Raw genomic sequence first — 72,089 nt, forward strand, 5'->3', positions numbered from 1 at the left:
GGGGGCCGGCGTCGGGCTCCCGGGCCGCGGCGGCGGCGGGTCAGGCGAGCGCCACGTGGCGCGGTGTGATTGGCGGCGGCGGGCGGTGACAGACGTGTCCGGCGCGCAGAGATGAAATTAGGGTTTCAGGGAGAGGGAGAGATCCGAAATTCGGGGGTCCTATTTATAGGCATAAGTGGAGCTAGGAGAGTCCAAATGAGGTGCGATTTTCGGCCACGCGATCATGATCGAATGCTCTAGGTGATGGAGCAGAGTTTGGTGGATTTTGGGCCAAATTGGAGGGGTGTTGGGCTGCAACACACACGAGGCCTTTTCGGTCCCTCGGTTAACCGTTGGAGTATCAAACGAAGTCCAAATGGTACGAAACTTGACAGGCGGTCTACCGGTAGTAAACCAAGGCCGCTTGGCAAGTCTCAGTCCAATCCGGAAATATTTAATCCCCACACACGAAAGAAAGGTAGAAATGACCACCGGAGGAGAACGAAGCGCCGAAATGCAAAACGGACAACGGGGAAAATGCTCGAATGCATGAGATGAACACATATGCAAATTCAATGCACATGATGACATGATATGAGATGCATGACAACGATAACAACACACGGAGACAAAGACCCGAACTCGAGAAAATAAATTAACTTAAAGCCGGAAACAGCAAGAGTTGGAGTACAAATTGGGAAAGTTATATCTGGGGCGTTACAGGCAGACAACCTTCTTTGCTTCGTATGTACTCTTGGGCAATTCATTGTCCTTTGGAAGCATATTCTTTATCATTACCAGCAACTTTCCCAATCCCTTGTCAGATACACCATTCTCTGCCTTCCATTGCAGCAATTCCAGTATGGTGCCCAACTTTTTTTGTCAGCTTCGCAATTCGGGTACAACAATTTCTTGCAATCTTCTAACATGCACTGCAACTTCTTCTTCTCCAAATCACTTGCGCAGTTTCTCTTTGCATCGGCAATGGGCCGACCTAGATCATCAGCGGGCTCATGTGATGCCTCTTCTTCAACTTCTTCCCGCATTGCCGGCTCAGCTTTTTCCCCCATTGTTGTATCATCGTATTCAGGGAACCCATGGCCGGGATAGCTGTCGTCGTCATCTTCTTCTTCATTGTCTTCCATCATAACCCCTCTTTCTCTGTGCTTGGTCCAAACATTATAGTGGGGCATGAAACCGGACTCAAACAGGTGGATGTGAATGGTTCTTGACTTAGAGTAATTGTGATCATTCTTACAGCCAGCACATGGACAAGGCATAAAACCATCCGCCCGCTTGTTTACCTCAGCGCAAGCGGAAAAGTTTGCATGTCATTAATGAACTCGGGAGAGCATCGGTCATCGTACATCCATTGTCGGCTCATCTTCATTACACAACATCGAAAAGACCAAATTAATACAAGTTCATACAACACTTAAATACAACAAACAAATAACTCTCTAGCTAAAGCATTTAAATGCAACAACAAATGCGATCAAGATCGCAACTAAGGTAACAATTGATCCAACAGAATAATGATACCAAGCCTTACTATCAATGGCATATTTTTTAATCTTTCTAATCTTCAAGCGCATTTTCTCCATCTTAATCTTGTGATCATCGACGACATCGGCAACATGCAACTCCAATTCCATCTTCTCCCCCTCAATTCTTTTCAATTTTTCTTTCAAATACCCATTTTCTTTTTCAACTAAATTTAACCTCTTGACAATAGGGTCAGTTGGAATTTCCGGTTCACATACCTCCTAGATAAATATATCTATGTCAACTTGATGGGCATAATTTGTCATAAACACGAAATGCAACAAATAGTTATAAAAGAAAATATACCACATCTGAATCATAACAAGGCGAGGGCCGACGGGGACGGATATCAAAACCATGACACTATGTATAACAAACAACGTACGGGTAAGATAATTATACGAGTAACTATATATCCAAATCACACAAACATCAATTTTTTATATAAAAAAAATTCATGAACAAGAGGCTCACCATAATGTGGTGCCGGCGACGGGACGGTGCGGGCGATCGACGGTGGTTACGACGGAGATTTTGAAGGCACTAAGTAAATGACACCTACATATGCAAACTAAGTGTTATTTTGACCTCAAATTGCATATAAATCAAATACTATCACATATAATTCCTCCCAAATTACTAAAACCCACAATTAATCACTATATAAACCAATGCAAGAGCTAATCTAGCAATGAGAGATGAAAGAACAAAGTTGCTAACCTTTGTGATCATTTGAATGGATGGGGGCCTGCAAATCTTGACAAATTTTGGGCAAAATTTGTGATGAGCTCGAGAGGAAGAAGGGAAAAACAGAGGAGAGGGAGAGGTGAAAGGGGTAAGAACAAAGTGCGGGTGGACGAAGGGTTTGTATAGGGCGACCTTTAGTATCGGTTCGTGGCACGAAGCGGTATTAAAGGTGCTGGAGGGGCCCCAGACTGACAACATTCTGCCACCACTCTCATTAGTACCGGTTCGTGGCATGAACCGGTGCTAAAAGTTAGGCAAGAACCGGTATTAATGAGAGCGGCCCGGCTAGCCATTGGAACCGGCACTAATGTGTCACCGGCACTAATGGACACATTAGTGCCAGCTCAAATTCAAACCGACACTAATGAGCTGAACATTTGACCCTTTTTCTACTAGTGCTACATGATGAAACATTCTTTAATTATTTGAGTACAAGATGAAACTTACTTGTGTCTTGTGTCAAACATTGATGAAACAATTGTTGTACGTAGGAACGCTCTAAATAAGTTTGAATCTATGATGAAACATTCTTGAAGTTAGTTAAATCTTATATGAACCTTCTTTAAATCATGTTTCAAACCATTTGTTTTTCAAGAGTATTTGATTGAACATATTTCAATAATATTTTATCTTAGATTCATAGTATTTGAACAATGTTTCATCATAGATCCATACATGTTTATATTGATTCTAAGTTGAACAACTCCTTAATAATCCATGCAAGATTCAAAGTTTTTTCATCTAGATCCATACCCATTTCAAACTTTATAAAACCTTTCTGAAACCTATATGTAACTAATAAATATCCTCATAACTTTGATGGATCCACTATGAAACACGTTCAAAATTTAATTTGGAGGAACAACTTTTGTTGCTAACTTTGAAGGAACCTTGATGAATGTATAACTTGGGTGTAAACTCTACATAAAATTGACAAGACCGTTGTGAAAAACTATACATCACTGAAACCTTTAGTGTACAAAAGAGCAATATTATGATGAAAGTTTTGAAGTTATTTCATCTGAATCGATACATGTTCCCAAATTATTTCATCGAGATCCAAACATGTTTCAAACTTTATAAAACCTTTCTGAAATTATTAAAGTTATATAATTGTTTTGCCCAAGTTGTCTAAATTTTCAAGGCGGTTCACAGAGATTGCGCCAAAGTCAGAAATCAAAGTGTTTTCTCCATATATCTATTTTGAAACTAGTCTACGCATGTTCTACTGAAGTTGCATATCGTTACATATATGTTTTCATAGATAAGTATACATCTTTCAATAAGTTACTAGTTTGCAACAATCATTTCTTAAACTTAGTTGAATCTATGATGGAAGATTCTTAAACTTAGTTGGATCCATTGTTCAAAAAATCAGTCGATCCAGCGATTTATCGGTGATCAGTGGGTAACCGATAAGATTATGCCATATCATCACCATTTATCGTTGGACAGATTTATCGCTCTAACAAGCGATTTATCAGGAATAATATACCGATAAATCGGGTCTATTTCTAACACTGTGTGTGCAAGAACTATATTTATTTGTCTTTTGCGGACCTTGTTATGTATTATGTATAGTTGTCCTATTTTTTTTGTCATTGTACAAGGAGTCAAAGGCAAGAAATCAGGGTAACACTTCTGTCCAGTATTTTTTGTTGTTGAATATAGCACATTTTAGTGCTGAAAACTTGGGATTTGTAAAAAAAATTGGCTGATTAATAGTCTACCGATAAAATCGATTAATAGTCTAATTTTCAATTAATTTATAATCCCCAGCCAACCGGGACGGTAACGATAAGCGATATCCTCAACATTGGTTGAATCTATGATGGAACATTCTTAAACTTAGTTGAATAATATATGAAACTTTCTTGAATCATGTTTTAAGCTATGACGAAACAGTCACGGAGTTATTTTATTTAGTATGATTTAAATATGTTTTAAACTTCGATGAAACATTCATGAACTTAGTTGTAGCTTAAACTTGCTTGAGTCATGTTTCAAATCTTGATGAAGCAACTGTGGTGTTGTTGGATCTCACACCATTCGTCGAACCTAACTTGAATCACAATTCAAACAATATTCCAACTATCTTGCAATATGTTGCAATCTATTATGAAACTAGTACTGACTTGTTGATTCTATGAATACTGAAATTAATTTTCAATATATGATGAAACATCCTTAAACCATGTAGAACCTTACATGAAACTATATTGAAACACGAATCCTTGTCTTACCAAAACTAGTATGGAGTTGTTGATATAAGGACGACTCTAAATATGTTTGAATATATGATGGAACATTATTGAACATAGTTGAATCACAAGTGAAACTTGCTTGAATCTATAATGATATTTATTGAAACAATCAAGGTATGACACACAACAAATCATGTTTCAATATATGATGAAACAATCTTGAAGCAATTAGGATCTTACAGGAAACTATTATGAAAACAATTCATCCTTCTAATGTTTATCAGCCTAGGATCTTGCATGAAACTATTCTTAGGGGCGACAATTCATCCCATAATTATGAAACACTCATAGTTGTTTTAAAGATTCAGACAAGTGATTTAACTAGCCTGTACAGAAGATGAGCTTAATTCAGCATTGATTGATCACTGGTTCAGTAAAGAATTTCTCCTGTGCACAGCAGATTTAGCACGGGCTAATCACTAGCCCCAGGAAATTCAGATTGCTAGTTACAATTTTGATGGTGAAGGGATTCCAAACAGATATAACAATTCTACAAAGATTCACATCTGACTAGGAATTTGTTACTCAAAGGTTCAGATGTGTTGGGTGTTGGTTCATGCGGGCTTCGTGTGTTATTCATCACGGCAAGCAATAGTCAAAGAAAAGCCAAATCACTTGCAGCAAATTAAAGCTCCTGTCGCAGCCCATAATTCAGAAAAGAAGATCATATATATTTCAATGCAACTACCACAAGAGCAATATATTCCCAGAATGCAACTGATAATGTGACATACAGCAAGCGTTTAGTGAACACTAGCTTGATGCCCTTGGAATAATCCAAGACTTTCCATGCTGAATTGCTACAGAGTACTAGTGTGTATGAAGGGTTGTTTAGTTACACCAACAACAGCAAAAATGCGGTCCTACTATAGTAATGAAAAAAGAGGAGTCTGAAAAAAAAAGGAATAATTGCATTCTCAAATTAGGAATTTTTTTCCCTGCATAGCAGCTGTATCATTATCTGAAGATGGGGCGGCCTGGTCTGCCATCCTCTTTTCTCCTTTCAGTTCCCTCCCGTTCAAGATTTAATTACTTTCACTTTCCTTCCGGGTTCTTGGCGACGCCCGCCCGGCACCGACCTTGGAAGCCACGGCTTGAGGGAACAACGAAATCGCGCGCGCCTGTGTCCGTCGGATGGCACCGATAGGGGATCACACACCGTCCATTGCGACGGCTACTTCCCTTTTAAGTAGGGGCCCGCGCGCCCGATCCCACCTCCTTCCTCCCCTCGCCTCGCCCCGCTCCTCCTCCTCCCTCCCCTGTTCCCCGAGCCAGAAGCTCCAAGAACCAAAGAAAGAGAGAGCCTGCCCCCTCCCACCAGCAAGCTCCAAGAAAGAAGCGCATATGGCCGCGCCCGAGCTCCACCCGCCCGCCTATCTCCGACGGTTGGTGCAGCTGCCGTTCGGCGTCGCCTGCCGCGCCGATCGGTTCTGCCTGCATTGCCCGCGCGCAATCTGCAGGCACTGCTGCATCGACCACACCCGACGTCATCATCCACAACTCCCTGACGAGGCGTCTGGATTTCCGCAGGTGCGTCCCCTCGTCCCAACCCAATCTCTCTTCTCCGAACGCACGATCTTCCTTGGAACTTTGTTCTCTCACCATTCAAGAACACTTCTTTGGCCGCAGGTTCGCCTCTTGGACCAGGGCTATGGCTACTGCCTCGAGCTTGGAGAGGTGAACAGGTCCAAGTGCGGCTACTCTCTGTCCGGGATCAAGAAGGTTCGATACGACGCCACTCGGACCTATGTACCGATTCAGCGGCGTGATCCGGCCTTCGTCGGCGTGCCGGTCGCCGGGCGCGTCTGCCAGGGCCCGCACTGCGGGGACGCGCTGCTACCGAAGAGGTTTCGGTTCTGCGCATACAGATGCAGGGTACGTAATCCGCTTGCCCGGTACTGGTCATTCCCTTGTTTGTTGTTCGGGGATGAAGCTTGACGTCTGTCGGGCCGATTGCAGGTGGACCGCGTGCCGCTCAGCACCCATCCAAGCAGGCAGGAGCGACACGGCCGACGGGCCGCCCAGGCCGTCGTGAACTATAACTTTAATCTGCAGAGACCGAGGGACACGTTCTGTACATGGTGCCATGCATTCTTCAGTTCGCACTACTGCGAGGCCCACACAGCGTGGCACCACGCGGGCAACGGCGACGCCCGGACCATCAAGATTCATGCGACGGAGGGGCGTGTGCTTGCTCGGGCAGACCAGCTCACGCCAGAGATCGTAGAGGGAATACAGGTCGGTTTCCTGTTCTAATTTGGCGTTTGTTGTTCGTTCTGTGCGCTCTACCCCGACGATCGTCGGCATTTCTTTTCTTGCTAATCAGGTGTTTGTTCTATCGTTTGCAGACCCACGACATCGAGGGCGGCGCCGAGGGTGTGCTCGTCGGGGTACAGATCCGCCCGCCGCCGCACGGGGAGGAGGAGGCTGCCGGGGCCGGGGCAGGGGCTGGGGTGTGCGCTCAAGCTGACTGCTTGGCGCACATTGGCGACGACGTTTTCTGGTGCTCCGTGTTGTGCAAGGTACTAACGCTAATCCAATCGACGACGTTGTTTATTATTTTTGCGGGGGGAAATAGTCAGGCCGCTGAGCTGAGCTACACGTTTGTATTGCTGCAGGGACGTACGCTCGATTGGTGGCCAGGGCTCCAGGTTTGAGGACGCGCGCGGGAGGCGGGAATTTCAAGAAGAAAGAGCAGGGAGCTTTCGTTGAAGAGCATTAAATTTCTATCTAGAGTCCTCGGGAGGAAAAGAGGAGAAATGACTTGGAATTTAGTCGAGGAGTTTCCTTTTCATTGTTCAGGATTAGAAAATTGTTGTATGGACCTTCGAAGTCTTTAATTTTGCTTAGGATATACTATGAAGGCGTTTTTTCTGATTTGAGGATTTATGAAGGTTTACTTCGTAAGATTTTAGTTTCCGTCTTCTCCTGTGTGTTTGTTTGGGTTTGGGTTTGGATTTGGATTTGGACCCGCCGCCGATTTGTTTGGTCTGGATCCGCCGCCGCCGGCGACGGCTGCGGCGGACCGGATCCGTTCAGTCTTCGGGGCGCGCCGTCTAGATCCGCCGCCCCCCCTCTCTCGTTCCCCTCATCCACAACCCCCTCCGCGCCGTACGTCGCCGTCGCCGCCGACCCCTCGACCGCGCTCCAACTCCACGGCCGCAGCCGCGCCGTACCTCGGCGTCGCCACCGACCCCTCGACCGCGCTACAACGCCACGGCCCCCGCCGCGCCGTACCTCGGCGTCGCCGCCGACTCCTCGACCGCGCTCCGACCCCACGGCCCCCGCTCTCCCTCGCCGGGACATCGCGTTCCGTGCTGCTGCGACTCCGCCCGGCACCAGTTGCCGGCCGTTGGGCTCTGAGGTAAGTACGAGCCTCTTCTCCATCCGACGATTGGTCAAACCCTACTGCCCTTCGCGATCTCTCTGTCTGTGTGCGCACCAAGCTCTCGGTTCGCCATCTCGTCTGATGTTGAGAATTTTTGTGTTGCTGCCTTATAGGGTGGTGTAGTTGTGATGTTCATCATTATACTGTATGATTCTAGTTTGGGGAAAGTAGATGCTAGTCTGATTTAGTCTCTAATGTGCATTGTGGGCAAGGAATGTTGCTATGTTTTGGAGGAAATGGCCAGCATGCAACTGATGGCAGAACTGTTTTGCAATATAAATAATCTTTCAGTCATGTGTTGCATATTTGGAAGGAATCAACATTATAGATGCAAACTGTGATATGCACTCCTTTTTGTGTGAACACTGTTTAATCTCAATCTCACATTTTTAATCTTTGACAGTGCCTATCGACCTATCGAATCTGAATCTGATATGCACTTTCTTTTGGGTGAACACTGTTTAATCTGAATCTCACATTTTTAATCCTTGATAGTGGCTATCAACCACTGGTCACCTCAAAATTCTGTTTATTGACAAGCTCTGCAGTTGCCTGTATTGCTCTCATTCTCCATATCCCTGAACAACTCAGCAGTCAGCACAACTCATTTACATTCATTGTGTTTTTACATTTCCTGTATGTACATTTGGACGTGTCTATACTGATTTGGAAGTAACAAGCCCATAATTGCCGCCCTGCTTCACCAGGTCACTCTTGCAAAAGGCGGCCGCCGCCTTGGATGACGGCAACAACGACCTGTCAGGCAGCTCCACTCGCCCTCCCCCACTGCGGCAAGAGCAGCACCGGCCACAAGGCCGTGCCCTCCAAGTCCAGCAAGGCAGACGGGTTGAGTGATATCCCAAAGAACCTCAGGGAGCTGCTCACCACCAGCTTGCTCGAGGGCCAGCCCGTCAACTACATGAGGAAAGGGAAGGTAATGCACGCCCGCTATACCTTGCTGGTTCTTAGCTCAGTATGCATTTTGATCAGTTTTGAAGAATTCAGTCAGTAAGTTAAGATGTCTGCGGAGGTGTAGTTCTTAAGAATTCAATACGGATCAGATAATGTGTGCATTTTAGCAAGAATGAAATGAAACTGCACATTCGAATGTCACATTAGTTTCTTTGCTTTGAACATGGTTTCTGTATCCATTCAAACATTCCAAGCTTAGGCATGACATTGGAACTTGTAGGAGATGCGAGTAGCACTTCCTTTTTTTTATCCTGATGTTAGTATCACCTGTTTTTGTTTCACTCCTGCTGTAAATTTTGATCAGGAATTTGTTTCTGCTTTCATTTCAGTGACCACTACTCCGTGGAGTCATTAAAGGCTTAGGCATATCGTGCTCTTGCACTTCATGTAAAGGCCGAAATGTAAGCCCCCCTCTCTCTTCTCTGATAACACCAATCTACCGTGCCATATGAAAATATGAACCAGTCTGCCATGGCTCGCAGGTTGTTTCATCTTTTTATTTCGAGGTGCCTGCTGGGAGTCATAAAAAGCGCCCCACTGATTATATTTTCCTGGAAATTGGAAATACTCTGCATGATGTATTGAGGGTGTGCACAGGTGCTACCTTAGACACACTGGAATCTGCAGTACAGGGAGCAATAGGCCCAGTGCCTAAGAAGAGGACATTTTTCTGGTTCTTCATGTTAGCAATGGCTATTTCCATTTAAGTTCCCTTGGCTTCTTCATTCTTGCTGTGAAGTAATGACAGAAACAGTTGTTTGAGGGTTGGCCTGTTGATTGTGTAACCAATGATACATCCAAGTTATGAGTGGTATTGGCTCTGAGGGTTGGCATTTGTGCAGGAATCATTTGATCTATTATCCAAGCTACGACCGGGCGAGACCTTATTCCAGCCATGGTCTACGGGTATGATTGATGGATTAATGTCTATCTTTTTTACATGTATCATACTTGAACCGAAGCTCCGCATATGAGATAACTAAGTCATATGTTTATCTTTCCAGGAGGAGCGTAAGGGATCAAGATTAATAAGGGATGTACTGAAGCGTAGGGTAATAAAATTTCCATTACTTTGATGGACTGTCCCTGCTGGACTCTGATGATAGATGTAGTAGTGTGTTATATCTGTCGTTAGTTTTGATAGAAGTGATTTCTCTTCAAAGTCTTGAAGTCATCTCTGGGTTGAAGCGTAGAGTAATTAAATTTCTGGGTTGAAGCGTAGAGTAATTAAATTTCTGGATGGACAGTGCAAGTCTTGAAGTCATCTCTGGGTTGAAGCGTAGAGTAATTAAATTTCCATTGCTTTGATATGATGGACTCTGATAGTGATTGAACATTTGCATCTGCAGATCTTCTCAGGGCTCCAGAATTTTGACCGGAGTAATGTTGCATCTATTGTCATGGCTGCAGATAAGGTGCATTTATTTTTCCATACTCTGTTTTTTACAGTTTAGCTCTTGCAGAGGGATGAAATGGTGTATAAATTCTGATATCTTTTGAGATTTTGATGGATAAAGAACTGTTAGCCTATGAACTTCGTTTGGGGTAAACCGTAAACCTGATAGCTTTGCCGACCTCTTGCTGTGGTCTGAAACCTACTGGGCAACATAATGATGTTGAGTTTTCTAAGTGATGTACTCTGGAGTTGATAATAAGGCCACCTTAGGTCACTGCTGATCTTGTCAATCGAGAAGTCTGCAAGCAGACAGCAGGGTTAGGTTAGTACCTAAACTTCGCCGTTTATCTGATCAGAAGAATTAGAACCAGCACATAGTATCCCTTCGCATGGTATTACATCAATTGTGAATTCTGTTTTCGAGAAGTCATAGTCAATGTGAGGTAATTAGCTGCAGCAACAAAGTATCCTCATCAAAATTCAGCCAACACCAAGGAAATCAGTATCTGGGAAGCAACTGTTTTCATTGGTATTCAGGAAGCAACTGTTGTTATCATCCCACTCTGATACTCTTTTTCCAACTAATAACTTTTTCTAATAAGTATTACTGGAAAACTTTATATGAACATTTTTTTTCTGAATTTTCAACGAGGGGAGGGGTACCCCACCTGAATTTCTTATAAAAAAGGGCCAAATGCCCAGGATCATTTTTACAGACCGGGGCAGTTACAAGCGGCTCAAAGGGGGGGGGGGCAAGACTAGTTACACAGGAACTAACGCAGCACCACAAGTGCGCGGAGCCACAAGTCTACGTGGCTCTGGTGGTCGACCCTAAACCTTGACCTCCATAGCACCATGTCATCGCGGCAGTTCTTCGTGGTCGCAGCGAGAGATGGCATAGCTTCACTAAAGACCACGGCATTCCGGCGTTACCAGAGATGCCAACAGCAAAGGAGTAAGAAGGTGTCAGGTGAGGCGGCATCGCTGGCGTAATGTCGAAGAGGTGGACGTTGTTGACCGTGGCGCTGCCCGTGGAGAGTCCCAGGCGCCGCCAAAACCGCACGGCAAACGCGCAGCTGAAGATGAATGATCAGCTGTTTCGAGCGGCGCCGAGCATCACGGACAGCCAGCCTTCGAGGCTGTTATGACCGGCGTCACTTATAGCCGAAGGAGGCCCATTGGGCGTGTCTAGTTAGGGGCCTAGCCCAACTTATCTTATTTTTATTAGCAGCAAGGATTATATAAACAGATGTAAGGCTACCTTTTGGAATTAAGCAATAAGTCATAACTATTGCCCGGCTCCCCTTAGGAGCCGGAACCCTAAACCCTAGCTGCCTCTCACCATCGCCGCCTCTTCCTCCCGCGCGATCACGGAGCCGACGCGCCGCCGGCCACGCCCAACCTCTCGCCAACCCACCTCTCACCCCTACAACCTACGGTCGAGACCCGGTAGGACCCTAGCTCCTATCAATCTGGTATCAGGTAGCTCTGGTTCGATCATGTCTACGCCGCAGCCCACCCCGTCTCCCCCACTGTCGGCCACCTCGTCGCCTCCGGTGACCACCACAGCCGTCGCCCTGCTCCTGCCCGTGTCAGGTTCCTTCGTCGTCACCCCGGAGGTGTCCGGGGAGCTGCGGGACCTCACCCAGGTGGTCCAGGGGATTCGCGTGTTCCTGGCCGGGTCCTATAGGCCGCCCCGCCCATCGCCGCCACCGCGTCGCCATGGCTGTCGTGGCAGCCGCCGCCCCTGGTGGCCTCCCTCGTGTCCGTCGGGCCGCTGCAGCTGTCGCCGCCCCCATCTGTCAGCTCCGGGCCGACCCTTACCGCGCCGGCGGGGGTCCCGATCCACTAGGTCAGGTTCCCGCCCTCGCCGTCACAATTACCGGCCTTGTTGGCTGGGTCATCGTAGCCGGTCTACACAATGGCCTCGGAGCCGTCGTATGTCCAGTCGCCGCCGGCGCCACCCCTGCAGTACGGAGGGTCCTCCAGCTCCACCGGCTCTTACGCCGGCCTCGACGGGCCGCTGTTCCACGGGGGGACCGCATGGCCATCGACCCGGCGCCGCCCCCCTCGCTACTCCGCGCTGACGAGACGTACCCCCACGGCGGCCAAAATCACACACCGCCGTGCTTCGCCAAGCTTGACTTCGCCACCTACGATGGCACCGAGGACCCCCTAAGCTGGCTTAATTAGTGTGACCAGTTCTTCCGGGGGCAACGCACGCTTGCGTCGGACCGCACCTGTCTCGCTTCATATCACCTCCGAGGCGCTGCACAGACTTGGTATTACGCTCTCGAGCAGGACGAGGGCGGCATGCCTTCATGGGAGCGCTTTCGCGAGCTCTGCCTCCGTTTCGGGCCGCCGATACGTGGGAGCTGGCTGGCGGAGCTGGGCCGCCTACCCTTCACCTCCACGGTGCGGGACTTCGCCAATCGCTTCCAGGCCCTGGCGTGCCACGCGCCCGCGTGACGGCTTGCCAGCGGGCCGAGCTCTTCGTCGGCGGTAGCCGAATCATATCCGCGTGGACGTGGAGCTACGGGGACCTCAGGACCTCCAGACGGCCAAGTATTATGCCCGCGCCTTCGAGCGTCGCGCGCAGGCATTGCAGCAGCCGTCGCCGTCTCAAGGGCGCCTGACAGTCCGCCTCCGGCCTCTATGGCGACCACCACTTCGGCCGCGACGTGGCCCTTCCGCCGGCTCACCCCGGCCGAGTAGCTCGAGCACCGTCGCCAGGGGCTCTGCTATAATTGCGACGAGCCTTATGTGCCGAGCCACGTCTGCCCGCGGCTCTTCTACTTGGAGGCGGCCGACTACATCGAGGAGGACACCACCGCCGCCGGTCTCGGCGACTTGCCTGCCCCAGTTGCTGCGGAGGTCGCACAGGCGCCCGCTCCGACGACGGCTCTCATGGTGTCCCTCCAGGCCCTCGCGGGTATACGAGCGGAGCAGACGATGCTCCTGCCGGTGATGATCCACGGCGAGCGTCTCATGGCCCTCCTGGATACGGGCTCCACGCATAACTTCCTGCCCGAGTCGACCATGCGCCGCTTGGCGCTACAGCCGACAGGCGGGGAGTAGCTCCGGGTCACGGTGGCTAACGGCAACCGCCTCAGATATCATGGGATTGCGTGGAACGTTCCATCACCATCGGCGACGAGCACTACACCATCACGTGCGCCGACATCGACTTGGGCTGCTTCGACTTCATCCTCGGTGTCGACTTCTTGCGGACCCTGGGTCCCATCCTCTGGGACTTCGACGCCATGACGATGACCTTCTGGCGCCTGGGTCACCGCGTTCGGTGGGAGGGCGTGGTTGGCGCCTCCGCAGCGATGCCGCATCTGCAGCTGACGGCGACTGCTGCAGGCCCCGAGCACCCCCTGTTGGATCATGTCTTGCAGCAGCACCACGGCCTCTTCGATGAGCCCCAGGGCCTTCCGCCAGCTCGGGCGTACGACCACCACATTCACCTCTTGCCGGGCACAACCCCTGTTGCGGTGCGCCCTTACCGCTACCCCCAGCTGTAGAAGGACAAGCTGGAGCGACAGTGCGCGGTCATGCTCGCCTTGGGCATCATCTGGATCTCTACCTCGTCATTTTCGGCGCCGGTCCTCATCCACCTTGGCGTTTCTGCATCGACTACCGTGCTCTTAACGCCCAGACGCACAAGGATAAATTTCCCATTCCGGTCGTCGACGAGCTCCTGGACGAGCTACATGGGGCACGCATCTTCACCAAGCTCGACCTCCGTTCAGGCTACCACCAGGTACGGATGCACCCGGACGATGTCGCGAAGACGGCGTTTCGGACTCATTACGGCCACTTCGAGTTTTTGGTGATGCCTTTTGGTCTCTCCAACGCCCCGGCGACCTTTTAGGCCTTGATGAACGATGTTCTCTGCCCCTACTTGCGCCGGTTTGTGCTCATTTTCTTTGATGACATTCTTATCTACAGTGCCTCGTGGGCGGAGCACCTTCAGCACGTCGCCATCGTCTTCAACGAGCTTCGAGCGCGCCATCTTCACCTTAAGCGCTCGAAGTGCTCGTTCGGCACGCCTTCGGTCGCCTACCTCGGCCACGTCATCTTGGCCGAGGGTGTCGCTATGGATGCCGACAAGGTGGCGGTTGTCGTGTCCTGGCCGATGCCGCACTCGCCGCGGGCACTACGAGGCTTCCTGGGCCTCGCGGGGTACTACCGAAAATTCATCTGGGAGTTTGGCCTCATCGCATCCCCGCTCACGCGCCTGTTGCGCCGCGACGCCTTCGCCTGGGATGCTGAGGCGACCGAGGCGTTCGAGGGCCTCAAGCGGGCTCTCACTAAGGGTCCGGTCCTCCAGATGCCCGACTTCGACAAGCCGTTCATGGTGGACTGCGACGCCTCAGGCGTGGGGTCTGGCGCCGTCCTTCATCAGGGTGACGGGCCGCTTGCGTTCTTCAGCAGGCCCTTCGCCGTGCGCCATCATAAGCTCACGGCCTATCAGATGGAGCTCATTGGCTTGGTGCAGGGCGTGCGCCACTAGTGGTCGTATCTCTGGGGGAGGCCGTTCCGTATCCACATGGATCACTACAGCCTCAAGTTCTTATTGGACCAGAGGCTCTCCACCGTGCCGCAGCATCAGTTGATCAGCAAACTCTTTGGCTTCGACTTCACTGTCGAGTATCGCCCGAGTCGCCTCAACAACGTGGCCGATGCCCTGTCCCGCCGCGACCCCGACCCCGACTCGGACGCCATCTCCCCCGCGGGGGCGGCCCTCTGCATCCGTTCGGGGCCCTCCTTCGCCCTCATTGACGACATCCGCCGGCATTAGAGCACCTGTGACACAGCCTGATGTTCAGAATCTTAAGATGGCCTTGTCTTCTATCACGAATGGCACTGAATTAGAGAATGTTCTGGACAAATCAAGCAGCGCAGCAGCAAACACAGTAAAGAAGAAAGGCCAGAAAATTAATAACCATCCAGGAAATTGCATTGAAAAGGGTCTGACAAAGAAGCAGAAAGTGCACTCCGAAGAGCCTACAGTGCAATATGGTTTGATAGATGATCTTGTCAAGTCTGGAAATGCTATTTCAGGTAATCTTGCTATTTTCTTTGTTGTGGTTCGGGTATCGATATCCATTCTAACCATGCAAATTGTGAATGTATGCCTCATGTTCATTAAACTAATTGCGTAATTGGGATCCATCATGTGTAACATCTATTGGCCAAATGCATCATATTATATGAAGTTATCGGACTCTATCAAAAACACACGTTTCTCAGCCGAGCAACTTGTTGAATAAATTTATGTCATGCATCTTATAATTTCTCCTGCTTGCATTGACATCCATCACTAGAGTTTGCATTACTACTTTTATTAAGTTTCATGAAACTATTTTGTGCATCCCGTGAGTTAAAATGTACATCATAAATTTATAGTTAAGCACTTACTGAAGATTAGGTGTACTAGGCCTAAGAATATCAGATTCCAGCCTTTTCATATTTTCATCTCATACTGTCATTGTTAGCGCCTCTTTAGTGCAATCAACATTCTAACATTTGCAACATGCAGGGCTTGGAGGCTCCTCCAAACATTATCATGTCTGAAATGGGCAGCCAAGCTCCAGCCTATAAAGCTTACATGGTATGAATTGTGATCTTTGAAGTGCCACCCTATAATATTTATATTGTCTTGATCATGTTGTATCAATTATTTATCTACTTCGATCCAGGGGACTGACTTTTCAAATCCTATGGGGACAATCAACTATGAAGAGATGCACTCTGTCGCAAGCCTGGGTTTCACTCTGGTATTAAGACAACTTTGGATTAAACCCTTCACGTCAATTTCTGGCCCACATAATGATTATTAAATTCTTACTCCTGCAGTTGCCTTCTCAGGAACTAGGCTTTGTCGCCTGTCATGCTACTCAGGCGTCTAGTGACATCCAACAATATGTCTAAAATAAATTATACAGTGATATGTAGTTACCTCTTGACCCTGCCATGTTTATTTCCTTCTTTTGCGTAAAGGTTTGTATATATATGTGTGTGTGTGTGTGTGTGTGTGTGTGTGTGTGTGTGTGTGTGTGTGTGTAATATTAATTTTGTTGCCTCTTTCTCCAACAATGAGCTCTTAGGCCCAAAATTAGCTGAGTTCACCAATCTGCATTCTTCATCTGTAGGCCTAGTAGAAATCTGAAAGCTCTCTCTTCGGAGCACAATGAATGAGAATGGAAATCCGTATAAGGCAATGAGAAGCTGTATATGGAGCACAATCCATGGGACTGAAGGCTTCTTATGATGTCTACACATTGTCCATCAACTGTATATGGCAATTAGAAGCTGCACAGATGGGCTTATACTTAATTGGTACGCAGCATTTCACTTGCCACTGTAGTCGCTCTCTTGTTACTAGCAACCTGGTTGCTTTGTATTTATTTTAGTTCACAAGTAGGCACTGGGAGTTTCATTATATATTTATTATTCATGTGCATTTAACTAGTGGTCTGGGTTTGTTTTGAAACCATCCTTTTATTTAGTTTGTGGGTATGGGTTGTGGAAGACTTTACAGTGGTTTGATCTTTTTCTTTTGAATTTCTTCATCTTAACACACCCATAAGATCACCAGATAACTATAAGACATGGTGCTGCCGTTGGTAGCGCTGGGGTTTAGTGCGACAGATATGGTTTATGCAAAATATACATGGTTTTGGTAGAGTTAGTGCCATTTTCTCATGCCCGTCCATTACTAAACTAAGTTAGAGTGAGAGTCTGGGAAGAGTGTAGTCTTCTGAGCATTGGATGCCTGCAGCTTTCTCCCTGTGTCAAGACATGCCATTGTGTATCTTCTCTGATTGTTGAAAATGGCTTCATGTGCAGGTTAGTGGTGAGTGGATTTAGATTTCAACAAGGGTTGACTTTGACTTCATAGCTTGTGCATGCTAGAGGTACTCTACATATGATTTGAAAATCGTTGCGCCTCGATGATTTAGTTGTGAAATCTCTTTGCTGGATGCTTGTAAAATTGATCACAGGAAAGTGTGATCGCTTGGACATCATAAGCAATTCGTGATGTTGAGGATCTTGTAGAGGATTTCAGCCGGCTGCGATGGATAAATTTTTCTTGATTGAAGAGGAAAGTGGATTCCAATATTTTTGAAGCAAAATGAGTGAAGTTGGTTGAGGATTGGAGATGGCGTGTAACCTACTTACACATGGATGGTATGCTCATGATCTTGCATGCATCCTCTATGTGAAAAAGCTTTCTGGTGTATGTAGTAGTAGTATGCATGATAGAAAAAAAAGTGTAGAAATCAGAATTCAAACTGAATAAGCTATATTCCATCTTATGAATACAGTATGGTGGTAACAATCATTAACATGCATGTTAGGATGGCTGATCTACACAAGCGAGTCACCATGTTTATTGCTTTCTGTTACCAGCTTAATTTCTATTTATAAAAAGTGGTAACAACTACTATAGATTTGTTTACAAACAGTGATAACAACCACTACAGATGATGCTCAGTGCCCATGCTCGCCGCCATAGCCACGTCCACTGCCATAACCATAGCCTTCAACGCTTCCATGCCCAAAACCACCACGGCCGCCACCTCCTACACCGCCATCTTTCATGCCACCACCTGACCCATAGCCTTCTCCATACTCAGATCCATAGTCACCACCACAACCATAGCCGAATCCACTGCTACCTCCACTACTTCCTCCACCACCTTGACCACTAAAATCGTAACGGGAGCCATAACCACTGCGGTCTTGGTAGGAGCTAGGGTCCTACCGGTCCTAGACCGTAGGTTGTAGGGGTGGAAGGATGGTTGGCGAGGGGTTGGGCACGGCCGGCGGCGCGACGACGCCGTGATCGCACGAGGAGGCGGCGGCGGTGAGAGAGGCGGCTAGGGTTTAGGGTTTTCGGCTCCTAAGGGGAGCCGGGCAATAGTTATGTCTTATTGCTTAATTCCAAAAGGTAGCCTTACAATTGTTTATATAGTCCTTGCTGCTAACAAAAATAAGATAAGTTGGGCTAAGCCCCTAACAAAACGCGCCCATTGGGCCTTCTCCGGCTATAAGTGACGCCGGTCATAACATCTCTCCCCGCTTGCGGAACCAACTCGTCCTCGAGCTGGAAGTCTGGAAATTGTTGGCGGAACTCGTCAAGTTGCTCCCAAGTGGCGTCCTCCTCCGGAAGGCCTTACCACTGGATCAACAAGTGCCACACCCCGCGACGCTGCTGGACCTGCAACACCTTCGCCGGTCCTTGAAGAAGGCGCCCGTCGGAGGTCGGAGGAAGCACCGACGTGGTCGTCGACGGTTCCCCGTGGAAGGGCTTCAGCAACTCCACATGGAAGACATCATGGACGCGGGCACCGATCGGAAGCTGAAGGCGGTAGGCCACCTTTCCGATGCGTTCCAGCACGAAAAATGGCCTCGTGTAGCGAGGGCCCAGCTTGCGCTTTGCGCGTGGGTCGAGGGACTGCATGGAGCGGTGAAGGAGGTGCAGCCATACCCAGTCGCCCACCGCAAACTTCGCCTTGCGGTGGTGGGCGTCGTAGTAGTGCTTGGACAACTGCTGGGCCTGGAGAAGTCGTTGGCGCACCTCCGCAAGCATCTCATCTCTGTTGCGAAGAAGGTCGCCAGCCGCCTCCGTCCTAGCCGTCTCGGGGTCAACCGGTAGGATGGGCGGGTGCGGTCGGCCATAGACCACCTCAAAAGGTGTGGCGCGCAGGGCGGAGTGGTATGAAGTGTTGTAGCAGTACTCCGCCCACGCGAGCCAGTCCACCCAAGCACGGGGACGATCACCTGTAACACAACGCAAATACATGGCAATCACCTTGTTGACCACCTCCGATTGACCATCCGTCTGAGGATGGAAGGCCGTACTCAGGCGCGGCTTCACGCCCGCCATGCAGAAGAGATCGCACCAGACATGCCGAGTGAACACCGGGTCCCGGTCGCTGACGATCAAAGAGGGGAACCCATGGAGGCGGATGATGCTGTCGAAGAAGGCACGCGCCACGGAGGCGGCAGTGTAGGGATGGCCGAGCGCGATGAAGTGCGCATACTTGGAGAAGCGGTTGACCACAGTAAGGATGACGGACTTGCCGCCCACCTTGGGAAGGCCCTCGATGAAGTTCATGGAGATGTCGGCCCAAACTTGAGAGGGAACCTCCAGGGGCTGGAGCAGCCCGGCCGGTCGCAGTGTCTTCGTCTTGTTGCGCTGGCACGTCAGGCAAGACCGCACCCAATCTCGTACCAGGGCCCGGTCGCCGGGGATGTAGAAATCAGCGCAGAGACGGTGAAGGGTCTTCTGCACGCCCTCGTGGCCGGTGAGTGTGCTAGCAGCAGAACCTGGTGACGGAGGTCGCCATGATCCAGCACGAAAAGCCGGCGCCCATGCAGGAGCAAGCCATCTGCCAAACGCCATGGCTCCTCCAAGTCACCAGCGTCGAGGCGCCGCCGAAGGAGCTGAGCGTTCGGAGCGTCCGCGGTGGCCCCGCGGATGTCGTCAATGAGGGCGAAGGAGAGCCCCGAGCAGATGCAGAGGGCCGCCCCCACGGGGTCGACGGCGTCTGAGTCGGAGTCGGTGTCGCGGCGGGACAGGGCATCAGCCACGGTGTTGAGGCGGCCCGAGCGATACTCGACAGTGAAGTCGAAGGCAAAGAGCTTGCTGATCCACTGATGTTGCGGCATGGTGGAGAGCCTCTGGTCCAATAAGAACTTGAGGCTGTAGTGATCCGTGACGGAACGGCCTTCCCTAGAGATATGGCCGCCAGTGGCGCACGGCCTACACCAAGCCAATGAGCTCCCTCTCATAGGCCGCGAGCTTATGATGGCGCGCGGCGAAGGGCCTGCTGAAGAACGCAAGTGGCCCGTCGCCCTGATGAAGGACAGCGCCAAACCCCATGCCCGAGGCGTCGCAGTCCACCATGAACGGCTTGTTGAAGTCGGGCATCTGGAGGACCGGGCCCGTAGTGAGGGCCCGCTTGAGGCTCTCGAACGCCTCGGTCGCCTCAGCATCCCACGCGAAGGCGTCGCGGCGCAACAGTCGCATGAGCGGGGACGCGATGAGGCCAAACTCCCGGATGAATTTCCGGTAGTACCCCGCGAGGCCCAGGAAGCCTCGTAGGGCCCGCGGCGAGTGTGCCGACGGCCAGGCCGCGACAGCCGCCACCTTGTCGGCATCCATAGCGACACCCTTGACCGAGATGACGTGGCCGAGGTAAGCGACCGAAGGCGTGCCAAACGAGCACTTCGAGCGCTTAAGGTGAAGATGGTGGGCTCGAAGCTCGTTGAAGACGATGGTGATGTTCTGAAGGTGCTCTGCCCACGAGGCACTGTAGATAAGAATGTCATCAAAGAAAATGAGCACAAACCGGCGTAAGTAGGGGCGGAGAACATCGTTCATCAAGGCCTGAAAGGTCGCCGGGGCGTTGGAGAGACCAAAAGGCATCACCAAGAACTCGAATTGGCCGTGATGAGTCCGAAACGTCGTCTTGGCGACATCGTTCGGGTGCATCCGCACCTGGTGGTAGCCTGAACGGAGGTCGAGCTTGGTGAAGAAGCGTGCCCCATGTAGCTCGTCCAGGAGCTCATCGACGTCCAGAATGGGAAATTCGTCCTTGAGCGTCTGGGCGTTAAGAGCACGGTAGTCGATGCAGAAACGCCACGTGGCGTCAGCCTTGCGGACGAGGAGGACCGGCGCCGAAATCGGCGAGGTAGAGATCCGGATGATGCCCAAGGCGAGCATGACCGCGCACTGCCGCTCCAGCTCGTCCTTCTGTAGCTGGGGGTAGCGGTAGGGGCGCACCGCAACAGGAGCTGTGCCCGGCAGTAAGTGAATGCGGTGGTCGTACGCCCGGGCTGGCGGAAGGCCCTGGGGCTTGTCGAAGAGGTCGCGGTGCTACTACAAGAGATGGTCCAACAGGGGGTGCTCGGGCCCTGCAGCAGTCGCTGTCAGCTATAGATGCGACGTCGCCTGTGAGGCGCCACCCACGCCCTCCCACCGGACGCGATGGCCCAGGCGCCAGAAGGTCATTGTCATGGCGTCGATGTCGATGGGACCCAGCGTCCGCAGAAGTTGACGCCGAGGATGAAGTCGAAGCAGCCGAAGTCGATGCCGGCGCACGTGATGGTGAAGTGCTCGTCGCCGATGGTGATGGGGACATTCCGCGCAATCCCATGACATCGGCGGTCGCCGTTGGCCACGGTGACCTGGAGCTGTTCCTTGCCCGTCGGCTGAAGCGCCAAGCGGTGCATGGTCGACTCGGGCAGGAAGTTATGGGTGGAGCTCGTATCCAGGAGGGCCACGAGGTGCTCGCCGTGGATCATCACCGGCAGAAGCATAGTCTGCTCCGCTCATATACCCGCGAGGGCATGGAGGGAGACCGCGAGAGCCATCGTCAGAGCGGGCATTGTCGCGACCTCCGCAGCAACTTGGATGGGCAAGTCGCCGAGCCCATCGGCGATGGTGTCCTCCTCGATGTAGTCGGCCGCCTCCAAGTAGAAGAGCCACGGGCAGACGTGGCCCGACACGTAAGGCTCGTCGCAATTATAGCATAGCCCCTGGCGACGACGCTCGAGCTGCTCTGCCGGGGTGAGCCGGCGGAAGGGCCGTGTCGCGGCTGGAGTGGTGGTCATTGCAGAGGCCGGAGGCGGACGCCCCGGCACGGGTGGTGTCGGGCATGGCCTGGCGGGCTGTCGGGCGCCTCGAGGCGGCGACGCCTGCTGCAAGGCCTGCGCGCGACGCTCGAAGGCGCGGGCATAATACATGGCCGTCTGGAGGTCCTGAGGTCCCCACAGCTCCAGGTCCACGCGGATATGATCCGGCAGACCGCCCACGAAGAGCTCGGCCCACTGACGAGCCGTCACGCTAGGTGCGTGGCACGCCAGGGCCTGGAAGCGGTCGGCGAAGTCCTGCACCGTGAAGGTGAAGGGTAGGCGGCCCAGCTCCGCCAGCCGGCTCCCGCGTATCGGCGGCCCGAACCGTAGGAGGCAGAGCTCGCGAAAACGCTCCCATGGGGGCATGCCACACTCGTCCTGCTCGAGAGCGTAATACCAAGTCCGTGCGGCGCCTTGGAGGTGATACGGAGCGAGCTAGGTGCGGTCCGACGCGAGCGTGCGTTGCCCCCGGAAAAACTGGTCACATTGATTAAGCCAGCTCAGGGGGTCCTCGGTGCCGTCGTAGGTGGTGAAGTCGAGCTTGGCGAAGCGTGGCGGCGTGTGGTTATGGCCGCCATGGGGTACGGCTCGTTGGTGCGGAGCAGCGAGGGGGACGGCGCCGGGTCGGTGGTCATCCCCCCCCCCCCCCGTCGTGGAACGGAGGGCCGTCAAGGCCGGCGTAAGGGCTGACGGAGCTGGAGGGCCCGCCGTACTGCAGGGAGGCGCTAGTGGCGACTGGACGTGCGGCGGCCCCGAAGCCATCGTGTACACCGACTGCGACGACCCGGCCAACCAGGCCGGCAACGGTGACAGCGAGGATGGAAATCTGACTTGGTGTATCGGGACCCCTGCCGGCGCGGTAAGGGCCGGCCCGGAGCTGGACGTGGCGGAGGCCGCCAGGGGCGGCGGCGCGGTGGCGGCGACGGGCGGCCCGTTCGGTTGCGGCCCATAGGACCGGCCAGTAGCAGTCGGATCCCAGTCACCGCCTGGGTGAGATCCCGCAGCACCCTGGACACCTCTCCGGTGTGAGGAAGGCGGTGGCGGGCGCGACGGTGGAGCCTGGCGTGGGTAGGAGCGGGGCCATGACCGTGGTGGCCACCAGGGGCGACGAGGTCGTCGGCAGCGGGAGGGACGGGGTGGGCTGCGGCGTAGACATGATCGAACCAGAGCTACCTGATACCAAATTGGTGGGAGCTAGGGTCCTACCGGTCCTAGACTATAGGTTGTAGGGGTGGAAGGATGGTTGGCGAGGGGTTGGGCGCGGCCGGCGGCGCGACGGCGCCGTGATCGCGCGAGGAGGCGACGGCGATGGTGAGAGAGGCGGCTAGGGTTTAGGGTTTCCGGCTCCTAAGGGGAGCCGGGCAATAGTTATGACTTATTGCTTAATTTCAAAAGGTAGCCTTACAACTGTTTATATAATCCTTGCTGCTAATAAAAATAAGATAAGTTGGGCTAAGCCCCTAAGTAAACGCGCCCATTGGGCCTTCTCCTGCTATAAGTGACGCCGGTCATAACATGTCTGCTGTAATTGGAGCCTTACCCTGAGCCCATACGCTACTACCTCCACCACCAGCCCCATGTCCACCACCAATGCCGCCGCCAAAGCCATAACCGCCACCATAGCCATAACTGTAACCGGCGCTTCCACTGCCTTCTCCATCTCCACCACCACCACCACCACCGTAGCCTCCTCCAGCGCCAATGCCGGTTACAGCGATCGGGCCTCTTGCGAGGGTAATGAGGTTGGTGTTGGTGAGCAGGATCAAGAGAGCAGCGAGAGCTAGAGCCTGCTTCATGGTGCTGGCCATTATGACTATGCTTTGGTCTTATGCTCAACTTGAGATTGGTGTCGATACAATTTATAGGCAAGGCGATGAGTGCTCACTTGCATTTGCATCTGACACGATTGATATGATAGATCGGTGCATGGCACCACATCATACACCTGACGGAGCAGTTTGCCGTCATCTTCTTGTTTTTCTTCTTTCTTTGCTCTCACCGGCATGTTCAACCATAGCTGGATTTGAAGCCTATCCAATTTGACAACAAATTCAGTCATCCCAGTCATACATGTTACAATCCTCTATTCTGCATATGGGTTAAAATAAATAAAGGCAATGGACAATATATGTACTAATACCAGAACATTCCATAGAAGTACAATGGGGCAACTAGAACTAACAATGTAGAGAAGGAAGGTGTTGAAAATTTGGATTTAGGCAGTTGCCTTGTGATATGCATTACCTGGTTCCAAGATGCAGACAAAGCATCAGATAATAGCTCCTGTGCCCTTTAAGTATCATCTCCCTAGACCTTTTGACATCCTTGGCCGCCCTGCTCTACCGACGTCTCAATTTCTTGGATTAATCCTGGCAACTCTTGTTCAATACGACCGCGCTGATCAGAACACCATGCGCGTACTCCCTTTTGAGTATTGGGAGGCTGAACCAGTCATATTTTCATTAGGCCCTTGTGTTTTAGAACATGAACTCGGCTCATGAATGCCGATGATCTTCTCGATGGCCACTCTGACCTTTGCAAAAACGACTTCTTCGTTGGAGTTCGATCAAAGTTAAAGTTTCTTCAGGACAACTTGGCACCTGCAGCATCATGCTCTTGATCGTGTCGAAGGAAGAAGAGGAGTGCTGTTGAAGGACATTTCTTGAGATCTCGGGTAGCACACCCTTGTTCCTTGGATCATTAATGTAGAGCTGGAACCTGCAGCGTTTAGGGTCGAACGTGCCCTTCCCAACCTTGAACCCCCTGGTCCATGTCCCAAGGTAGTACCCATTGTCCTCCCACGTGTACAAGTCATACCCATACATGCGTCGTCGAGCCAATTCCCCTGAAACAGGTCCCCTGTGCTCCATTCCAGCACCCCTTTGCCGGACATGGTGTCGTTCCTTGTGGTGTCGACATAGGTGTTCCCATTTACCCACGTGAACCTGCCGTGGTCCTCCATATGGCCCTGCACCAAGGAGCCCTTGAAGGTGTCTCGATTGCGTAGGTCTGAAGACCTTGGCCGTGCTTGCGGTCCAATTTCCACTGCCCCTTGTAGGATGATTAATAGCTTATGGGCCTGGCGACGTAGGTCCCTTGGTATTTAATGAACCCAATAGAGTACTCGCCCTCGTAGATGGCCCCGGATGGCCAAAGTGTTTGTTGTTGCCTGAAGGTGGTTGCTGGCCACAGGGGCTGTCATGCTTGCATACTAGTGGTAGTTTTCGAGTAGTAGTAGCAGGGGTCTAGCTGCTATCCTGTAGATGAAGATGAAAGGAGAGAATTGGAGATGAATGAATCAATAATTCAAGCAGAGCATGCAGGAATTAAGTAGTTTGCATAGAAGAAACTGAAGAGCAAGCAAGAGGTAACTTTTATGCTGAATATGGATACATGAAAATAGTAGGTACAATAGTCATGCGATGATCAACCTCTTGCTTCGTCCACGACCATCCAGGAATGGACAAGAGCAGTGACATTGAACAAGGGGAATCGGGATGTCGAGAGATCTTGAGGATCTTAGCCCATAGGGAAGAGTGATGTCGAGAGATCTTCTAGATCCATTTGGTAATCAAGGCTAAGTTCATTTTTTTGAGTATGTTATATGCCAAGACCCCTTGATTTTTAGGTGTACAAAGGTCCTCCCAACGAACCATGTGATATTTCCTCTTAAGCCCATCTGCTTCCCAGAAGAAGCGAGATCTAATAGTCTCAAGTTGCTTGTGAACCCCGTCGTCGAGAAGGAACAAACCCCATTGCATAAAAAGGAATAGCCAAGTGACAAGCGTTAGTGAGGGCGAGTCTTGCGCCTAATGACATAAGCTTACCTTGCCACGGTTCTACCCTATAACCTACTTTTCCTACCGTAGGGTCATAGTCGGCGCTGGCAAGGGCTTGTTCGGAAGCAGTTAGACCCAAGTACACCATGGGGAAATCCACAAGTTTATAGTCAAGTAGCTTGACCGCTCGAAGACCCTCGTCGGGTGATATTCCCATGGTTACCACATTGCTTTTAGTGTAATTGATTTTGAGCCCCGACATTGCCTCAAAGAAAATAGGAAGCGTTCTGATCCTGGCCATGCTACTTTGATCTGGTTCAAACAAAAGCAGGGTGTCGTCCGTGTACTGGAGACGAGAGATACCGTTGGGGATCAGATGAGCCACTACGCCCGTAAGGTGGCCAACCTCCCTGGCTTCGGATAGCATGGTACAAAGTGCGTCCACTGCGAGGTTGAACCAAAGGAGAGAGATTGGATCGCCTTGCCTAATGCCTTGTTTATTATGGATGAAAGGCCCGGTAGTGCGGTTGATACAATGGAGGTTTGCCACCCAAGACCAGCTCCATGATTCGGTGGATAAACCCTGCATGGAAACCCTTGCAGAGGAGAACCTCCTTGAGGACCAGTTGACCCGGTTGTATGCCTTCTCGAAGTCGAGTTTTAGGACGATGACTTTCTTTTTCTTGCATTTGATCTCGTGGACGACCTTGTGGAAGCAGAGGATCCCCTCTAGAATGTGCCTTCCCTTAAGGAAGGTCATCTGGCTAAAATCAGCGATCTTGGCCGCTACAGGGCCCAACCTTCTCGAATAGACCTTAGCTACTAGTTTGAAGATGACGTTGATCAGAACTATGTGGCGGAACTGAGTAAGCCAATGAGCGCGAGATGAGAGCTAGGATGGAGAAGTTGAGTCTTGAAATCAATCGTACCCAGGGAAAAGCCATTGATAATGTCAGCTACAATAGGCTTAATAAAAGGCCAACAACTCTTGAAGAAGGCGACTGGAAAGCCATCCGGCCTTGGTGTTGTGCTAGTCTTCATGGAATTAAGTGTAGTCCTAATTTCTTCGCCCGTAAAAGCCAAGATCAACTCCTCGTTGTTTACTAGACCACCTCGTCTCCTAACCAAAATTGTGGGCAGAACCCCGCCCTTTTACACCCCTCAATCCCGATAAGCTCCTTGTAAAAAGGAGTAAATGTGTTGCTCTAGATCTTTAGATGAGGAGATCTCGCCTTGTAGGCGCGGGACCAAAGCTTTACGTTTATGGCCATTAGCGATGACATGAAATTACCCAGTGTTCACATCCCCTTTAGGCATCCATTTTAGACCCCCCTCCCCCCGGCGATGCCAGTAGTTCTCTTTTTCCTTTGGGTAGTTTGATAATGGTGCTCTCTGGAACGTATCTGCGCTGCCAGCTAGCCTTGCCAAGGTAGTGTCCATGTCCCCTTTAAGCCCTGACGATGCCAGTATATCTCTTTTTCCTTGTGTAGTTTGATAATGGTGCTCTCTGGAATGTATTTGTGTTACCAGCCCGCTTCGCCAAGGCCAACTGTGTCTGCTTGCCCGTCAAGCCAAATAATCTCATCAAGGGTGTCGGCTTTGAGGAGGCGCGTGTTTCCGCTTCTATCGGCACCCAAACCGCGCAGAAACTGACGGAACTTGTCGAGAAACCTTGCCAGCTATACAGAGAACCACGGTGGATGGTGGTTGCATTAGACCAGGCCTCCCATTTGGCCTTGAGCTGATCGGAAAACTCCCCATGTTCGAACCAACCCAGTTCAAAGAAGAATCTAGGGGGTGGCCTAGGGGAATCTTCCCTGGAAGAGAAGAACAAAGGTGTGTGTTTAGATCCAATCCTAGTTTCAACCTTAAGCCAAGAAGTGGAGGAACACTGTTTTTCCCAATCAGTGCAGACGAAAACCTTGTCTAATACTGATGTAACCGGAGCTAGCTGAGGTTGGCCCATGTTTATCTTGCACCCATCCTACGGATCTTATGCAAAGCCATGTTGGCAATGCCATCATTAAACCTATTGATACAAGCGCAATAGATATTTTCTGAGATTTTGTCAGCTTCAAATCTAATTAGAATAAAACTGGCTCTGATCTACGAGTATATACCATAAAACTACTGGTTTTGCGATTAGGTTTCCAAAAAACCCGCCTTCTAAAATATGCCAAAAAGTACCATAATTTTTGGTCACCTGACGCGCTCAATTAGAGGATATATAGAAAAAGCTTGCCAAATGCTCTAACTTCATCGTTTATGCTTCTTCTTTATAGCCGGACCACCGTTAAGTTCAAGGATCTTGCATGTGGTTCCAGTTGCTATGACAAGCGGATAGGAGTAAGCGAATGATCAACCAGCCCATACACCACACAAAGTTCCTAGTAACTTTGGTTAGCCGTAGTTTCGATCTTGGCGCTGAGAGAAAATCGACCTGATGACCATTGGATTTCATACAGGTCTTTGTTAATCCCCAGAAAGATGCCACCCAATGGCCTTATGCTAGCACCCATTGCCAACATAATTCTCTAACAGATCGATAGTTTAAGCTTGTTAAAGATGATTTGATTTCCTGTAGAGCAACAATCGATGCGCTCTCTATCTACATATTCTTCAAGTTGGGTCCACCGTTCGGTATAGCTGAAACCCCTAATATTCTAGAAAACCATCTGCATTATAAAACACTTTTGCAAAGGCGCCCTCCCTTGTTGCTAAGCGACTTGAGCTTAGGTTTAGCTTCAGCCTTGGGCGCGCTCGGGCCCCCTTGGTTGAGAAGATCAGAACCCGGATCCCCACCGGGGAAAGGAGAAGGAATGGGGGCCTCCCTAGCCTCGGTGGCTAACGCCACTTCAGCAGCTTTGTGAGCAGCAACATCAACAAGCGTGGCTTGAGCGAGTACTCTGGCCCTAATCCTGTCTATCGAACCTGTTGCCCCTTAGATACGCAGGAAAAATCACCCCACTATCCCTAGTAATAGCAATAATCTAGGATTCAGTGAAATCATGAAAAATAGATAATTGGGAAAGAGGTTACCTGGTTTCCCCAAATCTTCTCCACCGTGAGTTGTTGTGCCCATCGTACAGAGGAAGGGCCAACCTTCCCTCCCTTGTTCCCGATGCTGCGGCAAGGACCCATCGCTGTAGTCTTCGTGCACTCGCCCTTTGGGGATAGAAAAGGAGGCCAGTAGATCCTCGTGAAGCTTGGAAGTAGACACATGAATGTATCTTGCTGTTGCTTCTCCTGCATGCTGGGGAACATACCAGACATGGGAGCCGAGGTCTGCATTGACATAGACGAAAGAGGAGAGAGTGGGGGCGCCAGGGGTGGGTCTTGGGCAACGAGGTTAGAGCCCCGTGCACTTGGGACTCGTTTGTGAGAGCGTTTAGCTTCTCCTCCCTTTCTTTCGTCACACCAGTAGAAAATGGCCAATTGGTCGGGCTTTCCCAGCCCAAGTCTGCTCTGTCAGCTTCATGAAGCTTGAAAGCCTTGCCCGCCGAGATGACCACCTCCCCTAGCTTTGGCGAGGAAAAGATGTTGACCACCGACAAGGTTTGCTTAGGCGAGATACATGAATCGAAAGTACCGCAAGAGAGCGCAGGGACCACATTCTCAAGCACGGTCAGGACCTTATTGGAAATTGCTTTGGAGGCATCTGTCCCTGCACTGTGAACATTAGAGCCATACTCATTGACTGAGTCAAGTTGTTTGGACAAGGGAACCTTCCTCACTGCTATCCTTATGCGCTCGGAGAGTGGCGATGGGGAGAGGACGGCAGAAGGAGCACGTTTGGAGCCCGTATCATCTTTACCTCCAGCTCCTTTTGAAGCCAGAGATTTGTAAGCTGCCTGGGTCTTGGAAGCTTCTGGAATCTTATCGAGGGGCTCGTGCGTTGGTGTTTATGGTTGAAATTGCACCCTCCTATTTGGGGTGAGGTGGTGGGAGATTGCTTTTTTCGTCGACCTCCACCTCATAGCAGATCATGTACCCTTCGTTGTTGCCAACGATACGGTTGGTGCAGTTGAGTTTGGTCGGGTTTGATGCAGAAGATCACTGCGCGCACATGACCTTTCTTGATGACCGAGAGGTGGTCTACAACTGTAATCCTGCTTAACAACTGTAGGGCTACCTTCATCAGATTTATGTTCTTTTCAATGAGTTGGCTATGCCCCAAAATTTGACCAAGGTGCAAAGAAGTGAACAACATACCACAACATGCAACACAGATTCAACAGAGGTAGCCTTGCATTTGCTAATGGGGAGATTCATGCCTCCGCTATTAAGGCAAATGTGCATGCTTTGTTTGTTTGGAAACACCACCGAGAAGGTTGAATCGTTAGACTGCTCTTGCCAATCCAAATCTTCAACCTTTAGGAGGCTATTCAGCTCGCCACCATTTCTTGGCATGAAAGCTTACAACTCTTGATCATGATCTCCGCCTCCAGAATGTTTCCAGGACCTTGGTTAGCCTCTTCTTCCTCCTCTAGTTCCACTCAGAAGAAACCACCCCCTTGTATCCCATGGCCCATCATCTTCAACTGGGGAATCGAAGCCCAAAATGGGCACTCGATCGTAGCATGCTCATCCCTTTATCATATGAAACCGATGGGTGGAAACATACAATCCGCTTAGAAATGACCAAAACGGCCACGATGGAAACACTCAGAGTTATTTATGGCTCTAGAAGAAGGCGTTCTACTTGTGCTCGAGGAGTAGCCTTTGCTGAAATTTTTCTTAGATCTGGGGTTGTAGTTTTGATTGGCTTTTCTTAGATCTGGGGTTGTAGTTCTGATTGGCATTGTCATATCGCTTGCCATGGTTCCCTTTGTTGCCTTGGCTGTGACCCTGGTGTTGGTAGTCGCCTCCCAGGCTTCCACTACCATCATGTGATTCACGGGAATCCCGGTTGTCCTTGTGAGAGCCACCCACATCCTGGGTTGAGGCGATGTGTCCCTGCGCCAGCCTGTGTCATGTTGGAGTTTGTCCGCAGGTCTGCTTCGAGTTGGAGGTCTTCAGGAGCAGCAATGTCGTCGAAATGACGCTTACTAGAGTGCTCGTCGCTTCTGCTGACCATGGCAACCACCGTCGCGTAAGAGGACGAGAGGGTTGGCGGATCTGGTGAGCGTTAAGAGTGGGCGAGGTGATCAAACCAATGAATTTCAGATCTTGAAGCGGGGAAGTCCAAATGGAGATTCAGGTTTCCCCAACGCAGCCAGAGCATCTTATAGATAGGGAGGGTGTGTTGAAGTATAAATCTATAGTCCACCTTTCCCATTAGCTTGAATTGGCTGGTGCATGCAATTCTATAAGGTATCAGAGCCAAGAGGTCTTGAGTTCAAGACCCGGCTGGTGTAATTTAAAAATGAAAATTTCAGCCCACTTTCGGTCCATGTTTAGGCTTGAGGGAGCCACAAGTGAGGGGAGTGTTGAAGTATAAATGCATAGCCCACCTTTCCCAAAAAGCTCAACTGGCTGGTGCGTGCAGTTCTACAGGGAACGCCTTGGGCTGGACCAGGATGTGGTCTATGGGACTCGTGGTTGGGCTCGACCACATCCGCATCTAAAGAGGAGGCATGCCCAACAACACAAGAAGCGCCATGCGCCTCGAACGAGGGTTGGGCCGATTAGCCAGGTCAAGTGGCAGGTCAACCGAGCCCACCACCAGAACCTGGTGGTGCACCTATTGAGGCCTCATCACCAAGTCAGACCTAGGAGGACTCCGCCCATCAGACAGTTCTAGGGAGCCATGTGTTGAAGATTTGCACTAGAGAGCACTATCATTGTGGGCCATCGCCGCCATGCTTGGCCCTCCCAAGCCCATCCAGAGGGCGTCCTTGAGAGCCATTCCCCGTGGCAACGACGCTGCCACCCCCCTTGCAATACGCCAGTGTCGGAGTCGGCAATAAGGACTAGATCAAGGAAGTAGGCACGAGAGAGAATGAGAAGGGTAGTACGGAGCCGAAACCGTACGAGAACCATTGGGGCTCAAACCCACATGAACCCTGAGAAACCACCATCGGCATCTGCATTAATGCGGCCGATGGCCTTGCCCTCCTAGGGCAAAAGCTTGACGCCACCACTGTTTCTTGCGGTTGTGGCAAACTGCTTGTCAAGCCCCGTCCATGTAATCTCCCAGCAGCCTCTCCGCCGCCGGCACAGAGCCCTCCTCCAGTACCAGCGGAATCCCAAGATCCACCTCGAACTCCTCATCGCAGTAGCCTCTCGAGGAAGCCAGGGCCCAAAACTGGTTGCATTGACTGTCCTAACCAGCCACCGGCACAGAAACTGGCAAGGGAGGGCCTCCCTGCCCCCCCTCCCGCGACTAGGATTTGAATTCGTCTGTGCATAGCCTCCGAGGTCGCCCTTTCTTCTAAGCGACCCGAAGCGAGCTCCTTCAGCTGGATGCTAGCTAACGAACGTGACAACATCGTGCGGCTGCTTGCTGGCTCAACAATTGCAACACCGGTGCCCGCATGGTCCGCGCTATGCAGCAAATAGCATTGCCGGTCTAGCAAATCGGTCCCAACATTCGTCTCGGGCTGCAGCTCCCACTGTAGCCATTACCGACTGTAGCAAAAACCGGTGCTGGTTCCAGCAACCAGACATCGCACTTCCAGATCATGGCTGAGCCGGTTCCAGCATCTCGCGCCACCCCATTGTAGCACGGCGTTGTCGCCGTTCCAGCACTACCCCTCACTGGATGCGGCTCTGGTCGTGGCCAGTTGTAGCTTACGGCCGATCTGGTTCGAACATCTTGTGCTTGTCGCAGCATCTTGGGCATCGCTTGCCCCCCTCGCATCATTGTAGCTCCTGGCATGGCTGGTTGTAGCCCGGCATGCTCGCGCTCGTAGCGCCACTACCCGCTGGTTACAACATCCTTCTATCCGCCGTGCGTCGTTCCAGCTTCCCACATCGTCGTAGGATACACCATCACACGCCAGTTGTCGTGCCAGCACCCTTTGGTCGCGACATGCCCTCAACTACATGCTGCGGCCAGTTGTCGTGCCAGCACCCTTTGGTCGCGACATGCCCTCAACTACATGCTGCGGCCACAGAGGGAAGGGGGAGGACACGACGACCGGTGACCATGATGTCGATGGAAAAGAAGCACCCCCGCCCTGGCTGTAGAGCTCCCGCCCCCACCATTGCCAATTTGGCAGCCGTGGGGAAGAATAGGAGGGAGGGGTTTCCATTCCCGACCACTCCCATCAAAACTGCGGCACATGGAAGGAGTGGTAGGGAAGCGGCGGCACGAGAGATCAATTTTGCGGCTATGGAGTTCGGGGTGGTTGGCTTCAATTTTGTTGCTGCGGGGAGAAGATAGAAAATGGGGACACGAGGAGACAAACCAAGGAGCAGATATGTATCATTAGCTATCCATTTTTTTCTCGAAAAGGAGGTTGAACCCGCGACCTCTACATCCAAATGATGCACACAATCATTTTTCTTATATTTATTATTCAACAAAGCCTTACAAGGTAAAACATCGATCCACCTGAAGCCACCTTCTAGGCAACAGGTGTCGCTACACCTACAAGCTTGATGATAGGGTTGGCCATGATTAGGGCGACTTGCCCTGACCTCACACCTATGCACATCATCTAACAATGGAGCACCGGTCTAGTAGACCCTTAGCGCGCACCGCATGCACACGCTCCAAAAGTCGCCACCCCCGTCTTCCGCGAACCTATCTTCAGGATAGGGATCAATGTAATGACCTTGTCAGGTCTACCATCGATGCTACCACGACGCTAGGCGCTGCCACCGCCTGCCCATGTCTATCATAATTAGTCTGCTTTGAGACCCTGCTGCACCATGCCGATGATACTCGTTGTCTTTGACTCGGAAGAAACCAAGCCACTCCACCTAAGGACCCCTCCAACCATCACCTGCTCCAAAAACATGCCCTTAGGAGGGAGAACGGTGCCGCGTGTCGCCATCATCTGCTCCGAGAGACCCATTCTAGGGTGTCCCCGTAGCAGCTTGGGCGTGAAGCCGAGAGTTGCAGCAACGATGCCTTCGACAAGGTAATGACGCAAATACGCCCCATATTCCGCCATGATCAAAGTCGGTGCGGTTTTCACCGGCAGCAACACCTCCCAGAACCCGCAGTCGGCTACATCGCCACCAACTATGAGCTCAGTGTCGCCACCATCATTTGGAGCTGCCGCTCCAGCTTCTGATTCGTAGACCTCGGATGGATGCGGTTCTCCCGCATCTAGCGCTGTCGACGAGAGAGATAGCTCTCGTGTTCGGGATCTCTTGATCCGCCGCCCCCAGGCACCGCCACATGGAGCCGCTTCTTGGCCAATCATCCCCGGCAGAGGGGCCGCCGTCGCCGTCATGTCCGGAGCCGATGCTATGAGGTCTATGCGCCGCAGACCAGTCGCACCCCTTGTGAACTCGGCCATCCCCGTGATGCCGCTGGAGCGTCGTTGTGCCGCCGAGAGGAACAACCACAGGAGGAGGATCTTGCGTCGCTGTGCACAACCCCTCCGGGCAGCAATGCCATGGCCATGAGGAGCCAGATCCCCGCCATCCCCTTCATCGTCGGTGCGCGGGCATTCCTGGCGGCTGCCTCTGAGGACGACGAGGAAGGGTGGAGGGGGTGGTGTTGGGTGCAAGGGTTTGCTCCGGGTGCCGTGTAGTAGGTGATGCGAGGGACTCTCCTAGCTATCCATCTAACAATTGTTGGGTTCAACCTTGTCTCCTGGGAAGGTAGCTTTGGCAAAGGTAGCCCCGACAACCTTGTTTGGCCCTAGGTGGGCCCCTATGTTTTGACTACACAATGGGGTGGCCCCATGTGTCGAATACATATGGGGCGCCCAGCACGCTTGTGCCAAATATCATGACATGGTTGGCATGATGAATATACAGTGAGTAGTCAGCCAGCACCATGGATGTGTCATCTGTCATGGTGTGGTCTTGTCTAGGTAGTGGGTAGTCCTACATGTAATATTTTTTAAGTGCTCTATACAACATATAAGGAATGGAACACTCACTATGTGAGTAGCGAAGCAAGTGAAATATCTCATTCACTTCGTCTCACCATTCTCTACTCCTTCCTCCTCCCATCGGCACTGTCCTCTTCCCCGGTTAGTGCTCCGGCCGCCGGTGAAAGATCGAATTTGGGCTAACAATGATGAGCTCCAGGCTCCAGCATTGGCGTACGGCACATTTCACAGACTCACAAAATATTTCCTGCTCACCAATACGTGTATATATAATCTTCACCCACCAACAAGTACGGCAGATTTCACACTCACAAAATATTTCCTGCTCACCAATACGTGTATATATAATCTTCACCCACCAACAAGTACACATCAATGCAGGGACTGTTGGAATTGAGGGCACTACATGTACATATGTATGGAATGTACTAAATGCTAAAAAAAGAAAGAAAGATTATGCACCTTTTGCATGCATCAAATCCACGGCCAACCTGCGTAGAATATATTCCATCTGTCGATCTGTCTGTTCCGTCGTCGTACTAGCAATTAACAGATCGATCGAGGGGGAAAGGGTGAAGGAAGCTTAATTTGGACGACTGATCGGCCGGTTCGTATCTCCCCTTTCCTTTCGCGTGCAACTATATAATGTAACACATATGCAGTGCTTTGCTTTACTTTCGTTTTCTTTTCCTTTGCCTTTTTCTTCTTATCAGCAAAACAGATATATGTAGATGGAGCACTCGGCCAAAAGATGCATGCATGGATCCATACTTCATTGTGAGAAATGAACACCCGATTATGTAAAGGTTTTACAAGGATGATCAAATTCTTCGTTCTCCTGGGAGGGGAGGCTTTTCTTGAGCTTTGGGCTAGGTAGCTAGCCCAGGCAGCATCGAGACCGGAGAGCAGAGAGCTTCCAAGGTGGATGTGGGGCTCGCAGCAACCTGAACGCCATGCTTGCGAAAGAGCAGGGGTTCGTCAATTGGCATCACCCTCACTCCATTTGCTCTGTTCTCCCCACCAGCCTCTGAAGATGCTGGCAGAACAGATGTGTTTGTTCCATGATGTATTCGTTGAAGATCAGGTGCCATCTTCTGATTGTTCTTAAAGTCAGCGACCAAATCTGTTTCAATGACAGCCAAACGACACCATTAAACACCATGCCATTCATGTGCTTCCACAGAGCCCAGAGGGTGGCAACTACAATGGTATTAAATGAGTCAAGTTCTTCCCAGCAACCCAACAGGAAGAAATAGATTCTACACTAGTGCCCACTGGTCTGGAGAATAAATGGCTAAAGTTCTCCCAAACCAGCTTGGCCACCATTCAATCAAAGAAAAGGTGCTGTACACTTTCATTTCCAGCACAGAAAACACATCCCAATGGTTTGTTCATCATTCTTTTCTGCAAATTATCTCCAGTCATGATTTTATTGTATGAAACTAACCAGAGGAATATATGTATCCTGGGGGGAACAGCCAGTTTCCAAACAGCAGGGATAAACACAGGTGTACTCCCCTATAATTGATGATAGCATACAGTGAACTAATAGTGTAGGTGCCTGAAGCTGTATACTGCCAAATGAGTGTATCAGTATCTTCAGAATATGAGATGCTCCTACCAATAGCTTCAAGCTCATACCAAGAGTTCATCAGGGTGGGAGGGGGGGTTCTTCTAAAAGTGAGTTCCAAACTCTCTCCATCCCAGATTTGACTAACTGTTTTACCCTGCTCTCAACAAATCACATAAAGCTCCCAGAATTGAATTGAGAGAGGGGCTGTGCCAAACCAGCAGTCTTCCCGAAACCTTATTTGTTTGCCATCCCCAAGAGACCACCTATAACCAAATTTAACAGCCTTAGAGGCCCATATCACTCCTTTCCAAAAGGTAGAGGCCTCAGAGTTCTGGTTCCAGAAGATATTGCGGATAGGGCTATACTTATTATCTATAATTGTTTTCCAAATCTTACCTTCACTACTAGTATATCTCTTAATCCATGCCCCCAAAAGGCAGATGTTGAGGTCCTGGGTATTAGGAATACTCAGTCCTCCAAATTCTTTCCTCATAGACACCGAAGGACAATTGGCTAGATGGATCTTTCCGGCACAGAACGTAGGACATGATCAAGAAGAATGACCCACATTTGTTTTGATCTTTATAATGTCTTAACTGGATCTGACTTCTGCAATAGAAAAGTATATGTTTCTTACGAGGTAATGGAAACTAATGAGAAATCAGAATTATCCAGATGGGTTTGATTGCATCTCCTCTGACTAATGTATGCAATTTTACCGTGTTTTCATGGATGGAATTTGCCATGACTGTCAAACATAATGTGTGCAAGTACAAAATATAGTAGACTTGCATGTACTGGTTACCAATTTGATTGAGAGGTACTAAGCTTAGCAATGCAAATATGTAGTGTTTGTGTCACCGACTCAGTCATAGAACACACAGGTGTTGCAGTCATGTAAGTTTGATCTTAAGAACCTCTGTTCATTTCAAAATTTCAATAGAAGAACCTGAAGGTGTACTGCAAGATATTCAGTCAAATTGCACTGAATCTTCTAAACTTGACCGCACTGTATATAACACATTGCCTTATAAAACCTTGTCAGTAATGAAGATTTTCAGGTAGCGATCAGATCAGTAGTACATAAATACTACTTTAAAAGACGGCCATGTAAAAATTACAAGCAACAACTGGGAGAGAACTAACTGACAGTACAAGTTGTTCATTTGTGTTCTTGACAGGGATGGCTCAAACGATAAGACAAGGTACGCATGCTGAATGTTGGTTGTGTTATCCACTTTTAGTAAAACTGAATTTTATTTTCCTATTTCTAATTCCACAAAGCTGTAATCCACCCATCAATCACTTCTAGTAGTTCTAACGGAAAATTTGATAGATCACAATAGACGGAGTTTTAGCAGGAACCAAGCATCCAGAAGAAAAAAATGGTGATATATGATCTCCTCAAACTCCGCAACAATGGTATTCCATATACCAGTAACCCGATGAATCTTAGCTTTAGCATTGATTCAGTTGAAGATAACACCATCCATTTTTCTATCCATGGTACTAATTAATAACTGAACCTCAGCGGCTCACCTTATCCTGAATCTTGATTTTTGTTTTCTTCAGTTTACTGTTTACTCATCCGAAACACAAGAATTTCAAAGATTCACTCTTCAAAAAAACAAGTTAGATTAGACACACTCTTGGCTGTAGCTAATTGTATGTTTTTGACCCCCTTCCAAAAGAAAAGGTTAAAAAGGTGGGAGAACATATATTCTCCCTGATTAGCCACATCTCAACATGCACAGTTGTCACTCCCTTCAACATGGAATGGTATCAACGCAAGCATAGATTTCATGCAACTATGCTATAGTGAAATCTTTGTGACTAAATTTTACATATGTATATAAGCAAAGAAGCTAGTAGGCTCATAATGGATCCAATCCGTACAAATTGCAGCTCATGAGAATACAAACATCTCTTCCTTCCGTTTCAAATTACTTGTCTTAGATTTGTCTAGATACGGAGGTATCTAGCACTAAAATGAGTCTAGATACATTCGTATCTAGACAAATCCAAGACAAGTAATTCGGAACGGAGGTAGTAGGATGTTAAGAAGCACCAACCCACTAAACAGCCTTCAGATGAATGGCGGAGCATTCACAACATAACCCTCTAGTGTTGGGAAGAAGGTATGTGGAACAAGAGTTTGCTTCAGCTGAAGATAAGTAGCATCGACTTCTTTGCGATGTAATGTGGAGACCAACTTGCCATCCATACCGACTTGAAGTAGCCAATCGGTAAATTTGACGAGCAAGAGCAGCTCACCATCCCCAGGCACTACCAACACATGGAAATTCAAACGACCGTCATAATTGTTGCATTGCACCCTGATTTCCGCAACCGGTAATTCGACCCGGCAATTGAAGATCCAGACCTCCTTTTCGTAGTCTTGCAACATCCAAATATCAATGGTTGTCTCAAGATCTAAGATGGCCATGCCGAGCTTGCCATCTATCTCAAACAGGTCAGCGCAATCAGTAACAACAGGAGGACTCATCTGCCGGAACAACTCAGATATGGTGTCGAACACCATTATCATCTTGCTTTCGCTGTCATCACAGGACGGAAACCAATGCAGGTTACCGCGGAATAGCACAGGAGGGTCTAATTCCATCATAATTCCAGTTGAAATCGCATCTGGCCACCCGACGTTCCTCGGCGGCTGGCCTGAGCCCAACGACAAGACTTGGCATGCATGAGCTGGCTCATTGCCTTGGTTACCGTCGTATGAGTAGAGCAGTAATCTGTACTCGCCGGTCGGGGTGTGAGGGTACATTCCGAGGAGCGTCCAGTGATGATTCGGAGGCGGCGGGAGGGGAGCATGCTCACGAGTTGCCGGATTGCAGATGAACAAGTGGAAGTCGTCGACGAAGAAGATGATGAGGCCATCACAGGAGGCAACGAGACGAGAGTAGGCGATATCGTCACCCAGACCCAGATTCAACAAGGCGACGGACTGGAGCCGGTCAGGGGCGGCCAGCCCTGGCCGATGGTCAAAGCAGCAGATGTCTATGGAGTCGTTGTCGAGGTTTAGATAACTGCCGTTGTCGAGGAGGGGGAGGGCGGGCTGGTGGACGTGGTGTGCGAGGAGAAATTTTCGGGTGGAGGTGACGCTGCGCCAGGCGCGGCAGACAGCCCGGCAACTAAGGAGGGCTTTGGGGGGCAGGCGAACGAGGACCTCCCAGACGAGGATCTCCTCCAGGAGGCCTCCTGCCCTTGCGGCCTTGCCCATGGTCGCCGGCTGAGAGCCCTAGATCCGTCCGACGAGCGAAGCAGGAGGAGTTGTGACGGCGGTGGCGGACGGCGGTCTTCCTCTTCCGCAGGAGGAGTTGTGTGGGTATGAGATACGATCCAGCAAACCCACTGGCTTGCTATATTTATAGCCAGTTTTCCTCTCCGACCCAAAGTGGAATAAGGATAGGATCCGGTCCAGGACCACGCACCGCGTAATACTAGTTCTCATCATATGGAAAGAGAGAGGCGACCGACATGTGTCTCGTGAGTGTGCCTGCCCGGTCGCGTATGTGTTTCACCGCCCGTCCCGTACGTCCCCGAGTCGGCGGGATCGACACAGAGACGTACGTCAAGCGAGTATCATATCAGCGCGTGGCGCCGGCTTCAGCTTTCGAGTACACTGCATTGTAAACCAACGAACATCCTACAAGCTGGTAAGAGTGTAATCTAATGCTAAATCCTTCCTACAAGCTGATACGTCGCTATTGTAAGCCCGCACGACTGCCGATGATTCTACTGTAATCTTAAGATCATACTTTCTCCGTCCGAAAAAACTTATCCCTTAAATAGATGTGTCTAGCAGGTATGCCTTATCCCCTTGCTTCATAAGTGAAAAAAGTAGACGAGCCACGCGTAACTCCCTCCCTAATAACTCCCCTTCTCCCCTCGCAACCTCCCTTGACCTCGTCACCAACTAGACCACATCGGCGATCGGCGCTCAGCAGCTGCCTCCTCACCTCACCGTCAAGCAGCACATCCAACTAATCCCCGAAATCAATTCCACTCCTCTTCTCCACTCTACTGTCCTCTACATCTACACCATGCCGGCATTAAGGGGCCGAGTCCCCCCATCTCATCCGTGATTTGGTGCTTCGCCATGTTACCCGATGAATCGATGCCGGAGTAGAACCTGACGCCGGAGAACCTGCTGTGGCTTCCGACATTTTCCCCCCTATTTTATGCGCCACATTTCAAAATCGAGGGTATTGCACCACGTCGATTGCCCCCCGATTTGATAATTTGCAATTACCACAGTGCAATTTTGTTTGTAATTCGTTTTCTGCACAGTACTCATTGGTAGATATGTTCTCTATCTGCCTAGTATTGCTCTGTTCATGTATTATAATGATGAATTATACAAAAATCCATAGATATTGAGGCATGCAATCTTGCTTATTACCTAGGTTGGATCATCACTGATTCGAATTAAGATGATAATTGTTGACAAAACAGTATACATTGCTTCCTGTATATAGAGCTTCCAGAAATATGGGTCCACAGTTGGCGGCAGATTCAGTTTTTAAAATTTCATGCTCGCAGCTATCACAAATAATGTACCCATTGTATTATTCTCCAGCTTAATTCCTGGGTGCTTCTATATTGTAATTATTTTGTTTCGGGCGACTAGAAAATTGATTCCATATATCTGTAAAACTGCAGTTCTATTTTGAAAGTTGGTGACGCATAAGATGAATCCTCATCTTGCTACCGGTTTTAGTTTTTTATCCATTCTCAATTTTCTATTCTTCTTAACAAGATGTGTTATGTTTTCATGCTTCCTGTCATTTTACTAGAAATGTGACAGACATTTTTTTTTCATTTTTTTTTCAATTTTCAATGTTTCCAAGTAATGCTACCTATGAACCCAGTGCCATATTTGCTAAACATTCAGTTTCGTTCATCTATGAAATTGCTTCTATCCATCAAGCGATAGTCGGTTCAGTTTATTTGACAAAAAAAGATAAGCATCCTCATGACCAATCTTACTTTTTTTTTTGAAAAGGAGGATGACCCCCGGCCTCTGCTTCAGGGCGATGCATGCAGCCATTTTATTAATGATTCACCAAGACCTTATAATGTAATACATCTATAAGTCTGAAGTCACCATCTTGACAACAATTGTCGCTACTCCTATCCATATTGTCGGGGCCGCATACCCAGACCTCACACCAAAGCCCAACATAAAAAATCGGATGCCCCAACCAAGCCGAATTGCCGGGTCTAGACCACAGACTGGTCCGGCTCACTCTCAGCGGGCACCACATGTGCACGCTGTAGAGGCCGTCACCACCACCTTCCACCGAACCATTTTCAGAGCAGGTACTAACACATTGACCTTGCCACGCCTGTCGTCGACGCCACCACGACGCTACAGAACGCCACCTCCCTACGCGCGTCCATCCTCACACATCCGTCACCGAGACCCTGTCGCTCCACGCCGTCGAGACTCCACGTCGTTGATGCGTCACATGAAACGCCGCTCCACTTGCCTCCTCCGTCTAGCAACTACTCCAAAACAATGCTCTGATGAGGGATAGAGACACGAAAAGTGATGCCATTGTCCGATCTGGGATACCCGGATCTGGTGTTTCCCCTTAGCAGCACGAGTGGGTACAAGGTCATTGTAATGACGATGCCTTCAACAAAGTAACGGCGCGTAGACACCGCCATCGCATGTCGGAGCTCGGTTTTCACCAGTAGCCATGCCTCCCAACTCGCCTCCGGGACTAGTTGTGGGATCTAGGGATCCGCCACAACCAACCGGCCAACCACGCCTCGGGTGGATGAGGAGGCCACCACCCCTATGCGCTGGGCCGGAGCCCCCGGCTTCCACGTGCTGCGGGACGAACCCAGAAGCCCGCGTGCCGTCATCGGAGTCGATGAGACGCAACAGGTATTTCTATCACAATTATGTATAGCGACCAATCTTACTTTCTTCTCTACTATTAATGATATATGCTTCATACAAAGTTCCCTGATGTTGAGTTTCCCATATTTTTCATGCTTCCTACATTCTTGTTGTTACTGTGTGCAACAAATAAGCATTCTTATTTCTTATGTCTTGCTTCCATACATGTATTTTCATCATATAGTGAACGTATGCTCATTAAATGTATGCATCCAAATCATGCCCGGCAAGATCTTGCGTGGCAACATCAAATAACAATGCTTCTTACTTTTTATTTCTCACATATGTTTCTATGTGCGTCTAGTTCAAAGATGACGAGTCGAGATTGCACAGTGAATTCCATGGCAAAAACATTCAAGTATACAACTGCATGGACGACCAAGGGCATCTCAGCTTCTACCCGTCGGCTTTGTGGATCACACCTTCCATCACATAACGGCTAGGTCACTTTCAACTTAGCAAAAATTTACACATGGAAGCAATTTGACTTCTCCTATTGAAGCATACTCTCCATTTGACAGTAGTATTTTTTTACAAACAAATCCATAACTCGAATTGGACCCTTGTGTAATTATGATTGAAAATAGGTTTTCTCTTTGATGGAAGCAAGACTATTTATTTGGAAGCAATTCTATAGTCGATGGAAACAACATTAAGATGCTACTCGAACATGTGGAATAATTTTTGTTTTGATGGAAGCAAGTTCAAAGTTACTCTCTAGTTGATGGTAGCAGGATAGTGTGATGCTTGTGAAAAAATATCACGTTACATAGGACATGAAATGTCAAATAAATCAAAGAAAAATTTCTTACACCAAAGAAGTAAATTCTCTGATGAACAGAAATATAATTAAGTAATCTATATCTATATATACCTATACCTAATAATAAAGAGGCCATTGCTTCTGGTGGTACGTCATGGAAAATGCCCCCAAAGTAGTAAAATGTTACCCACAAATTCCACCTATGAGTGTAAAAAATGTTTCACAAAGGGGAATCCCACGCCTGGGCCGTGCCATGCAGTAGGGATGTCCTATACTGCGCTCTGCGCCCCGAGAGAAGACGCAGCGCAGACGTTTTTGCCGGCCTATGTCTGGGTGGTCTGTTTTTTAAATTTCTTTTTTGTTTTTGTTTTTATTTTCCGTTTTTTGTTTTTTCTAATTTAAATAATTTGGCACTTCAAAAAAGGTTCTGATATTTTAAAAAGAAAATTTTGAAGTAAAATATTTAATAAATCATTAAATATTTGTGGATACAGAAAACGTTCATGATTAGTAAAAAATGTTAGCTTATTCAAAAAATGTTCGATATTTTGAAAACAAATGTCCGGGTAATCAAAAAATGTTCATGGTTTTTTTCAAAGTTCGTGTATTAAAAAATCTTTAATGAAATTCAACAAAATTTTGGGAATCCAAAACATGTTGATGAATGAAAAATATCCTAAAAAATCAAAACTATTTGTGACTTACAAAATAATTTATTTATTCAGAAAATGTTTGTTGATTCAAAAAATGCTCATGCATTTCAGAAAATGTTTGTTCATTCAAAAAAATGTTAGTAAATTTCAAAATTTGTTCCACCAGTTTCCAGAAAAATGTTTTCCGATTCTAAAAATGTTAGCCAATTTAAGAAAATTGTTTTAAAAATGTTCACAAATTTTAGAAAAAACTTGGAGGTAGTAGAAAATGTTCATGAATACAAAAAATATTCTAGATTTTAGAAAATGTTCAAAAATTTGTAAAAATGTTCACGTGTTTGAAAAATGTTCATGATTTCAAATATGTACACTAGTTTAAAAAAATGTTAATGATTTCAAAAATTATTCATGGTTTCACGAAATTGAGGCTGATAGTGTATCTCGGTGATATAGTAAAATGTGGTCATGGCTATTGGAGATTATGATTTATTTTTTCTCCTCTTGCAACGCACTTGGCAGGCGACTCGGGCGGCCCCAACCCTAGAGCGCCGCCGGCCCCCTCCCCCTCCCTCCTGATCTCGCCGCCATGAGAGATAGTCGTCGGCAAGCCTGCGTGGCGTTGAGGAAGGTGGCGGCGGGGCTGGCTGCTGCTGCCTAGCAGGGAGAGCTTGGTGTGTCGGGGTGGCGGCCCCGGTCAAGGTGGGCGGTGCCTTCCCTGCTACGGAGGGTGACTGCGGGTGTGTGACCGGTCTTCCTCGGCTTGCGTGGGCGGCAAGGACCCGGTGGTGGGAGCTCATGGCGGCCGTGATTCTGTCGGTCGACCGCCAGATCTGGATCGACCAGCGCTGGCTTCATCTCCTTCACCTTATCCGCTGGATCTGGGCTTCAGTGTGGCCTCGCTCGCCGGATCCGGGTGGTGGGCAGCGAATGGATGGTTGGGGTCTTTGGACCGGGGGAAACCCTTGGCCGGTGACGGCGGCCACAATGACGACGACGACGCGGCGCCGATCCACTCCTTAAAGTCTTCGTTGAGATCCTGGCAGGGATGGCGGCGGCCCGTGCACGAGAGATGGAAGTTTTCGATCAGATCTCGGTGAAAACCTGCTATTGGCTATTGACAAGGCCGGCGATGGCGACGCTGTCTACGTCATTCCCTTTCTGAAAGGCATCGTCGTGGAGAAGTTCAAGGACACTCTCTGCTACCTCCGGGGGGAACCCTAGATCAGTAGATCAGATGATGGCGGCTCTGTGGTGTCGTTTCCGCCTTGGGGGCGTCATTCTTGGAGGTGCACACGGGCTCGAGGGACTGGAGGACGACGTCTTTGGTGGAGCAGTGCTTCATCTTCCACATTGATGGTGACGGTTCTCGGCGGCGTGGCGCTGTGGAGACTCGGCGTCTGATGCCCGGAGATGGACTCACACAGGAGGAGGAAGCTGTCTGGCGTCAGGGTGACGTTGATGGCAGAGAGGCCTGGCAAGGTTAGCGCATCAGTTCTACTCTACGGATGGACCGAGGGAAGATGGATGTGATGGCCATTGCAGCGTGCGGTGCTCACTGGGAGTGTGCTAGACTAGTGTAGGACCCAATTCAGGTAGTGGCTTTGATGGGACACCCTACTTTAGATGTTAGGCTTTGGTGCAATGTCTGTTTGGTATTAGGCCCGGACATCCGGCACGGCTACATCAAGGGGATTGGAGTAGCAACGGTGTTGCCAAGATGGTGGCTTCAGGCTTATTGATGTATCACCTTGTATGGTTTTTGTGAATAATTAATAATATGGCTGCATACATCATCCAGATGCAGAGGCCGGGGTACATCCTTCTTTCCAAAAAAAAAACTTGCAACGCACATGCCCTTAATTTCTTAAACTGTACAACCTTCATCCCTGGTCACAGTTTTGATCGATTTTGGTGCTGTCCCACCCCGGTTTTGACTGTGCCCACTCAAATTCGCGTACTTTTTCCAAGTCAGCGTAATGTTTTCGAACTCGGTTACTTTTTTCAAATATGTGAACTTTCAAAAAAATTGTGTACTCTTTTTAAATCCGCGTACTTTTTCCAAGTTCATGTGCTTTCTCAAACATCTGTATTTTTCTACAGTTCATGTAGTTTATCAACTTCATTTAAATTTTTAAAATTGACATACCTTTTCATATCCATGTACATTTTTTTGAAAGAGTTCATGAATTAGAAAATTTTATGCGAACTTAAAAAAGTATGCGGGTTTGGACTTTTTTTATGCAAAAATATGTGGGTTTGAAATAATATGTCAGCTTGAAACAAGTACGTGAATTTCAAATAAAGTTCATGGATTATAAAAAAGGAACACGGATTTGAAAAAAAAATAAGCGTACGTTCAAAAGTATGCGGATTTATCCAAATTTCAATAACAGTTCATGGCTTTGAAAAATACTTGAATTTGATAAAATTACGTAATCTTGGTATTAATACACGGATTTGAAAAAAAAATACGTAAATGTAAAAAAATCACGGAACCCCAAAAAATACGTGACCCTCAAAAAGCTATGCGGATTTGAAAAGTGTATATGAATTTCAAAAAGTTCACGGGTATATTTTTTCCCGCTAATTTGAGTTAACACCGGTCGAAACTGGGGTGAGCCAGCACTAAAACAACTTAAAACCGAGATTAGAGGCGAACTTTGTCCGGTTTCGGTAGTTGAGGGTGCAAGTTATTCGGTTTTGAAGTTGAGAAACAAAATTTAGACTCCACCGAAAGTTGAAAGACGAAAAATTACTTTTCTTTAATAATTGATTGAACTGATACACATGATTCTTTTTTGTCTTTCGGTCCGTCCGTGGGTACTTTGGACTCCTCGTGGCATGTATCCACCGCAGCCACGTACACGCAGGCGGGGACCAAACGTGTTGTATTAACCACGATGTGTGGTCTGGTGTGGTGCCCGTGTCCGGTTTGGACATGAAAACAATCACTGGTCCGTATAGGATACAACGTATAGGCTATGGACCCTTGTAAGTTGTAATCGCCCAGATCAAAAGGAAGAAAACTCGCCGGGGGAAGCCAGCATAATCCGTGAAAGAGAAGGGCCTACCCTGATCCGCTGCCGTCACAACTCCTCTTGCTTTGCTCTCTCAGCTGGCGACGACCATGGAGGCCGCAACAGCAGGAGCGATGCTTTCCCTTCGCGGCCTCCCGGATGAGATGGTAATATGGGAGATCCTCGTCCGCCTATCTCCCAAATCGCTCCTTCGCTGCCGCGCCGTCTGCCGTGCCTGGCGCAGGGCCACCTCCACTCAGGACTTTCTCCTCGCCCATCACGCCCGCCAGCCTATCCTTCCCCTACTCGAAAATGGCGATGAGTTAGACATCTTGGACCATCGGCCAACCCGGGCTACCGCGGACCAGTTTCAGTCCATTGACATATGTGGCCAAAACTTCTTGAATTTGGGTGACGACTTCGCTTTCTTCAATCTGGTTGCCTCTTGCGATGGCATGCTCATCCTCCGCATCGACGGCACCAAGTTCTTCGTCTGCAATCCGACGACTCGTCAGTATGCTCGCCTGCCATTGTATCTCGGTCATAAATGGACGCTCCTAGGAATGTACCCTCACTCCCCTACCGGCGAGTACAGAGTACTTCTCTACTTGTCCAGCCCTGACGCAGACCATAAGCCGACACCTGGCAGTTACGTCTTGGCGCTGGGCTCCGGCCAGCCCCCAAGGCACATCGGGTGGCCAGATGCGATTAATCTCGAATTGGAACCTCATGTGCTATTCCGTGGTAGCCTGTATTGGTACCCAACCTGTGTTTTGATTTTCGGTTTGAGATTTTTTTCGCCCTAGACCGAGATGGCCGAATTTCGGCCATTTTCAAAAATTTCGGCTGAGATTTGACCAAATTTTGACTGCAATTTGACTTAAATTTGGCCAAAATTTGCCAAATTTGAGCAATTTCGGCCTAAGTATACTTTTCGCCCCAGGCCGAGATGGCCGAATTTCGGCCGAAATCCACTTTTTTCGGCCGAAAATCAAAACACAGTACCCAACGGATGTTGAGAGCGAAAATAAAACGATATATGTGTTCAACACCACATCTGAGTCGGTCCGGGAGATGTGTTCTCCGGTTGTTACTGATTGCGCTAACCTGTTTGAGAAGGACGGCATGCTCGGCATGGCCATCGTTGATTATATGAAAACCGTTGATATATGGTTGTTGCAAGACTTCGAGAGGGAGGTTTGGACCTTCAATTGCCGGATTGAATTGCCGGTTCAACAGATAAGGATGCAGTGCGACAGGTGTGACAGCCGGTTGCCGTGGAAATTGGTGGTCGTGCCAGGGGATGATGAGTTGCTTGTGTTGATCAAATTTGGCGAGTGGCTATTTCATGTTGGCAATGGTGGCAAGTTGGTCGCAACTTTTCATCGCAAAAATGTCGATCCTACTCACTTTCAGCTCAAACAAACTCTTGTTTCACATACCTTCTTTCAAACAACGTGGAGTTATGTTGTGAGTGTTCCACCTATCATCTGAAGGCTCGTGCTTGGTGGCATGATTGTATTTTTTTTTATTTGTGCCAACTATTGTAACCTGAGTCCTTTCTTGTGGGATTTATTCCCACTAATGCGGGAATATAATGAGGAATTTAGTTTGCCAAATAATAATAATAATTCAGAAGAAGGCGGTTGAGTGGGCTGGTGCTTCTTAGCATCCTGGATGTTTTGTATCCTCACAAGAACATGAAAGCGCGCCTCGCCTCATCCGTTCATCTCCGGCATCGAACCGCTGTCCCATCTTCAGCAAAGAGAACCACATCATCCTCTTGCCAACCCGACCAACCGTCGACACCACCACCGCCCCCAACGACGCTACCACCTTGCGCTCGTCCATCCCGACGCAAAGACTCTGGAAGATCTATCGTGCGTAGCACTTGCCGACTAGGCATTACAAAGCGTAGCACTTGTCGGCCAGGCATGACTTGACATATCCACTGAAGCTCCATTCAAGACAAAGCCGCTCTGCCTCTGGCCTCTGCCTTCCAGCGCTGCTCCCAAAACAATACTCTCAAAAGAGAAACGACACCGTAGTGCCGCCATCATCTGATCTGGAACACCAGATTATAGGGCTTCCCCCGGAGCAGCAGGAGTGGGTTGACAATAGTTACTTGACGATGACGTCATCAAGGGCGCAGAATGCCGCCAACGCCTGCCCTTGGCTCGGTTTTCACCGGCAACCATGTCTCCCCAACTCACAGCCGGGACTAATGACGGATCTCGGGATCCGATCAGCCAGCCTCAGGCCGACCACCTCCGACGGAGGAGATGACCACCACCGCCAAGCAGCCCACCAGGCCATCCACGTCGTTGCCGATCCGAAGCCGGATGACGCGCCGCCACAGCAGAAGTCGTCGCCGCCCGAACCAGGCAAGCCGCCGCCCACCGCCTCCCATGCCCGGGCTGCCCGACGCGCCGCAGTCGCCGCCGCTCGTGGCAGAGCCAGCCATCGCCGTCACCGGCGGTTCTACCGCGCCTCCACACGCGCAAAGGCTTCGCACCGCCCGTGAGACGATGGATAGAGGAGGATCCCCGCCACCACCATTGGCCCCCGGACGCATCCCGGTGGCGTCCTCCGGCGGTGACGGGGTGAGGGAAGGAGGAGTCGGCCCCGACGGCGGCTAGGGTTGGGGAACCACCCGAGTTGCCCGAGCAGGGGCGATGCGGGGGTCAGGTGCGTAGGAGACCTGAAAGTAGTCTTACGAGATTCTAAAAAGAAAACTATTCTTGTGAGCTAGCGTGAAAATCAATCAGGCATTCATCACGTAGTTCTTGATCCGTAATATTTACTCCCTTTCAAATTTACATGCAGATCTTGTGCGTGAACGATTTCTTTGCTAGCTCCAGATTATTCCTTATTGGATAATGCCCAACCAAAATTTCTTAATGAATTTTAGAAATTGTATTCCTAAAGTTAAATTCTATAATAATTGGGAATGATAATTAGGGCTATTTTATGCATTGCAAGCAATGAACATCCAAATACCTCATATTTCATAGACCCTAACGTGTTTTAGCTGCTTGGTCTACAATTATTAATTGGAGCTAGTGTAGCACGCATTACTACCTCATAACGTGTTACAGTAGAAAATTACAGACGGTGAAAGTCTTGGGACGAAAACATATGAAAGTATGAAACTAATCTTGGTCGAGGAATAGGCTCTCGCGTCGGCCCAGCGGGCGGCTCGGGAGCACGGGCGCGCGTTGGCGTGGGCGCGCGAGCGCGGATCTGGTGCGTGGCGCGGATCCGGTGGCGGGCTGGGACGGTGGAGCTCCTCTGCTCAGGTGCTACGGGCGCAGATCTGGCGTGCGCTGTTGAGTGGTACGGGCGGCAAGGCGTGGCTGGCGGCGGCGCGTCCAGATGCGGGCTGTGCATGTGGTGGTCGTGCGGGACGCGGGCGCGCAGCGCCGGGCGAGCACTGGCTAGAGTTGCGAAAGGCTTGCCGCCGGGTGGGCTCTGGCTCGGCCGCCGACGCGTGAGGTGGAGGAAGGAGTGGAGCTGTGCGGGGCGGCAAAGATCTGGTGCGGCTGCCGGCACGCGTGTGGAGGGGAGGAGTGGTGCTGCGCACGGACATGTGCTGCAGTCAGATCCCGGGAGGCGAGTGCGTTTGTTGCTCTGCGTGGATCTGCAGCGTATGGGCGCGGGATGAGCGCGAACGTCAGCGTTGCGGCCGGCCACTAGCTGCGCGGGAGAAGCCGTGGGAGATGAATGGCACCCTTGCTCGATGTTGCATCCTCCTGATGGTGGTTCGGACAGCCCGACGCTGCTGCGGGTGGGAGGGAGAGATGGTGGTGGCTGGAGGGAAAGGAATGGCGTCGCGGCGGGTGTTGCATCCTTTGTCGGGAGAGGAATGCCCCGCAGGCGTTGCATCCTCGAGGAGACGAATGGCGTGCTGTTTGGTTGCATCCTTCCGATGGGAGAAGAATGGCACCGCTGCGGGGTTGCATCCTTCGTCCAGTGGGGGACGCGGACGCAAGGTTGGAAGCTCGTCGGGCTTGCCGGGGAGGTGCGGTTGGCCGTGGAGGCAGACGTGGTGGCCTCGTGCGGAGGCTGATTGGATCCTAGGCTCGGGCTATGCAGGTGGAACTGCCGACGAAAGTCGTACTGCAGCTATGGCTGGAGTCGTCGATGGTTGCGCCTTTTGGCGTCGCTCCCTTGTTGGAGGCATCGATATAGCAGCTCCCACCTTGTCTCTCCCGACATGCTTCCGGGGCAACCCTTGATCTAGTTTAGATCGAACAATGGCGGCGCTATTCGACGTCGCTTTCCCTCTTGGGGGCATCGTTCTGGAGGTGGATCCGGTCAGAGGGGCTCATGATCACCGGGGTCGGAGCTACGCTGCCTTGTACTGCATGGATGGCGCTCCGTGGAGTGTAATCTGCAACTGCTAGGGTTGTTGTTTTTCTTTTTCTTTGATTTTCGGATTTTCACTATGTTTTTGTTTCCGTTGCTTCCTGCTTAATCTGAATCAAGCTAGCAATTTGCTGGATCTTTCAAAAAAAAAAAGTCTTATCCGGCTGATCTCAATTCACCACAACTGGATCTTGATGGAAGCATGCACCTTAATGTTGTTGCCAGCCGATCAGTGTCACATCGTTCTTGCACACGGAATGGACCAAAATCAAGACACATCTAGACGGCTAGGAGCTGGTGTCTTCCTCGACGTGGTCTCCTCGTGCGGCAACGGCTAGGAGCTGGTGGTTTGACTTCTTGCTCGGAACAAAGAGCCACAGTCGGAATTCTACCTGGTGTGGCTTGTGTGGTGGGTGACCTCATGACCTAGTGGACGGACTGGCTATCAGACACATCACAGATGCAGCGGCCGTTGTTTTTGGCAAGTTCGTACCAAGATCACGAGGGGGGGGGGGGGGGGGGGGGGGGGGGGGGGGTCCCGTAGACGTGTGGAATGTGTTCCTGAATGCTTCCCGTTTCCAACATAAATAGAAGTGCATGCTCCAATTTTGCACTTGCCATTGCTCTTTCTTATCTAGACACTCGACTGCATTCTTTATATTTATAGGGACTTCAAAGATACATGGAATTAGGTAGATGGCCAATAATACCCTTTCCAAAGTTTTATAGGGGGTGCGCTGAAGTAGGCCCCTATATATAATATAATAAAACATTACAATATATATATGGTTCAATGTTTTAGCAGCCTTTCTGAATCACTCAGTGATGTAGTTCTCGATCAGGTTTTTATTTCCCATTTCCACTTTCTATACTTATCCACATGAACCTTCTTCTCTCAAACTGGATTCTTCTTTATGGATTGGATATACTAGTAGTATATTACCTACAAAATGCAATCTATCAAAATGCAATCCACATGAACTGTGCATCCAAATCTTGAACCGTTTTCATCATTGGGTTTCTCACGTCAAGATCTTCGAAACTAGATCCCATGTTAAAAACTTCGACAAACTTTTTTAAGAAAAGTCCGGACAAAATAACCGAACCGAAAGCACGTTGTTTTTTTTTTTCACTTTTTTCCACGTTTCCGAAGAGGCATAGAAGCAAATTTATGATTCTCGTGGAAGAAGAAACTAGAAAAATGGTTTTCTTTTCCTTTATCAAAGAGGCACCGTATAAGCAAATATGTGCCTCCATGCGAAGCAAATTTGTGCCTCCCACAAAAAACAAAGAAACTGTGTTTTTTTTCTTTTTCCAAGAGGCACAGCTCGCGGTAGCAAACGTGTGCCTCCACGAGATGCAAATCGGTGCCTCTCATGAGAGCAAATATGTTCCTCCATGAGGAATAAATATGTGCCTCTCGCATAAAAAAAAGACATGTGTTCTTTCGCACAAAAAAATTGCTAATTTTTTTGTCCAAAACCTAATGAAACCCAAGGTGAAACGGGAAAGCCCAAAAGAAACATCAAAAAGCCAGTAAAAAAATCTAGATGAAGTGCCCAACACGCGACACATGGAAGCGGTTGAGAAGACACCTAGTGGCACGCTGTCAGCCCATCAAAAGTTACCCTTGCGAGGGCTCCCCAAGCAGTACTCGTTGACTAGTTGCTCTCGGCTGAGTGGCACCGACATGGGACCAGAAGGATGATGCGGCCAATCCAGGGGCATACTTGGAAGTTTCTCTCCAAATGGGCTCATAGGAGATGGCATGTGCACCGACTCAGATGACCGAGCAGGGAAAACTAGCCCAACAAAGACAGTGACAGCGAATACGAAAAGTTAGGAGCTATGTGCACTAAACATTTGTTTGTCCGGGGACCAACTAAATACAAACATACAAATACAGATGAGTGTCAGTCTCATGCTATGGAAGAGGATGGGATCGATCCGCGATAACGATGCAAGGTAGATTGCCCATTTTCCCAACAACCATGTGGCCATAGAACCCAACTAGGTATCCAAGATCAAAAAATATGTCAAACATAATTGTGTGAAGCAGAAGAGTGAGACTAGTTGCCAAATGATATGTACAAGAGGAAGTTGTGAAGTTCGTTGAAGCATTCGATCTTGTTGCAAGGATGGAATTGATGATATTACTCATAATTCTCACGGCTCGCAGAATGGTGGAGGATACGTCACATGAAGGTAAGATTCACATTTTTGGACAGGGAGTTAGAAGGGGAAATTTATGGAACCAGCCACGGAAATTAATCAAAAAGGAAGGAAAGCACAAGGTACTGAAGTTACATAATGTCTTGTACGGGCTACGCACTAATACAAAAGTGGGCATTAGACGTGTCCCTCCAAGGTAGTTTTGTAGCGAAAAAACTGCATGTAATATCCCATGGTAGACGGATTACTTCCAAAACAGCATGTAGTAAAATGTTGAGGCGTTTGCCACTCTGCATCCTCCTCTTTTTTCTCTCACGTGCTAGAGGTTGCATGTTCTATACTGCCTTTGGTTAGTTTGTACGTCACAGCATGACCATTTTTCTTCTTGTTTCTCTATAGATTCTCCTCCAAGCCTCTTCATTTTCGACCCCTCCCTTGCCACCATGTTTACCTTCCCTGAGCAGGGGCTGACTCAGCCCCAAGATGGCCCTAGGGTTAGGTCCTCGGGTCTTATACACAAGCACTTCAAACCCTCAAGGACCCCAATTGGGCAAGCCCGCGGCCTTGTGCGCCTCCTAGAGAAGATCCGTTGGGCGGCCGGGATATTCTCGAGGCCCGTGGTCAATGGTACACCGTGGTGTGGTGATGTTGGGTGAAACCCTAGGCAATGACCTTGTTCACACTTGGAGGTGGGAGAGAGGGAATCAAACACAAACACAAGGGGGAAATCACTCAAACAAACCCAAATCACACGTCCACTAGGATAGCATACATGAGATCCACAAGTATAACATGAACAATCAAGGGAAAATAACACATGGTAAAAGTTCTTCTGAAATCCAAAGGAGATGAGGTCTTGATGATAGTCTTCTCCAAGAGGTCTTGATATCCACTTGGGGATCTTCTCCTACGAGGTGCGTTGCGAAGGTCAGGGCACCTGGGGTAAGTGTCAGGGCACCCGGGGGCGTGTGAGAGGAGGGGGTCCAAACACCAGCGGTCTTGGGGCCGGGCACCTGGGGTTGCGCCCAGGTAGGGGTCCGGGCACCCGGGGGGTTGGAGGTCGTGCACCCGGGGTCAACCGAGGTTGTGGCCTCCTAGCTGTGGCAGGCCCAGGCAACCGAGGTGGACAGTCGGAGGACGAGTCGGGCACCCATGGTGTCTAGTTGCTTTGCCAACCCCGCGGTCGCGAGTCCGGGCACCTGGGGCCTCTAGGAGCCATCCGGTCTTTCGTGGTCGGGTGTTCCTCCTTCTCCTCCTTCCTCTTGTGGCTCCATGTGGACTTTTTGATCCTTCCTAGCTTCTCCATGGTCTTCTCCTTCATACCTAAGCATGCACAAAGTCTCCTCTTAACGGAGAAGCCATTTCTCACGTGATCCCAAAGGAAGCTCGAAGAGGAAAGATGTAACCTAGATTTCGATTGCACATGCGCGGGCTCTCGTCATTGGTCCTCCTCATGTTTGCGGTGGAGATGGAATGTCCATCGGGATGTCCGTGGGATGCTCCGCATCATGTGACCTAGTGTATATATAGCAGCCTACGCTCTAGGATCATGGTGATGACAAAAATACACACGTGGGTGCACGTCTCCCATACGTTGAGGGCTTCCACATGTCAATATGTGAAGAAATGACACACTTTTTGAATTCAGTCGTTCTTCGGTGCAGCACCCCTCTACTACCAGCGGAGGTAAGTGAACGTACATAAAGGATTTCACCACAGACCTCTGCCCGGGGCACACATCACTTGGGTGGGTTGGTAGCAAGGGGTTGTCTTCGGCGAGAGTGAGTGGTTCATGTGGTCTCTTCTGATGGTAAATAATGGAGGACCAGAGGCAAGAGGGGGAGAAGGAATCTTGTAACACACACACATATCTCGACAAGAACACTCACGCGCGACGTAGGGTGTTACACCTTCTCGATGCCTTGAACATAGATGAAACAAAGCATTAATCTCTCAAGTGTGCATTTGCAAACGATGAAACTCAAACGAAGATCATATGGTATAGCAAAAAAGGGGGAAATCAATTCTGAAAAGTGCAACCATGTGCATGCTTCATTTACTAGTTCGTGCATGTAGAGGTAAGGGGAATGTGGGAATAAGTTAATGGAGTAGTTGGTTGCTTTCTCCCAAGAAAATGAGTTCTAAGCCAACGTCCATAAGTGGTCTAGACATATTAACATCACTTCATCATAGTGCTCATGGTTCATCACTAACTGTTGAACTCATGTGACATACTTAATTTGCGATCTCCTCTAACCGCCCTCCCTCTCAACCAACCTCTTTTGACTGTGAATGCAACTCAGCCTAGCACCATCTGCATATACCGACAACTCCAGGTGTGGTGCTTCCTTCGCAACTAGCTTGGGACATGTTATGTATCCATCCCCCACAAAGGTAGCTCTCAGAGGAACACTACTCGGGAAAATCTAAAAGGTGGAGCGTTAACACTAGTGCCAGTTAGAAGAGGCGCTACTGCTACTTATAGTAGCATGGGTCGAAGGCACACACTACTGCTATCCATTTAGCAGTAGCGCGGCTGTGACAAATGGCGCAACTACTAAGTATCGCCACCTTATCCACCAGGCTGGGTATAGTAGCAGCGTCTTTCATAGGACACGGGTAATATAGAAACTATAAACTATAAACTACAAACTATAATATAGAAACTATTAACTATAGGACACGCGCTACTGCTACCCACTATATTTTGTTGGTAGAATTTTAAAAAATGCCATGTACTTGTTATATTGTGAAATTAGGGCAGTTTTCTAGGGTTCATCGTATATTTTCAAATATATTTTAGCAATCAAATTTTAAGTTATCTTGTAAAATTAGTCCATTTCTCTATGGTTCAAGAAGTAGATAGTAGGAAACAAATTGCAGAATGTACAAATTGGATATTCTCATAGGTTGCTATTTACTAGACATTTGAAGACTTGGATAGCAGATCAAACATAGCTCACATAGGTCATTTTATTTGTGTGTAGGGAAGATCACCGAAGTGTCGCTCGACGACACCCAGAAGATCACCGGCATCCTCGATAGTCGTCCACTGAACAAAGATGGTCTATTTGGATATGTGATATGTAGAGTAGTGATGTGTAGTACTAGCATGTGTATGTGCTTTCCCAAGTGATATCTTGGCTTTAATTGTTTGTAGCGAAACTCCGAGTGGCCTATGTTTTGTTGGAATGTTGTTAATTTCCGTTCTAGCAAATTTCGGGCGCTTGATATGTCATGTTTTAGCAAAGGTCATGCCGGAATTTTCCATGGATTTCAGTAGGACTTGTGCTACAAAGTAGGAAATATCAAGTGCCCGTGATTTGCCGGAAGAGGAATTAAATGACATTCCGGCAAACCTTAGGTCATTTTCTTATGACATTACTCGATATATGTAAGGGGTTGACTGTCATTCTGTCGGGGCTCCTTGTGTAAATTTCAGTCTGATCTTGAAGGAAGGATGCCAACTATTGTCATGGGGGTCGCTTCCTTTCCTTCTTCTCGTGATATACCTTGGTAATGCACGAGAGGAGGAGGGTAAGTGACCATCACCAACGATTGAAATATCTATGAGGGAGAGTCTACCATATACTGTCAAAATATGAGAGAGGAAGAATCATGACTGTTGTCGTGGGGGTCACTTCTTCTTCATTAGAAGGTGCTAGACATTTTCGTGTAATGCACTTTCAAATGAATGAAGGACCGACTGTCGGTGTCAAAACCGGCGGATCTCGGGTAGGGGGTCCCGAACTGTGCGTCTAGGCCGGATGGTATCAGGAGGCAAGGAACACGATGTTTTACCCAGGTTTGGGCCCTCTTGATGGAGGTAAAACCCTACGTCCTACTTGATTAATATTGATGATATGGGTATTACAAGAGTAGATCTACCACGAGATCGAGGAGGCTAAACCCTAGAAGCTAGCCTATGGTATGATTGTTGTATGATGAAGTTGTCCTGCGGACTAAAACCCTCCGGTTTATATAGACACCGGAGAGGATTAGTGTTACACAAAGTCGGTTACAATGGTAGGAGATCTTGAATATCCGCATCGTCAAGCTTGCCTTCCACGCCAAGGAAAGTCCCATCCGGACACGGGACGAAGTCTTCAATCTTGTATCTTCATAGTCCTGGAGTCCGGCTGAAGGTATAGTCCGGCTACCCGAACACCCCCTAATCCAGGACTCCCTCAATAGCCCCTGAACCAGGCTTCAATGACGACGAGTCCGGCCCGTAGATTGTCTTCGGCATTGCAAGGCGGGTTCCTCCTCCAAATTCTTCATAAAAGTTTGTAAACACCAAGAGTAGTGTCCGGCTCTGCAAAATAAGTTTCCACGTATTGCCACAGAGAGAATAATATTGACACAAATCTAATCTGCTGACGTATTCCGCAGCGTGACATCACACTATGGCCAAGCCTTTATTCGAATCGTTTTCACTTTACCACCTCAGCGTGTTTTGCGAGGCGGTTTCCTTGGCACGTCTTGTCAAAGCAGAGATCGTGTCCCCCATTTACGGGATTCTCATCAATACGGACGTGGGTAACCCAACCGCGCCATTTATCACGGCGCTTGGGAGGCAAGCGAGTTTTACTAGGCTGGTGGGGACGCATAGTCGCATCCGCCCATATAAGGGGATAAGGATCCACCTTTTTACCTACGCCTTCTTCCTCCTTTGCCTATCCATCTTCCGCGCACCCGAGCTCCAGCGCCCAAGCCCGCACTTCCTACCTCAACCCTCTCCAACAATGTCCGGAGCGGGAGGCAAGTGGATGGTCTCCTCCGTCACGGAGGGCCATGTCAAAAGGCTAAGGAACGCCGGATACCTGTCCAAAGACATCGCGCACTGGCTTCCTGAGGAGGGAAGCTTCTCCCCACCCCAAGGCCCCATGAGAGGGTAGTATTTCTTCCCCACTTCTTCCGCGGACTGGGTTTTCCTCTCCACCCATTTGTCCGCGGGCTCATGTTCTACTACGGCATAGATTTCCACAATCTGGCCCCAAACTTCATCCTCAATATCTCGGCGTTTATCGTCATGTGCGAGGCTTTCCTCTGCATCCGCCCCCATTTCGGCCTCTGGCTCAAGACCTTCAACGTCAAGCCAAAGGTGGTGCGCGGCAACCAGGCGGAGTGCGGAGGTGCCATGGCGGGCAAAATAGCCAACGTCCTATGGCTCGAGGGCTCCTTTGTGGAGACCTTGAAAGGGTGGCAGTCAGGGTGGTTTTACATCACCGAGCCACGCGATCCGAAGTGGATCGCAGCCCCTGAATTCCGATCCGGACCCCCTACGCGGCTCACGTCCTGGAAGGAGACGGGCTTGTCGTGGGGCGACGAAGAAGAGGTGACCGGACTGCAAAAATGCATCCAGTCCCTGGTGAACAAGCATCTCAAGCTTGTCAACGTAGTCCAGGTCATGCTCGTCCGTCGGATCCTCCCGTGTCAAGAACGGGACTTCAATTTGTGGGAGTTCAACCCGGCGCAACACCGAACTCTGAGCAGGCTCTTCGACACGACGTACAAAGATGTCTGGAGGGGGCTAACAAAAGGCGCCGAGGCTCCCACATCCGCCTCCGAAGACCGCGGATTCAGCTCGCAGCGCCCTGCTGGCGAGGTAAAATATTTTCATCTTTTACAGGATGTTAAGTTTTCTTCATAGTTTGACTCTATGCGGGATCTAAACTCCCTAACCTTTGACAGGATTGGCAGGCGAAGTCCGGACTGATTAAATGCCCGGCTCCCTTGCCCGAAGACCCAGCCCCTGCTCTGCTAGTGAAGCTGCTGGTTCCGGCACCTTATGTGGTGCCGGAGAAGAAGGCCAAGAAGAAGAAGGCCACGGGGCCTCGAAAGAGTTCCCGGCATATGGTGGTGTCGGACTCGTCATCCGACGAGTCCGAGACGCACTCCTCCCGTGAAGACGAGGAGGAGGAAGAAGAGACCTCTCCCCCTCCAGCGGGGGGAGGAAAGAAGAGGAAGGCCGCCCCAGTAGGGGAGGCCGAAGGGTCCAAGAAGAGGAAAACCCCTCCGCCGGACTACGCCCCTGACGCCGACGAGGACGAAGAGGAGTGGCCGGACAGGGCCAAGCGTCTGGCAAAATCGTAAGTGTTCGGATACCAGAGTAACTCATGATATTCCTTTTGTTGCACAGCTTTCCCTAATGTCGAATATAATCATGCAGCCCACCCAAGGACGGGCTCGACGAGTCGTCGAGTGGCTCCCTGGATTCATCGGACGTGAATTCAGTTCCGCCCGCTGCCTCCCCCTGTGCTGTGGATGACACCGAAGTGGCATCGCGACAAGCTCTGGGGCAAGAGGAGGTGGTCCAGGAGGAGCCGCGAGGCGACCTCCCGGACTCCAGGAGTAAAGGGGACAAGACCCCCCAAGGCTCCGAGTCCGGCTTTAAGCCGGACACCATGCCGGAATCATCGACTGTTCCGGACCGCGGCAGGCGAACTCCTGCCAAGAGGAGCAAGCCTATTGAGCCGGCGTCCTCCGTCCAACCGAAGGCGCCGGACAATCTGCTGGAGGTGCTTAAGGGCGCCTCCATCGACGAGGAGCACCGTACCATCATGAGTACGGTGGTCCAGAAGGTTTGGTCCGCCAAAAGCGGACTGACTGAAGCTTGTGCTAGCCTTCTAACAGGCTTCGAGGTATGTAAAAATATTACCGCATAGACAGTAGCTCATGATGCTCTGTTTGGCGTTCGGAAAGAAAAGCCGAATAGAGGATCTATTAAATATCGCAGGAGTCTAACTAAAAAGGAGTCAATATACGTATGCAGGCCTCGCTGCTGACCATCGCCGCACTGACTGCGGAGGTGGGTGCCCTGAAGCAGGGCCTCGAGCGGACCGAGCAAGAGCTCGGCCTTGCCAAACGGCAGCTCGAGAGAAAGAAAGTAAGAGATACCTTATAGAAAAAATGCCTATAAGAAGACGCAATTGCAAAAAATGACAGGAGTACACTGCTTATTGTAGGGGCCACAACTGAGGTGGCGACCCTCAAGCAGGCACTCTCCGAGGCCGAGAAGAAAACGGCCACGGAGCGCACCGAGCGGGAGAAATTGGAGGCGCGGGTCGGCGAGGTGCAGCAAGAGCTTCAGGCTCTCATGAAAAAACATGAGAGTTTGGAGCTCGACTCGCAGACGCGAGCGTCCGAGCTTGCAGCGGCCCTTAAAACTGCCAAATCTCCCAAGGCCGAAGCCCAGAAGGCCCTCCAGGAATTGGATGCGGTGAAAAAGATAGCGGCGGGTAAGGCATTCTCTATGCAAAGCAGACATATAAAAGTAAACTACTTGTTACTTATCCGAATCCGGAGCTCTCCAGGGGCATTCGCAGATCTTTCCCGCAGTGTATCCGATGCCGCCGCATTTGTTGGGGAACGTAGTAATTTCAAAATTTTCCTACGCACACGCAAGATCATGGTGATGCATAGCAACGAGAGGGGAGAGTGTTGTCTACGTACCCTCGTAGACCGAAGCGGAAGCGTTGACGCAACATAGAGGAAGTAGTCGTACGTCTTCCCGGTCCAACCGATCCAAGCACCGTTACTCCGGCACCTTCGAGTTCTTAACACACGTACAGCTCGATGACGCACCCCGGGCTCCGATCCAGCAAAGCTGCGGGGAGGAGTTTCGTCAGCACGACGGCATGGTGACGATCTTGATGTTTAACCGTCGCAGGGCTTTGCCTAAGCACCGCTACAATATGATCGAGGTGTAATATCGTGGAGGGGGGCACCGCACACGGCTAAGGAACGATCACGAAGATCAACTTGTGTGTCCTAGGGTGCCCCCTGGCCCCATATAAAAGAAGCCAAGGGGTGGGGCGGCCGGCCAAGGAGGGGCGCGCCAGGGGGGAGTCCTACTCCCACCGGGAGTAGGACTCCCTTCTTTCCTAGTTGGAGAAGGAGAAGGGGGGAAAGAGGAGGAAGAGGGGAAGGAAAGGGGGGGCGCCGCCCCCTTCCCTTGTCCTATTCGGACTAGGAAGGGGAGGGGCGCGCGGCCACCTCCTGCCTCCTTCTCTCTTCTCCCTCAAGGCCCATGTAGGCCCAATAACCCCCCGGGGGGTTCCGGTAACCCCCCGGTACTCCGGTAAAATGCCGATTTCACCCGGAACGATTCCGATGTCCAAATATAGGCTTCCAATATATCGATCTTTATGTCTCGACCATTTCGAGACTCCTCATCATGTCCGTGATCACATCCGGGACTCCGAACAACCTTCGGTACATCAAAATACATAAACTCATAATGAAACTGTCATCGTAACTTTAAGCGTGCGGACCCTACGGTTCGAGAACAATGTAGACATGACCGAGACACGTCTCCGGTCAATAACCAATAGCGGGACCTGGATGCCCATATTGGCTCCTACATATTCTATGAAGATCTTTATCGGTCAGACCGCATAACTACATACGTTGTTCCCTTTGTCATCGGTATGTTACTTGCCCGAGATTCGATCGTCGGTATCCAATACCTAGTTCAATCTCGTTACCGGCAAGTCTCTTTACTCGTTCCGTAATACATCATCTCACAACTAACACATTAGTTGCAATGCTTGCAAGGCTTATGTGATGTGTATTACCGAGAGGGCCCAGAGATACCTCTCCGTCAGACGGAGTGACAAATCCTAATCTCGAAATACGCCAACCCAACATGTACCTTTGGAGACACCTGTAGAGCTCCTTTATAATCACCCAGTTACGTTGTGACGTTTGGTAGCACACAAAGTGTTCCTCCGGTAAACGGGAGTTGCATAATCTCATAGTCATAGGAACATGTATAAGTCATGAAGAAAGCAATAGCAACATACTAAACGATCGGGTGCTAAGCTAATGGAATGGGTCATGTCAATCAGATCATTCAACTAATGATGTGATCCCGTTAATCAAATAACAACTCTTTGTCTATGGTTAGGAAACACAACCATCTTTGATTAACGAGCTAGTCAAGTAGAGGCATACTAGTGACACTTTGTTTGTCTATGTATTCACACATGTATTATGTTTCCGGTTAATACAATTCTAGCATGAATAATAAACATTTATCATGATATAAGGAAATAAATAATAACTTTATTATTGCCTCTAGGGCATATTTCCTTCAGTCTCCCACTTGCACTAGAGTCAATAATCTAGATTACACAGTAATGATTCTAACACCCATGGAGCCTTGGTGCTGATCATGTTTTGCTCGTGGAAGAGGCTTAGTCAACGGGTCTGCTACATTCAGATCCGTATGTATCTTGCAAATCTCTATGTCTCCCACCTGGACTAGATCCCGGATGGAATTGAAGCGTCTCTTGATGTGCTTGGTTCTTTTGTGAAATCTGGATTCCTTTGCCAAGGCAATTGCACCAGTATTGTCACAAAAGATTTTCATTGGACCCGATGCACTAGGTATGACACCTAGATCGGATATGAACTCCTTCATCCAGACTCCTTCGTTTGCTGCTTCCGAAGCAGCTATGTACTCCGCTTCACATGTAGATCCCGCCACGACGCTTTGTTTAGAACTGCACCAACTGACAGCTCCACCGTTTAATGTAAACACGTATCCGGTTTGCGATTTAGAATCGTCCGGATCAGTGTCAAAGCTTGCATCAACGTAACCGTTTACGATGAGCTCTTTGTCACCTCCATATACGAGAAACATATCCTTAGTCCTTTTTAGGTACTTCAGGATGTTCTTGACCGCTGTCCAGTGATCCACTCCTGGATTACTTTGGTACCTCCCTGCTAAACTTATAGCAAGGCACACATCAGGTCTGGTACACAGCATTGCATACATGATAGAGCCTATGGCTGAAGCATAGGGAACATCTTTCATTTTCTCTCTATCTTCTGCAGTGGTCGGGCATTGAGTCTTACTCAACTTCACACCTTGTAACACAGGCAAGAACCCTTTCTTTGCTTGATCCATTTTGAACTTCTTCAAAACTTTGTCAAGGTATGTGCTTTGTGAAAGTCCAATTAAGCGTCTTGATCTATCTCTATAGATCTTAATGCCCAATATGTAAGCAGCTTCACCGAGGTCTTTCATTGAAAAACTCTTATTCAAGTATCCCTTTATGCTATCCAGAAATTCTATATCATTTCCAATCAGTAATATGTCATCCACATACAATATCAGAAATGCTACAGAGCTCCCACTCACTTTCTTGTAAATACAGGCTTCTCCGAAAGTCTGTATAAAACCAAATGCTTTGATCACACTATCAAAGCGTTTATTCCAACTCCGAGAGGCTTGCACCAGTCCATAAATGGATCGCTGGAGCTTGCACACTTTGTTAGCTCCCTTTGGATCGACAAAACCTTCCGGTTGCATCATATACAACTCTTCTTCCAGAAATCCATTCAGGAATGCAGTTTTTACATCCATCTGCCAAATTTCATAATCATAAAATGCGGCAATTGCTAACATGATTCGGACAGACTTAAGCATCGCTACGGGTGAGAAGGTCTCATCGTAGTCAACCCCTTGAACTTGCCGAAACCCTTTTGCGACAAGTCGAGCTTTGTAGACAGTAATATTACCGTCAGCGTCAGTCTTCTTCTTGAAGATCCATTTATTCTCAATTGCTTGCCGATCATCGGGCAAGTCAACCAAAGTCCATACTTTGTTCTCATACATGGATCCCATCTCAGATTTCATGGCTTCAAGCCATTTTGCGGAATCTGGGCTCACCATCGCTTCTTCATAGTTCGTAGGTTCATCATGATCTAGTAGCATGACTTCCAGAACAGGATTACCGTACCACTCTGGTGCGGATCTTACTCTGGTTGATCTACGAGGCTCAGTAGTAACTTGATCTGAAATTTCATGATCATCATCATTAAATTCCTCACTAATTGGTGTAGGTATCGCAGAAACCGGTTTCTGTGATGAACTACTTTCCAATAAGGGAGCAGGTACAGTTACCTCATCAAGTTCTACTTTCCTCCCACTCACTTCTTTCGAGAGAAACTCCTTCTCTAGAAAGGATCCATTCTTAGCAACGAATGTCTTGCCTTCGGATCTGTGATAGAAGGTGTACCCAACAGTCTCCTTTGGGTATCCTATGAAGACACATTTCTCCGATTTGGGTTCGAGCTTATCAGGTTGAAGCTTTTTCACATAAGCATCGCAGCCCCAAACTTTAAGAAACGACAACTTTGGTTTCTTGCCAAACCATAGTTCATAAGGCGTCGTCTCAACGGATTTCGATGGTGCCCTATTTAACGTGAATGCGGCCGTCTCTAAAGCATAACCCCAAAACGATAGCGGTAAATCAGTAAGAGACATCATAGATCGCACCATATCTAGTAAAGTACGATTACGACGTTCGGACACACCATTACGCTGTGGTGTTCCGGGTGGCGTGAGTTGCGAAACTATTCCGCATTGTTTCAAATGTACACCAAACTCGTAACTCAAATATTCTCCTCCACGATCAGATCGTAGAAACTTTATTTTCTTGTTACGATGATTTTCAACTTCACTCTGAAATTCTTTGAACTTTTCAAATGTTTCAGACTTATGTTTCATTAAGTAGATATACCCATATCTGCTTAAGTCATCTGTGAAGGTGAGAAAATAACGATATCCGCCACGAGCCTCAATATTCATCGGACCACATACATCTGTATGTATGATTTCCAACAAATCTGTTGCTCTCTCCATAGTACCGGAGAACGGTGTTTTAGTCATCTTGCCCATGAGGCACGGTTCGCAAGTACCAAGTGATTCATAATCAAGTGGTTCCAAAAGTCCATCAGTATGGAGTTTCTTCATGCGCTTTATACCGATATGACCTAAACGGCAGTGCCACAAATAAGTTGCACTATCATTATCAACTCTGCATCTTTTGGCTTCAACATTATGAATATGTGTGTTACTACTATCGAGATTCATCAAAAATAGACCACTCTTCAAAGGTGCATGACCATAAAAGATATTACTCATATAAATAGAACAACCATTATTCTCTGATTTAAATGAATAACCGTCTCGCATTAAACAAGATCCAGATATAATGTTCATGCTCAACGCTGGCACCAAATAACAATTATTTAGGTCTAATACTAATCCCGAAGGTAGATGTAGAGGTAGCGTGCCGACCGCGATCACATCGACTTTGGAACCATTTCCCACGCGCATCGTCACCTCGTCCTTTGCCAGTGTTCGCTTAATCCGTAGTCCCTGTTTCGAGTTGCAAATATTAGCAACAGAACCAGTATCAAATACCCAGGTGCTACTGCGAGCTCTAGTAAGGTACACATCAATAACATGTATATCACATATACCTTTGTTCACCTTGCCATCCTTCTTATCCGCCAAATACTTGGGGCAGTTCCGCTTCCAGTGACCAGTCTGCTTGCAGTAGAAGCACTCAGTTTCAGGCTTAGGTCCAGACTTGGGTTTCTTCTCTTGAGCAGCAACTTGCTTGCTGTTCTTCTTGAAGTTCCCCTTCTTCTTCCCTTTGCCCTTTTTCTTGAAACTAGTGGTCTTGTTGACCATCAACACTTGATGCTCCTTTTTGATTTCTACCTCCGCAGCTTTCAGCATTGCGAAGAGCTCGGGAATAGTCTTATTCATCCCTTGCATATTATAGTTCATCACGAAGCTCTTGTAGCTTGGTGGCAGTGATTGGAGAATTCTGTCAATGACGCAATCATCTGGAAGATTAACTCCCATCTGAATCAAGTGATTATTATACCCAGACATTTTGAGTATATGCTCACTGACAGAACTGTTCTCCTCCATCTTGCAGCTATAGAACTTATTGGAGACTTCATATCTCTCAATCCGGGCATTTGCTTGAAATATTAACTTCAACTCCTGGAACATCTCATATGCTCCATGACGTTCAAAACGTCGTTGAAGTCCCGATTCTAAGCCGTAAAGCATGGCACACTGAACTATCGAGTAGTCATCAGCTTTGCTCTGCCAGACGTTCATAACATCTGGTGTTGCTCCAGCAGCAGGCCTGGCACCCAGCGGTGCTTCCAGGACGTAATTCTTCTGTGCAGCAATGAGGATAATCCTCAAGTTACGGACCCAGTCCGTGTAATTGCTACCATCATCTTTCAACTTTGCTTTCTCAAGGAACGCATTAAAATTCAACGGAACAACAGCACGGGCCATCTATCTACAATCAAACATACATAAGCAAGATACTATCAGGTACTAAGTTCATGATAAATTTAAGTTCAATTAATCATATTACTTAAGAACTCCCACTTAGATAGACATCCCTCTAATCCTCTAAGTGATCACGTGATCCAAATCAACTAAACCATAACCGATCATCACGTGAAATGGATTAGTTTTCAATGGTGAACATCATTATGTTGATCATATCTACTATATGACTCACGCTCGACCTTTCGGTCTCCGTGTTCCGAGGCCATATCTGCATATGCTAGGCTCGTCAAGTTTAACCTGAGTATTCTGCGTGTGCAAAACTGGCTTGCACCCGTTGTAGATGGACGTAGAGCTTATCACACCCGATCATCACGTGGTGTCTGGGCACGACGAACTTTGGCAACGGTGCATACTCAGGGAGAACACTTCTTGATAATTTAGTGAGAAGTCATCTTATAATGCTACCGTCAATCAAAGCAAGATAAGATGCATAAAAGATAAACATCACATGCAATCAATATAAGTGATATGATATGGTCATCATCATCTTGTGCTTGTGATCTCCATCTCCGAAGCACCGTCATGATCACCATCGTCACCGGCGTGACACCTTGATCTCCATCGTAGCATCGTTGTCGTCTCGCCAATCTTATGCTTCCACGACTATCGCTACCGCTTAGTGATAAAGTAAAGCATTACAGCGCGATTGCATTGCATACAATAAAGCGACAACCATATGGCTCCTGCCAGTTGCCGATAACTCGGTTACAAAACATGATCATCTCATACAATAAAATTTAGCATCATGTCTTGGCCATATCACATCACAACATGCCCTGCAAAAACAAGTTAGACGTCCTCTACTTTGTTTGTTGCAAGTTTTACGTGGCTGCTACGGGCTTAAGCAAGAACCAATCTTACCTACGCATCAAAACCACAACGATAGTTTGTCAAGTTGATGCCGTTTTAACCTTCGCAAGGACCGGGCGTAGCCACACTCGGTTCAACTAAAGTTGGAGAAACTGTCACCCGCAAGCCACCTATGTGCAAAGCACGTCGGGAGAACCGGTCTCGCGTAAGCGTACGCGTAATGTCGGTCCGGGCCGCTTCATCCAACAATACCGCTGAACCAAAGTATGACATGCTGGTAGGCAGTATGACTTATATCGCCCACAACTCACTAGTGTTCTACTCGTGCATATAACATCAAACCATAAAACCTGGCGCGGATGCCACTGTTGGGGAATGTAGTAATTTCAAAATTTTCCTACGCACACGCAAGATCATGGTGATGCATAGCAACGAGAGGGGAGAGTGTTGTCTACGTACCCTCGTAGACCGAAGCGGAAGCGTTGATGCAACGTAGAGGAAGTAGTCATACGTCCTCCCGGTCCAACCGATCCAAGCACCGTTACTCCGGCACCTCCGAGTTCTTAACACACGTACAGCTCGATAACGCACCCCGGGCTCCGATCCAGCAAAGCTTCGGGGAGGAGTTTCGTCAGCACGACGGCGTGGTGACGATCTTGATGTTTAACCATCGCAGGGCTTCGCCTAAGCACCGCTACAATATGATCAAGGTGTAATATCATGGAGGGGGGCACCGCACACGGCTAAGGAACGATCACGAAGATCAACTTGTGTGTCCTAGGGTGCCCCCTGCCCCCGTATATAAAGGAGCCAAGGGGAGGGGGTGGCCGGCCAAGGAGGGGCACGCCAGGGGGGAGTCCTACTCCCACCGGGAGTTGGACTCCCTTCTTTCCTAGTTGGAGAAGGAGAAGGGGGGAAAGAGGAGGAAGAGGGGAAGGAAAGGGGGGGCGCCACCCCCTTCACTTGTCCTATTCGGACTAGGAAGGGGAGGGGCACGCGGCCACCTCCTGCCTCCTTCTCTCTTCTCCCTCAAGGCCCATGTAGGCCCAATAACCCCCCGGGGGGTTCCGGTAACCCCTCGGTACTCCGGTAAAATGCCGATTTCACCCGGAACGATTTCGATGTCCAAATATAGGCTTCCAATATATCGATCTTTATGTCTCGACCATTTCGAGACTCCTCGTCATGTCCGTGATCACATCCGGGACTCCAAACAACCTTCGGTACATCAAAATACATAAACTCATAATGAAACTATCATCGTAACTTTAAGCGTGCGGACCCTATGATTCGAGAACAATGTAGATATGACCGAGACACGTCTCCGGTCAATAACCAATAGCGGGACCTGGATGCCCATATTGGCTTCTACATATTCTACGAAGATCTTTATCGGTCAGACCGCATAACTACATACGTTGTTCCCTTTGTCATCGGTATGTTACTTGCCCGAGATTCGATCGTCGGTATCCAATACCTAGTTCAATCTCGTTACCGGCAAGTCTCTTTACTCGTTCCGTAATACATCATCTCACAACTAACACATTAGTTGCAACGCTTGCAAGGCTTATGTGATGTGTATTACCGAGAGGGCCCAGAGATACCTCTCCATCAGACGGAGTGACAAATCCTAATCTCGAAATACGCCAACCCAACATGTACCTTTGGAGACACCTGTAGAGCTCCTTTATAATCACCCAGTTACGTTGTGACGTTTGGTAGCACACAAAGTGTTCCTCCGGTAAACGGGAGTTGCATAATCTCATAGTCATAGGAACATGTATAAGTCATGAAGAAAGCAATAGCAACATACTAAATGATCGGGTGCTAAGCTAATGGAATGGGTCATGTCAATTAGATCATTCAACTAATGATGCGATCCCGTTAATCAAATAACAACTCTTTGTCTATGGTTAGGAAACACAACCATCTTTGATTAACGAGCTAGTCAAGTAGAGGCATACTAGTGACACTTTGTTTGTCTATGTATTCACACATGTATTATGTTTCCGGTTAATACAATTCTAGCATGAATAACAAACATTTATCATGATATAAGGAAATAAATAATAACTTTATTATTGCCTCTAGGGCATATTTCCTTCAGCATTCTACCGAGCCGAGGAAGGCAGCTTGACGGAGAAGGTGTTCTGGTCTCAGTACGATGAGGCCGGACACCCTGTGCCCTTGAGCGACCAGCTGAAGCAGCTGGTCGAGCTCCACAAGGCGGCCTAACAAGCCCTGAAGGGCTTCATAGTTCGGCTGTGGCCCGGAGAGGCCCTGCCTGGGAGCTACTTCGGACTAGTGCGACGGCTGGTGGAGGCTTGTCCAAGGCTCGAGGTCATCAAGCGCTCCGTCTGCATCGAAGGTGCCCGTAGGGCCCTTGCCCGTGTAAAGGTGCACTGGGGTAAGCTGGACGGTGAGAAGCTTGTGAGGGACGGGCCCCCGCCGGGGAAGGAGCATCGCAAGCCCGAGAACTATTACAAGGATGTTCTGGCTGGTGCCCGCCTTATGGCGGATGAATGTACCAAGGATGTAATTTTTGAATGAACTCGCTCGTGTTATCCTGTGCGCTGAAAACTTGTTCATATGCGCTAAGCAATGCTTGTTGAATTTAAAATATTACTTTCTGTGCGGCCGTTTATCAAAAAATTGAGAGATGGCCAGTCGTCGGCTTCTGCCCCCATGCTACTAGTGCTGGGGTGTTCGGGATAAACCTGAGCGCTCTTTTTCCCATGATTGGGTCCGTCGAGGGAGGCGCTCAGCACAACGAACAAGGCAATCGGACTATAATGCTTGAACACTCTCACTTAGCCATAGAACTCTATAATTTTAAAATTTGGCGAAGCCCCTAGTATTCGGAAGACCGAGTTCGGGGCGCTATCCACGCCTTGGCCGGACAAAGCCGGTTCCTCGCTCGAAGCGGCATAAGTCTTTAAGGACTCGAAAAACCTCTCGAACAGCGACCGGTCTCTCGCCTCATCATGACAGTCAGTTTTATCTTTCTCCACTGAGGTGCTCGGCCCAGCTCAACTGGGGCACAATCGCAGTGGTTCTCTTAGTGCTACCTTAGCCGATATAGCGGAACGTAAGGCACCAAAACATAGGAGCCGGGCAAACCCAACTATTGACCCAAATCATGATTCGGAGCCGATGCATATAGTGCTATAAGTTCAGGGTGCCGCACTTGTGAAAGTGTACGGACTTCTCACGCCATATTGATGGGTACTGAAGCCCCTGGCGTATTTTTGCCGTACCACAGTGTACGTATGCAACATGTTATTAATAAACATATATATATATATATATATATATATATATATATATAAGGATAATGCAAAAAATAGACAAAAAGCTATGCATTGTTTATGTTGGGGAACGTAGTAATTTCAAAATTTTCCTACGCACACGCAAGATCATGGTGATGCATAGCAACGAGAGGGGAGAGTGTGATCTACGTACCCTTGTAGATCGACAACGGAAGCGTTAACTTGGTTGATGTAGTCGTACATCTTCACGACCCGACCGATCAAGCACCAAAACTACGACACCTCCGAGTTCTAGCACACGTTCAGCTCGATGACGATCCCCGGACTCCGTTCCAGCAAAGTGTCGGGGAAGAGTTCCGTCAGCACGATGGCGTGGTGACGATCTTGATGAAGTAATGTCGCAGGGCTTCGCCTAAGCACTACTACAATATTATCGAGGACTATGGTGGAAGGGGGCACCGCACACGGCTAAGAATATGATCACGTGGATCAACTTGTGTCTCTAGGGGGTGCCCGTGCCTCCGTATATAAAGGCTCAAAGGGGGGGGGCGGCCAAGAGGAGGCGCGCCAGGAGGAGTCCTACTCCCTCCGGGAGTAGGACTCCCCCCCCCCCTTTCCTAGTTGGAATTGGATTCACGAAGGAGAGAGAGGAGGAAGGGGGCCCGGCCCCCTCTCCTTGTCCTATTCGGACCAAGGGAGGGTAGGGGCGCGCGACCCATCTCTGGCTGCCTCTCCTCTCTTCCACTAAGGCCCATATATCTCCCGGGGGGTTCCGGTAACCTCCCGGTACTCGGGTAAAATCCCGATTTCACCCGGAACACTTCCGATATCCAAACATAGGCCTCCAATATATCAATCATTATGTCTCGACCATTTCGAGACTCCTCGTCATGTCCGTGATCACATCCGGGACTCCGAACAACCTTCGGTACATCAAAACGCATAAACTCATAATATAACTGTCATCGAAACCTTAAGCGTGCGGACCCTACGTGTTCGTGAACAATGTAGACATGACCGAGACACGTCTCCGGTCAATAACCAATAGCGGGACCTGGATGCCCATGTTGGTTCCTACATATTCTACGAAGATCTTTTATCGGTCAGACCGCATAACAACATACGTTGTTCCCTTTGTCATCGGTATGTTACTTGCCCGAGATTTGATCGTCGGTATCCAATACCTAGTTCAATCTCGTTACCGGCAAGTCTCTTTACTCGTTCCGTAATACATCATCCCGCAACTAACTCATTAGTTGCAATGCTTGCAAGGCTTAAGTGATGTGCATTACCGAGAGGGCCCAAAGATACCTCTCCGACGATCGGAGTGACAAATCCTAATCTCGAAATACGTCAACCCAACATGTACCTTTGGAGACACCTGTAGAGCACCTTTATAATCACCCAGTTACGTTGTGACGTTTGGTAGCACACAAAGTGTTCCTCCGGCACACGGGAGTTACATAATCTCATAGTCATAGGAACATGTATAAGTCATGAAGAAAGCAATAGCAACATACTAAACGATCGGGTGCTAAGCTAATGGAATGGGTCATGTCAATCAGATCATTCAACTAATGACGTGATCCCGTTAATCAAATAACAACTCTTTGTCTATGGTTAGGAAACACAACCATCTTTGATTAACGAGCTAGTCAAGTAGAGGCATA

General features: G+C 49.1%; 1 long non-coding RNA gene across 9 annotated transcripts; it reads left to right on the forward strand.

Annotated features, from left to right (window-relative positions):
- The first annotated feature begins 7,479 nt into the window (after nt 1–7,479).
- LOC123063383 (uncharacterized) lies at nt 7,480–37,132 on the forward strand. Of its 9 annotated transcripts, none has more exons than XR_006430302.1 (15): nt 7,480–7,899; nt 8,631–8,857; nt 9,225–9,296; nt 9,378–9,801; nt 9,900–9,947; nt 10,245–10,310; nt 15,198–15,361; nt 15,840–15,911; nt 16,000–16,077; nt 16,157–16,300; nt 16,453–16,639; nt 17,150–17,217; nt 17,305–17,491; nt 35,064–35,289; nt 35,396–37,132. It is a non-coding gene; the product is annotated as an uncharacterized lncRNA (long non-coding RNA). The 9 variants fall into 9 exon arrangements; XR_006430305.1 differs by having other exon boundaries at nt 16,169–16,300; XR_006430301.1 differs by lacking the exon at nt 15,198–15,361 and having other exon boundaries at nt 9,378–9,659; nt 9,738–9,801; nt 16,169–16,300.
- Nucleotides 37,133–72,089: the final 34,957 nt, after the last annotated feature.

Source organism: Triticum aestivum, chromosome 3A (assembly GCF_018294505.1).
Source record: "Triticum aestivum cultivar Chinese Spring chromosome 3A, IWGSC CS RefSeq v2.1, whole genome shotgun sequence".
Lineage (NCBI taxonomy): Eukaryota > Viridiplantae > Streptophyta > Magnoliopsida > Poales > Poaceae > Triticum > Triticum aestivum.